Source organism: Abramis brama, assembly GCF_963993115.1.
Source record: "Abramis brama genome assembly, chromosome: 14".
NCBI classification, from domain to species: Eukaryota; Metazoa; Chordata; class Actinopteri; order Cypriniformes; family Leuciscidae; genus Abramis; species Abramis brama.
Window position 1 is genome coordinate 14,000,534 of NC_139976.1, and position 72,089 is coordinate 14,072,622.

The 72,089-nt window shown below is 37.8% G+C and overlaps 4 protein-coding genes across 5 annotated transcripts; 3 read left to right on the forward strand and 1 right to left on the reverse strand.

Moving 5' to 3' along the window:
• Window positions 1-368: 368 nt before the first annotated feature.
• On the forward strand, window positions 369-10,807 carry slc16a5a (solute carrier family 16 member 5a). 2 transcript variants are annotated; one of them, XM_084135275.1, is made up of 5 exons: window positions 369-842; window positions 1,803-2,219; window positions 4,513-4,656; window positions 5,493-6,332; window positions 9,060-10,807. In XM_084135275.1, exons 2-5 carry the CDS (start codon window positions 1,913-1,915, stop codon window positions 9,305-9,307), a joined length of 1,539 nt encoding a protein of 512 aa, XP_083991401.1. In that variant the 5' UTR covers window positions 369-842; window positions 1,803-1,912; the 3' UTR covers window positions 9,308-10,807. The 2 variants fall into 2 exon arrangements, with proteins under 2 accessions (XP_083991401.1, XP_083991400.1); XM_084135274.1 differs by having other exon boundaries at window positions 382-696.
• Window positions 10,808-11,173: 366 nt separating this feature from the next.
• On the forward strand, window positions 11,174-18,367 carry tap2t (transporter associated with antigen processing, subunit type t, teleost specific). The gene is made up of 12 exons (XM_084135546.1): window positions 11,174-11,439; window positions 11,698-12,236; window positions 12,354-12,468; window positions 12,578-12,708; window positions 14,037-14,242; window positions 14,384-14,581; window positions 14,688-14,816; window positions 14,898-15,086; window positions 15,170-15,343; window positions 16,127-16,286; window positions 17,027-17,163; window positions 17,284-18,367. The coding sequence occupies exons 2-12, from the start codon at window positions 11,705-11,707 to the stop codon at window positions 17,491-17,493; spliced, it is 2,181 nt and encodes a 726-aa protein (XP_083991672.1). The 5' UTR covers window positions 11,174-11,439; window positions 11,698-11,704; the 3' UTR covers window positions 17,494-18,367.
• faap100 (FA core complex associated protein 100) lies at window positions 17,760-23,989 on the reverse strand. Its single transcript, XM_084135545.1, has 9 exons — window positions 23,652-23,989; window positions 23,441-23,556; window positions 21,856-22,511; window positions 20,968-21,186; window positions 20,703-20,859; window positions 19,548-20,415; window positions 19,349-19,465; window positions 19,181-19,267; window positions 17,760-17,899 (listed from the first exon to the last, which is right to left on the reverse strand). Exons 1-9 carry the CDS (start codon window positions 23,796-23,798, stop codon window positions 17,768-17,770), a joined length of 2,499 nt encoding a protein of 832 aa, XP_083991671.1. The 5' UTR covers window positions 23,799-23,989; the 3' UTR covers window positions 17,760-17,767.
• Window positions 23,990-26,152: 2,163 nt separating this feature from the next.
• LOC311096306 (uncharacterized protein) lies at window positions 26,153-44,727 on the forward strand (the record flags this gene model as incomplete). Its single annotated transcript, XM_084135372.1, has 10 exons — window positions 26,153-26,456; window positions 34,591-34,698; window positions 35,465-35,620; window positions 39,469-39,660; window positions 40,338-40,547; window positions 40,739-40,836; window positions 40,985-41,035; window positions 41,278-41,656; window positions 41,750-41,929; window positions 44,609-44,727. The coding sequence occupies 10 exons, from the start codon at window positions 26,153-26,155 to the stop codon at window positions 44,725-44,727; spliced, it is 1,797 nt and encodes a 598-aa protein (XP_083991498.1).
• Between the last annotated feature and the right edge of the window lie 27,362 nt (window positions 44,728-72,089).

Consider the following 72,089-nt stretch of genomic DNA (forward strand, 5'->3'; position numbering starts at 1 on the left):
CAAATATGTCTTGTTTCTTCCATTGAACACAAAAGGAGAAGTTGGGCAGAATGACAGTCTCAGTCACCCCTCGCTTTCATAGTGACAGACTTTCTGTCCAACATCTTTTGTATTCCACTGAAGAAAGTTCCACAGACTTTTTCTTTCTTTAAATATCTCGACTCGATGGCTGTTCTTTAATTCAGGTTATCTAAATTGACATTAAATGCATTTTAGGCTACTTTACTCTTAATCTAGTACTGTTGGGGGTAATTTTACTTTTAATAATCCTACTACTTGCTGTATGAATGGACTAAAAACACATTAGAATAAAGTCTATGAGTTAGCCTATTTTTGCTAAACTACGCCAACACACTGAAACCCGCCCTTCTGCGCGGTGCTAGGCGGATGAAACCGAGTTGCTCTGGGGGAAAGGCAAGAGAGGAAATGCCATGCCATCGCCTCGGTGCTCATATTTCTCTACGTGTAGACTGCTGCTGTTAAAGGAGCCGTTACCAATTTCACATAGCTCTCTTGTGTTATGTAGTCATAGTGCGACATGTGAGAGAACAAGCTGTTACATTAGCCTTTGCTTAATCGTCTGGAGCCTGAAACTGCTCCCACAGAGTGTCTCCTCCTTCCTACCGCTGATATGACAGTCTCCACAGCAGCACAGAGACGCGGCACTGGCGCGGATGCCTGAAAATGCGCTAAAAGGTTCGTTTGTTGTTTAGCTTTTCAAGCGTTGAATTTTACCGTGTTTGAGCTTGGCAATACGCCTTTTCCCACTCGTATCGGGCTTGAAGAACAGGATGAAATTTTGTCATTGACTCGTGTCATCCCGGTGATGTGGCCAATTTCAGGTAATTTCAATAAAATACTGTTTGTTTTGAGAAGCTTACTTTAGGGCTTTAGCCGGTCAAATACGTCTTAAGTTTTTTTTTTTTTTTTTTTCCTAAAGTGTTTTGGCAGCTATTGTAATCACATGTAGGCTAGGCATCGGTTTTTCGTTTAGTTTCTTTGTTGTTTAAAGTCGCTTCTTCCGGAACAGCAGATCTGAGAACACCCTAAAACAGCTGTAGAAACTGAGCAAAAACACCAGACAATGGAGAAGGGAGAATGTCAAGTAAAATACAAGTGGTGGGGATTTTGATTCATCCCAGCGAGTCGAATCTTTTTATCCGTTCAGTGACCCCTAAGTTACATCGTTACGCCAGGTCGCGACACATGAATGTCTTTATGAAAAGCTTGTCATTACTAGACATACTCACCCTCAGGTTGTTCCAAACCTGTATGAGGTTCTTTCTTCTGCTGAACACAAAAAAATGATATTTTAAAGAATGTGTTGACAGACAGTTGACTAGGTGCCATTAGTTATATAGTAGGAAAAAACAATACTATGGAAGTCACTGTCTGCTTACCATACCAACCTTATTAAAAATGTCTTCCTTTGCATACAACAGAAGAAAGAAACCAATTCACTGACTTGAAAGATTATGAGAAAAACAAAAAAACGACTACATCCAGATTTGTTGTAGGTTTTGGACAGTCAATTGGTTAATATTAAGTTAGGCTACAGATGAAACAAACTGAAAAATGTTTAAGGTGATTGTGACCAATAACCCTTCCCCCTCTGGTCCACTTGAACTTGAAAAGTAAACAAAGAGGAGTTTGACAAGTTCATACTAGAACTCACTTTTGTAGCTCCACCTAATATTTTGCATGGTTTTCTATATTTTAAAAATTCTGTTCTGTTTGTATGGAAAATGTTTTAAATGGATCTTTGTTCAATAAGATTTTTTTGTTGTGTGTTGGTGATATAGAATATACAAGAATGTGTTTCCCTGCTCTTCTGGTGCTGAGAGCCCAAAGCCCCCCGGATCAGGTGGAAAAACCCAGACGGCAGTGACTTGATTACCATCATTTAGGAAACATGGCACCTCAACAACCTTCCAGCACGGAGGAGCAGACGGGGGAGCTAGATGAGCCTGAATCTGAGGGAGAGAAACAAGGACCAGGACCCCCTTCTTCTGATCAAGATCATCCAGCTACCTGCGATGCTCCAGATGGAGGCTGGGGGTGGGTGGTCCTGGTGGCTACCATCCTTGTCTTAGCTCTGACACTGGCCTTCCCTGCATGCATTGGTATCTTCTACTTAGATCTTCAGGAAGAATTTGATGCCAGTAACAGTGAGACATCTTGGGTGCCATCAATAATGACAGCAGTTCTGCATGCCGGAGGTAAGAATGTGATGTAGTGAGTTTTTGTTTAGAAAATGCTTAATCAGTTTGTAATTTCTTAGCACAACCAAACAAAATTGCAAAAATAATGACTTTCAGAACGGTTTCCTGAACACTTTGCACATCTACCATTGGTCGGACAAACAAGAAGTCCCACCCCAAAACTTACGAGGCAATGTGGTGAAATCAGGCAGTTTAAAAACCGAGCAACATTCTGAAAGTACCACAGAGTCACAGTGTTTACACTTTTTGGGAGAATAATCCTTCAAATGGCTTTCTTATAGTTTGGGTTTGAGTGTCTCTTAATTGAAATTTAACTTGCAAAAATACCTCCACTCCAGAGATGTGTTACTTTTCCAGAAATTGTATTAAAAAGAAACGCTAATCAACAATTAAATTAGATTACCAAATGATTTAACTCCACCCCTCTCTTATTTGTATTCAATAAGTTTATACTCCTTTTTTAACCTTTCAGTATTCTTAACTTTGGGGTGATTCTGGGGGTCAAAATGAACCAAAAACAAGAAGTGTAACTTGTGTAAAAAGAAGTGTAAAAAACAGATTCACTGAAAATAAATTCCAAAGACTACCAGAGGGTTAATAATGCATATATTTTACATGCAGTAAATCAAAGGAGCACTGTGCATCATTTTGTTTAATCGTCTTTCTTTTCGTTAATGTCTTTCTTTTCATCGAGTAACTGCACTGAATGCATAAGTATGCAATTCATATAGCGTTAAAAATATATTTTTGAGTAGATATGCTATAAAAAAAACCTTTATTTTCTCTCCACTGTGAGAAGGAAGTTATGGTCATTATCTGATTAAGCTACAGTGCCTTGGTGTTAATACCCCTTCCTTTTTTTCACATTTTGTTATGTGGCTGCCTTATGTTAAACTACTTTAAATTACTTTTTTTCACATCAATCTACAATCCATACACCATAATGACAAAGCAAAAAACACATTTGTGACAACTTTATTAAAAAGGAAAAACTGAAATAAGTACATTGCATTAGCATTTGCACCCTTAATGCAGTACTTAGTTGAAGCACCTTTACAGTCTCAAATCTTTTTGGGAATGAATCAGCAAACTTTGCACATCAGCATTTGGCGATTTTCTGCCATTCTTCTCAGATCCTCTCAAGCTCTGTCAGATTGGATGGGAACCATTGGTGCACTGGACAGCCATTTTCAGGTTTCTCCAGCGATGTTCGATTGGGTTCAAGCTCCAAGTGGGGTTTCGTGTGTCTTCACTGAGGAGAGGCTTGAGTCTGGCCACTCTGCCATAAAGCCCAGATAAGTGGATTGTTGCAGTGATGTTTGTCCTTCTGTAAGTTCCTCCTATCTCAATGATCATGGAGCTCCACTAGAGTGACCATCAGCTTCTTGGTCACCGCTCTAACCAAGTCCCTTCTCCATTGATTCCTCAGTTTGGCAAGGAGGCCAGCTCTAAGAAGAGTCCTACTTGTTCACATCTTCTTCCATTAAGGATTATGGAGGCTAAATGATTCTGTGAACCTTCAATGCAGCAGCGTTCTTCCCCAGATCTGTGTCTTGACACAATCCTGAGCTCTACCAGCAGTTTTTTTGACCTCATGCCTTGTTTTTTGCCAATTTCCAGCTGTTAGACCTTTTATTGAGTGGTGTGTGCCTTTCCAAATCATACCCATTCAGTCTAATATGCCACAGGTTAACTCCACTCAAAATGAAGTAACATGTACAAGTGACATTGGAATGCTCCTGAGCTAAATTTCAATTATCCCAGAAAAGGGTAGGAATACTTAGGCAATGTAATTATTTCATTTTTTGTATATATATAATTGTGCAAAGTTATCACAAATCTGTTTTGTTTTTTTTGCTCTGTCATTATGGTGTATGGAGGGTAGACTGATGTGGAAATAAAGTTATTTAAAGAGGTTTAGCATACAAGTCTGCAACATAACAAAATGTGAAAAGAATGAAGGGGTACAAATACTTTCGCAAGGCACTGTATATTAGATCCAACAGACAGGGTTATTAAAAGTCATTATACCCTTATCATACCGTTATAGCGAGTCATTGTGGCAGTCATAGTCATAATAAAAAAAAGAGGAACAGCTAGATCCAACATTTATTACACACACTTAAGTGTACCTCTTGAACTGCCATGTGTCAATTACTTGTATGTTGATATTTGCTTATCATATTTGAACAAGGCAGTACATTAAGGCAGTTTATTGATGGTGTTTTGAGTAGCTGGTTTTTGAAAATGATTAAGCCATCTCAAATTAGTTTTTCTTTTTTTCTTCCAGGTCCTCTGTGTAGTGTGCTGGTGGAGCGCTTCGGTTGCCGGGCGACAGTAATGTTTGGGGGAGTGCTGAGTGGTTTGGGGATGGTGGTCAGCTCTTTCTCACGTTCATTAGTTCACTTATACATCACTACTGGGGTCATCACAGGTCAGTAAGTCCCCAGAGGAAGTGATTATGACATATTGCTTGATCTGTATATGAAAGAGCAACAGCAGTGATTACATAAATGCCATTGTGATTATATAAAGAGCTATCACTAAGCGCTTTACCGCCTGGCCTGACATGAATAAGAATATGAATACAAATATGATGTAGTTAATTCTTGAGAACACAATAATCCTGCTTATGATCAGCATGGCTGTTATTTGGCTACAGGCATTCAGTACAACACCACTACTGAGAGTGTGATGCTGTTTTAATTATGTGTGTTTTATTAAAATGACCACCCACAAAGATAGTTCCAGATGTTAAAAATGGATGTACTGTAGCATAACGCGGCAAAATAAATGTAAATGATAAAATAAATGTATTTATAAGTTTCTAAATTTGTATTAATATAAATAAAAATATACATAAATAATATCAATATTAAGTATATATTTAATATTAAATCAAAATACATTAAATTAAATATTTGGTCATTAATAAATATTATTAATTAAATAAATAATAAATAAATGTATTTACATTTACAGCTCAGATAGTTGACAAGTAAATAATACATGATCATTTATTTTATATTATTAATTGATTGATTATTAATTATTAGATAATATAATATTGATTATTATATTGTTTAATCGTAACTTAATGTGTTATTTAATACACTCATCTACAGTTGCAGATTTTATGTATTTATTTTTCATTGATGATTATTTAGTACATTGAACTTCAGTTTTGTTTTGTAGTTTGTAATTCAGTTAGCAAGTTTGTAATCCATCAGTCAGTTCTTTATAATGCTTGACCCTCTGTTTGTTTTACAGGTTTGGGCTTCTGTTTCAGCTTCCAGCCCGCTGTCACCATACTTGGCCACTACTTTGTGCGCCGTCGTCCTTTTGCCAATGCGATGTCCTCCACTGGTACTGCTCTGGGTCTGTGTACATTGCCCTTTTTAGGTGACTATCTGCAGAGTAAGCTGGGCTGGAGAGGAAGCTTTCAGGTGCTTGGCGCTGTGCTGCTCAACTGCTGTGTTTGTGGAGCTGTAATGAGACCGCTCAGGCCTCGCAAGCCCAAAATGTCAGAGGTGATGAGCAACAGTCCCATATCCCCAGGCAAAAAGGGATGTGTGCCGGGAATCTGTCAGAGCTTAGCATCGTTCTTCAGAAAACACATGGCCTTTGACCTCTTCTGCAGCAACCTGCGATTTCGGGTGTTTTCATTGGGCATCACTTGGATGATGCTGGGGTTTGTGGTGCCACTTATTTTCCTGGTCCCGTATGCATCAGATACCAAGTATGGATCAGATGACAAAATGGATCCAAGCCGAGCCGCCCTGCTGCTTTCCATCCTAGGCTTTGTCAACATCTTTGTGCGGCCTCCCGCCGGAGTGCTCTTCAGCCTATCCTGGTTTAAAGGTCGACACATCTACGTTTTCTCAGTGGCACTTCTAATAAATGGACTCAGTAATAGTATCTGCTGCATTGCTCCCCGTTTCGATGTGCTGTTAATTTACGTGCTGATCTACGGACTGTCCATGAGCGTGGTAGGCTCACTGATGTTCACCGTCCTGATGGATACAGTGGAAATGAGTCGATTCCCGTCTGCGCTCGGCCTGCTGTCTATCATGGAAAGCGTCACACTGCTGATAGGACCTCCCCTCGCAGGTAACTTGAAAACTTTATTATGACGTCAGGTACGTTTAAGTCACTTTTGTCGGTGCAAGATGGCGGTGTACCTTCTCTTATCTCTGGTACACACTGTACGATATTGGGCTGTCCCAGACGAGAGATGACCAATCGTGGTGACTTCTGTGGTCGTGGCTCCTACATCGTACAGTGAGAGAGGTTCAAATACGTCCGTTTTCACGGTCTTGCGACCAAAGATAGCCTGCGACTCATTGTGTTTGCTGCTACAACCTACATTTACTGACTAGCCAAACATGAATTGGCATATTGATCAACTTGACGAGGAGCTAAATTTAAAACTACGTATTCTTAGTCCATATTCTCCTCTTTCGCTTCCTCTTTTTTTCAGCGCACATAATAACCACAATTGCAAAAATGCGATTTATCTTGCTCTGTTTGTTTACCACTAGTGCATGCTGATGATGCTTTATTCTTCTTTACTAACTTGCACCGTAATCTACAATTTTATAGGTGTCATCATCGTACAGTCTAAATACATGACGTACCCAAGTTTATTAGACCCATGTCATTCAGAACAATGATTGTGCATCAGGTGTGTTTTACTTTTAATGTTTTTAATTAATTTCTGAAAAATTACCGTCCACTAGAGATGTTGCATCCAATGATGTTTCTCAGTGGCACGCTCCCAACTCGTAAACTCTGAGCTCAAAGAAAATCCAGAGTTTCTCGCTCATAATTATGACTTTGTGGTGGCGTTCATGTTCGTTCAGTTATGACTTGAATGCCCAAGGCATCTAAACTCCAGAGACCATCAATTGAAAACAGACAGGGACAGACAGTCTTGCTGGTGTTTCAACATTTGTTCCTGCCCTAGACTTAATAAGAGCAAGGGCGTTTCTAGCTTTTCATCATTAGTAGGACATTCAGGTCTAGCAACACCCCTGATAAACAAAACATTTTGTGACTTGAAATACTTTTGGAGAGTTGGAAAGTCTGGAAAGTAAACTGCATTTATAGCTACTGTGCATTCAGCTTTATGACCTGATATTTATCGAGAGCCTATTTAGAACCGTTGTTCTTCAGTTGTCATAACACTTGACCATTTAGATTTGCTGAATCTGTCTCTTTTAAAAAAAATCTTGTTTAACTTATTTGTCATAGACTTGTGTGAATATGTTTTATTTTTTAATATATGATTTTTGAGACACTTTATAATGCTTTATTGCTAAAGGTGCTATATACATATTTTTTATTTGTATTTTAAGTTGATTTCTTTTGTTATTTCAAACTGTGCAGCACTCAACTCTACAAACAGCTTGACTTTTCCGTAAAGTCATGTCTATTAAAAAAAAAGAGTGTTACACTTTTTTTCTAAAGTTTGAAATTAGTTGTTTTTTTATCCTCTACAGTTATATGCCTTTTATTGTCGTTTATATTTATTATTTCAAAATAAACTAAGTAAAGATTTAGTAAAGAAATAGTGACCAGTAACAGTACCTACAAAATACACTTTGTTACACATTCATAACAATTTTACCCTAAAATCTTGATGTAAAAAAATTATGAACACATAATGTGTTTACCTAAAAATCCAACTGCTCTTATCCCAAGGTCAGATCCTGCTTGGATCAGGAAATCAACCTTATTTCCTGTCATGTCTCAACTGTCCTGTCAAAGTAAAGTCCCATAAATGTTTTTTAAAGGCATTCCCAACTAGTCTTGCCGTATAAAGAATAAATCACTATGATATAGCATGAAAATGTGATTGTGTAACTATCTGTGAGGGAGTGTGTGCCTGTGTTTGAGTAAATAGTGGAATGTATTTTCCATTGTAACAGCATTAATCTGGATTTGCCTGTTAGTGGGAGCGGAGGCTGTTTACTCAATCTGGTCAAGCTCAACTGGCTCTTTCTCACACAGAAATGTCATTATTAGTTGAGGCAAGCACAACCTAGCACCTTGGAGTGCTACTACAGTAATACACATATTTTTGGCTAGGCTTATCTTAGAAAAAATGGGGTGGGGCTACATAAGGTCTTAAAGCTCTTTTCAACCACACAGTATCGTTATTTCTGTGTTGCAAATATTCATATTATCACAGAAGTGCTGGGATAAAAGTTTATAGTTCAGATATAAACAGTATTTAAACAAGTGACGTCTTTATGAGTGAGTCATTGAATCAGTCATTCAAACTGTTAAAAAAAAAAAAATTCATTCAGATTAATTAAACATTTCAAATAGACTGAAGCAATTAATTATTTTGTCAGAACCTCCAGAATTTCATGTTATTTTGTTTAGTTTGTCGTAGGATAATCGTGATCTGATGTCTGTTTGAAGAAAAAAAAAAAATCATGGTTTTGACAAAAATATTAAGCAGCACAACTGCTTTCAACATTGATATTAATAAGAACCATTATTAATAAATGAGCACCAATAATAACTGATCAAAATTGTTTACCAAATGAGCATCATTTCTGAAGGTTCATGTGACACTGAAGACTGGACTGGCTGCTGAAAATGCATCTTTGCCATCACTTTAAATTGTAGTAATATTTCACAATATTACGGTTTTACTGTATTATTGATCAAATAAAAGCAGCCGTAGTGAGAAGAAGAGACTTAATTATTCCGAACTTGTGACCAGGAGTGTATAGGTTAATTTACAGTGTTTTTGTTTTGTTTTTTACTTCTCTAGATATGAAAGGAACTGTTAAATGTTATCATAACTCTGCACCTGTGTTACAGGATTGCTTGTGGACAGAACCGAAAAGTACACGTACATGTTCCTGGCCTGCAGCATCTCTGTGGTCTTATCGGCTCTTTTCCTGATGGTTTCGTTTTACTGGCTGGACTCCCGTGATGCAGCCCAGAAGAACAGTTTACCAGCGTCTGGGTCTCCAGCTAAACCTGCAATCAACATGTCCACAGACTGCCAGTACAGCAGTGTGCCTACAGATGGGGACAAGACAAATAACCCATCATCAGAAGCATAAAACATCACAAATGTATGTATGTATGTATCAGAGTTATTTGTGTTTTTGCAATTGTGATCCATATCAGGTACAAAAATATGTTACCCCATTTCTTGGTATCATAGAATGTGCTGTTTATAACTGTATCATTTCAGTGAGTGTCAAACCCTGGTTGTTTTGTACTTTGTTTTATGACACTTGCATTTGTAAAGGTCCTAGTCTCACATCACTGGTTTGCCTTACACAGTATATGCCATGGCGAAACAATGCCATCCGTTAATGCTTAATTCAAGTAAATATTTGAAACGCTTCTTCATTCCTGATCAAAAATGACTGAACGTTGAAGTTAGTTGCCCAGGAAATTAAGCTATTTGAAGTCAGGGACTTTTTCATCTCATGCCTTTAATATTAATTTTCTTCATTTTTCACCAGTTACACCTCTGTTCATTTTGGGGTTGGTAAGATTTTTGAAAGACGTTTCTTATGCTCACCAATGCTGCATTTATTTGATAAAAAAAAACAAAACAGTAATATAGCGAAATGTTATTACAATTTAAAATAACTGTTTTCTATTTTAATATATTTTGAAATCAAAGCCATTATTACAGTCTAATATGATCTTTCAGTAATCATTGTAATATGCTGATGTTGTGCTCAAGAAATATTTAATATTATTTAATATTATCTTATTCTCAATATTTTTGTGGAAACAGTGATATATTTTTTTCTGTATTCTTTGATGAATAGAAAGTTCAAAAGAATAGCATTTATTTGAAAGACATATCTTTTGTAACAATATAAATGTCATCAGTGTCGCTTTTTTAATGCATCCTTGCTGGATAAAAGTATTGATTTAAAAAAATATATATATATATTACACTGTGTTGTTTTATACATCATTTGTGTCATAAGACCCATGCACTAAAAAACCTGACCCTTACTGGAAGATTGTTGGTCTAATGTCTCTACAATTTCAGTACTGTATAATAAATCAGGAGAAAATAGTTTTGCTGTCATTCCACGTGGGCTCTAAAAGTTTTCTCAGCACAAGTACAGACCCTTTTTAACCAAGACACATTTAAAACAAAGACTTCAACTTTTGTGCTTGGGTATGAGAAAACTTAAATATGTGCCCTTAGGGTGTTTGTGAGGTTCAAGGATTATACTGAATGAGATTGTGTTTGTGCAAAGTGCCCATTTTTGTTGAGTGTCTTTAATTATTATTTACTGCTGAACAGAACAAGTGTCACATTTCACTTCGTGCTGATTTATATGTAAATTCTCTTGTTGTTGTTGCTCTGTTATTGTGTTACTTAACCAAAGCAAATTACCAGCTTCTAAAAGCTTAAAGGGCTGTGAGCCACCTGAGAGAGTATCATTGATTTTACAATGTGTAATATAAAGTATTTACTATAATAAAATAGTTTATTTCTATACTCAATTTAAATATAAAACTAAGATGTATGCAGAAAAATGCTCTGTTTTTTCTTTTGCTATCAATAAACAAGCAGAATTATTGTTTGCCTTTTTTCCCCCGTTTTTTTTAAACTAGGTAAACCTGTACTTTAATGCTTGGAGAAAAGTCTTTGGTGAGAAAAAAATTCTGGTGCCATGTTTTACTAATTAAGCTCAGACAAATAATGAATTTTAAGTGTTGCCACCTTACATTCTCCCATAGCACGCTATAGGCTATTTTTCAAGTCATAGCGATATATCCTCCTAAAACACACACACAAATCTTACTATATTGTTGTTAGTGTGTTTAGGAAAATGTTATAATAATAGCTTTTCGATATTAAAATCTTTGTTTACATTTATGCTCGTGAGAGAAAAAAGGGCTGCACTTTCGTGAAAGAGTCGCTAAACAGCGCTCTCTGTTGGCCACTTGGAAGAACAAACGAGCGTAACCGGCGTAGGCGTAATACGTCATGATCCGTCATACGCACTACATAAGTTACAGTAGCTAATTGAGGTAAAACCGTTTTGTGCACACTGAGGCTGACTCGTTTTAAACAATATTTAAGTGTATTCCCAGTATAGTCGATTCTTACTATTCTTATGCGCACTGACCTGAAAAAACAGTTCTGACACCGCCCACGTGAAAGCGAAAGCAAAAGTGATCCTCCGACAAAATGCAACGAGAACAACAAATGGTAAGAAAATTAGAACTTTATAATGTTTAGTGCTTATGCAATATATTTTAAAGTACTTGAGAAGATTATTGCTGATAAAAACATCCTAAACCAGCCTAAGATGGTTTGCTAGCAGGTTTAAATGGGTTTGAGGGATTCTTTAGTTGGTCAGACGAAGAGACCAATTTGCCCATCAGCTAAAACTAAACAAAAGACTAGTGTGATTGGGCTATGGAACCATTCTAGTCTGGTTTATCTGATTCCTCTTTGTCTTTTCAGTTTTAAGATGATCTCAAAGGCGTACCCCATACCCAGAGCTGCAGCAGAACATTTCTGTCTGTTGTGCTGTGATCTTGTCATCTGGGCTTGTGTGTGGACAGCACTGCTGTGGCTGGATGGAGAGGGCAGTCTGGATCTATGGTGCCTGTGGGCTCTCAGGACCATCAGCTGCATTGTACTGTATTCAGTAATCACACATGTCTCTGACAGCAGCAATCAGCCTCTCCTGAAGCGCTGGGTAGCCCTACTGAGCTTCCTACCTCCCGTGTTTGATAGCATTCAGACAATGCTTCACGGGACTGGAAGAGGCTTTAGTCCTGTTCCTGATCCTGGCATGGTGATCCTGAGCACTGCTACATCTACTCTCATATATATGGTGTGGGAGATGGCCTTCCCACACGGTGGACCATCTAAGGGTTCCAGGAACCCGAAGAAAGATGAAGAGGCCAGAGCACTCCTAATGAGGGTCATCCGCTACTCCAGGCCAGACTATCTTCATCTAGGGGCTGCCTTCCTCTTCCTCAGCCTGGCGGCGCTTTGTGAGTGTTTTTCCTGTGATTTTAAATCTAAATCCTGATTTCAGTTTGGCTAATCTTTTATCTACATTGACAAAACTATTGTAAACTAAATCCAGAGTAATACCTTTTATTTTGTAGTTGAGACATTCATCCCATACTGCATTGGGAAAGTTATTGACATACTGAGTGGAAAGTACCAGCACAACAATTTCGTATGGGCCATTGGACTCATGGCACTGTGTTCACTTGGAAGGTCAGTGTAACATCAATCCAATGCAAAAATCTTACTAAAAACTAATGTCTTCATGTACAAATTGGTTTTGTTTCTTGCAATTAAAATGTTAAATTGTTGTGTCTTTAAGTTCTATGTTCACTGGTCTGCGCGGTGGGATGTTCATGTGCAGCCTCTGCAGACTCAACAAGAGAATACGACACCTGTTGTTCCAGAACCTCATGAAGCAGGAGATAAGCTTCTTTGAAGATAATAAACCAGGTATGATACCTGTTCCTACACTTTGAAAGTTGAAGTTTAGCACTAATTGTCTTTCTATGTAAATAGTGCAGATGAAATGAAAATTCACCCCATCTATTTTATAAATGCATGTTTATAGAGCTCATGTGTTTCTTTTTTGACCATGTAATATGTAATAAGAATGTCATAACTGGACCTTTCAATGAAAACAACAGTTCAAAAAACTGGTGACGTATGCAGGACTCCAATCTTACACTTAAGTACACTTAAACCCTGACCCAGGAAAGCCTGTACTTATGAGTGCAACACCCACATCTTAAAATCCAATCAACAACCAATGCTCAGAAAGTCCCGCCCTACATTTTTACTTTTCCGATCATTAATTTCACTCCCTTGTGCTTCACAATACGGAAGACCTGTTGCTACTTCTGTTTCATGATGACTTTTAACACTCTACGAGTGCCGCAATTTAAACACACAGTGTCAAGTAAAGCCCAAAGTCATAGAACTGCTTCTTGTAGATGTTGGCGAGAAAAATGTTTCTTGAGTTATGTTTACTGGTGTCAAACTGAATAGGTTTAAAGGACTGAGGAGAACTCGAGGCTTATGCCCGGTGCACATTGTATGATTTTGAGCTGTCCCAGAAGAAAGATGACCAATCGTGGCGATTTCTGTGGTCGTGGCTCCTAAACGGTGATCCTAGTACATCTTACAGTGAGAGAGTTTCAAAGACAGCCGTTGTCACGGTCTTGCGACCAAAGGTTGTCTCCGATGATTTTGTCAGAAATTTAGCATGATCATCTCAGTGTGTTGCTGCTACGATCTACGTTTACTGACTAGATAATTGTATGCAACATGAAATGGCGTATTGATCGTCACCGTTTTCACAAATTTGCGTTTTTGTAGCTTACATGGAGATGATAACGGTATAATTTTCAAAAATGTGCACTTTGAATCCTGTTTTTTTGTTGCATTTTCAGGCCCCCAAAACACTGTTGATGTGTAAATGAACAGTCCAAATGCATAAAAAGTTGAAAATGGTGTTGTGTAAACAGACCCTAAAACTAAACAAGACGTGAGAAACAGAACGTGACCGTGATATGGGGGTCATTTTCGACATGAAGAAAACAAGTGTGAAGATTTTTTGAAGACCATTTCACCTTTCTATTCATATCCACAATGTTTTTGTGTTTTCACATAGGAAGTGGCACAAAATTGACAATTATTGAGACACTGCATTCTGCTGCATATTTTAGTATTATTTTAAGAGTAGACAAAGCTACAGAATTGTACATATTTGATAATATAGCCATTATTAAAATCATGTCAAATTTTTTTCGCTTTTACAGGTAGTCTCACGTCACGTTTAATCTCTGACACTGATAAAATGGGACGTTCTGTGGCCATGAATGTGAATGTGTTACTGCGAAGCCTGGTGAAGACATGCGGCATGCTGTACTTCATGCTGGGCCTGTCCTGGGAGTTAACCCTCCTTTCATGCATTGAAATGCCCATTCTTGCTTTCATTCAGAACTCATACAACAACTTCTCCCAGGTAAGTAACCCTCCTCAAGTTGGTTTCCTTTTTATTTTTTACAAAGCTTAGACTTGTTATAAAGCTGTGTCTTTCCTAACGGCATATCCTAACGTTTTGGGGAGACCATAATGAATCATAATGCCTCACCTTCCTGATCAGAAAACATCCAAAGAGCTTCAGGACTGTAATGCAGAGACTACAGAATTGGCGTCTTCTGTCATTGGGTCGATGAAGACTGTGCGCAGTTTTAAGGCAGAGCATCAGGAACAGCAGCGATATGAACAGACTCTCAACAGGAAGCTCCAGGTTTTGAGGCGTAAAGGTGTCTACAGTGCATTTCATCTCTTAATACGCAGGGTAAATCATATACAGTCCTAAGTTGCATTCACTGTTCTCCTTGGTAGAAATTGTGTTATAGTTCATTGATTCATACAAATGGCTATCTTCTTGCATTGCATTTTAGTTCATTACAGTGGGCTTGAAGGTAGCAATGTTGTTCCAAGGCCGAAATCTCATCTCGTCTGGACAGCTTAGCAGTGGCAGCCTTCTTGCGTTTGTGTTCTACCAGAAGGACATGGTGACCAACATGAGGGTAAGATGGCCAGGTAGATTTTACAGGAATATGACCCTTCATTGAGATGAGACTAAATTCTGGCCATAATTATATTCTCAGCATCTTGTATATATCTATGGAGACATGCTGAATACTGTGGGATCAGCAGTGAAGGTGTTCCAGCTGCTCGATAGGAAGCCACAGTTGAGAGAGGCAGGCCATCTGGCTCCAGAGAAGCTTAAGGGAAGACTAACCTTTGAAAAGGTCACCTTTTCCTACAACTCCCGTCCTGATCAAATGGCACTTAAGGTACGTTTTTTGTTTATTCCGCAAAAGCTAATCATAGATAGAACTTATGTGATTTGCATGTATTCATTGTTGAATTGTTGCAGTCTGTTACATTGGAATTGAGTCCAGGAAAGCTGACGGCATTGGTAGGGCCCTCTGGTGGTGGGAAGAGCTCTTGCGTCTGCTTGCTCCAAAGGTTCTATGATCCAAAGGAGGGTGAGATGTTCCTGGATGGAGAACCTCTGTACCGCTACCAACACCAGTATTTGCACAAAAAGGCAAGAATTGATTCGCCAGCATTTACAACCATATAACTTCAGGGGCCAGTTGTTCAAAAAAATTTAGTCTGGATCAGAATGATCTGGATTTGGAAATCCCATGTTTTGCTATCCAGGATTAGGTAATCCATTTTACTTTTGTGCCAGTTTTTCATGCAAATTTTGAATTGGATCACCCTGATCCAGATACACACTTTGATGACCAAATCTGGTTTACTAGTGCTCTACAGAGCCCCTAAAGGGACATGCTGATAGAAATAATATAAGATAGGGAACTTTTTTTTTTTGACTGGTTCATCTCTTAAAAAAAAACCCTCTTTAAATTCAATTTAATATTTTTTTGTCTGATATTTCCAGCTGTTTGGGGATTATTTTATGGCACCAAAAGCTCTTTTTTTCTTCACTGTAAGCTACCGAAAGGCTGAATAAGAAGCCTAATGTTTACCTATAATTTATTACTTTAACAGTTACAACTAATCAAGAGGACAATAATGTGTTTATATTTTATGATGGTTCGTTTTTTTACAATTTGAAAGTTTTATTACATTTTTATTCCTGAAATCCACCCTTCTGCTGGGATCAGGATAATCCTGATTTTTTGGATCAAATGTATCCCAATTTTACTTAAAAAGTTTTGAACACAAAAATCTGATCAGATAACTTTCGAACAACTGGCCCCAGGAGGGATGTGAAAACATTAATTCCATTGGATGGTTTGGTGAGGCAGTAGTGTATAACTAGTAGTTTATAAAACTACACATTATTGTCTTTCATTTGGCTTAGGTGGCGATGGTATCCCAGGATCCTGTGCTTTTCTCTGGCTCTGTGAGATATAATATTGAATACGGTTTGCAGGACTGCACACTTGAAAGAGTAGAAGCAGCTGCTCGTAAAGCCAATGCACACAACTTCATATGCAAATTGGAAAAGGGATACAACACAGGTAGATATAACTAAAGAGGCACCATTATTAAAATTCTGTCTGATACTAATGAGCTGTTAAATATTTTCATGTTATAGCCAATATCACCTTTTTATAAATTTTTTTTTGTCTAAATAAAAAATAAAACTGACCAAAAAAGTAATTTAAAGAAAGCCTATAAGTGAATGTAGACATCACATTATACTGTTCCGTATGAAAATGGATATTCATTTTGAGATTTGCTAAATGTAATTAAATTAGTGTTTTTGAAGATTGACTTTAAAGGGTTAGTTCACCCAAAAAATAAACATTATGTCAATCATGTCGTACCAAACACGCAAGACCTTCGTTCATCTTCAGAAAAAAAAACGAAGATCTTTTTGATGAAATCGGAGTGCTTTTTGTCTCTCCATTGACAGCTACACAACTACCACTTTGACGCTTCAAATCCATATGAATTGAGCGGTTTAGTCCAAATTTTCGATCGCTTTATATGATGAACAGATTTAATTTAGTCTTTTATTCACATATAAACATTGGATCAGCGAACATAAACAGCTCAACCAAACTTTCTTGACGCACGAGAACTAACCTCATTGGTTAACCTCAAACATGGTTGAGCTTCCATTTACCACAACTGATGTGCGAGTTGATGAATAAAATGATATTTATACTGATATTTATAAATCAGTGACATGGTACTGATATGTGTATCCCTAAAAATAAATCGAGTTGGTTAAATTTGAATGCTTTTTCTGCAGATGTTGGAGAGTGTGGCGACGAGCTGTCGGCAGGGCAGAAGCAGTGCATTGCTATAGCCAGAGCTTTGATAAGAGACCCACAGATTCTTATCTTGGATGAAGCCACAAGCCACATGGACAGTAGCACACAACAAGCAGTACGAACTCTTATGGAATTAATACTAAATCTGCACAGTAATTATTTCTAAGCTGCAGTAACATGCTAAATTCTGAGGTTTTCCCCATTTATAGTATCTATTCATGATCTTATTTCCCAGGTTCAAGATGTGCTCAATAGCATAACGGATCAGACAGTGCTGGTAATAGCTCATCGTTTGGAGACTGTAGAGAAAGCAGACCACATTATCTTCATGGAGGGAGGTGAAGTCATGGAGCAGGGAACACACCGGCAGCTCATGGCCAAAGAAGGAAGATACTATCGGCTCAGAGAAAAGCTTTTCAATCTGGAGACACAACCAGTTGGCTAAAGTATCAGATTTGTGGATAGATTTTACAGAGTCTTCAGTACACACTCACAGACTGCTTTCATGTAGATTTAACAACTGATTCTAGTGTAGATCGGTGGGGAGATAAAATTTTCTCCATCCTTCTGTTTATATAGGCAGTGTTTTGTTCATTTTGTTAAGTGATGAACATGGGACACACAAAAAGGAAAGCATGGACTTTGTATCCTAAAAGTGAAACATCCTCTACTGTATTGAAAAAATATATGTAATACACAATTTCGTGTGTGTATTTAAATCAGAGAATGACCAGTGGGTTTGCCCTCAGCTGCAGAAAAATGTGGAATAATATCTCAGAGCTCTTATCCGTCTTGATTGTGCCACCAAGAGCTGCTTGATTTTGAGCATCCTGGAGATCTTTATAAAGAGACTGACAAAAGAAAAAAAATGTTAGTATTGAATTAAGCAAAACTGTCTGATATATGTGAATTAATACTATCACAGAGTAAAGGTGCAGCCACAAATGTTGCAGGTAAAAAAAAAGAATCCACTGTCTATACCAATTTCAAGCCGACGTCACGGTTACGTCACGGCGTTAGCTGGTGGCAAAACAAAGGGAAAACTGGAGGCGGCCAATACAAACCAGCACATATTCGGCTACATAATAAGGAGCTTAAACTATTACTACTGTTATTAAATGTCATCTTGTTGTGTTGTTGGGTGCAAGAATCGACGGAGTACAGGCTCCAATTTGAAATTTTATCGCATAATGTTTTCTAAATGATTGTAATTATTTGTGAATCATCTATGATTGTATACATTGTTTTGATTGATTGTGACTAGACTTTTTGAAGAACCTGGTAAGAAAGGGTAGTCAAATACATAGTTAAAAAATTAATATGCTGTATCTGGAATTTTTATTTCTAGAAAATATTCACATTAAAACTGCACCGTAATGTCACTCTTTTCTATCTGGCCTTGGCGCTGGCTAGGCAGAACTGTGGATCGTAGGCTACCACACAAGTCTTGTACGTGACCATTTAGTACAGTTACAGGCATCTAAAGATTCATATGCCCTCAGTTTCTCTTTACGCTCAGTTTCTCTATCAGGTAGGTGTAGAAGTCAGGCCACTCAACTGGAGGTAGCGTTAACGTTAATCCTGTCAGATCGTCCATCCATTGACTGAGCGTGTACGGGTCAGCCAATCTGGGATGTCCGTTAAAATTAACTTTTGCAAATAACAATCGTGGTCCTGGACAGTGAGTGACCTTGCACATTAAGATAAAATCAGATTTTCTCCAGTCATTAATAAAAAACAAGCTAACAAAACTTGCAAACTAACATTAATAGTGAAGCGGCCAGAGGGATCGTTCTGCCACCACCTAAGCTCCGCCCACAAAAAAAGTCACCATGTTTACCAACTGAAAAGGGGTCTATAGTGTAGCGACACATGAAGCCCTCATGCCGAACTCCAGATTGAAAACAGGTGTGTGTGTGAGCAAATGTAAGAGTCTGCATGCCTGTAATAGAATGGATACCTTTTTCAGTTCGATTAAGTGATTTTTTCCCCCATTTTTTAAAAATAACTGGATTTTTGCAGCAAAATTTACCGAGCAACGGTAAATGTGATGGCACCTTTAGACTTTAATCCAAATGGTGTAATCTAAGCATGCAAGAATGAACAAATAAAATGAAGAGAATCAGATCTACCTCAACGTGCCGTACAGCTTCACACAAGCTCTGTGCTTTTAACTGCTTTGTATGGCAACATTTTACAGTCGAGTCTCTCAACAAGACCTGTTGAAAAAGTCATGATCCCCAAATCAGATTCAATTGTAAGTCCATGTTAGAAAAATAGATTTTTTTTTATAAAAGTACCTGAAGGCGCCTCAGAATGGCATGATGCAGTCCACACACCGCTGCCACAGATGTACTCTCCACCCGAATCTCCAGGACTTCAAGAGGTCCTTCAGAGCATAAATCTCCCAGTGTCACCTTGAGGAAAGACATGAGTAGCTCATTCTAAATGACAGACTTCATGATCGTAAATGAGTAATGAGTAGTATTAAGTCAGCACCTCTTTGGCCATAATCTTGACAGAGCATCCATCTGGGCTGTAGGCACAAACCACTGGACTTTGTACAGACTTTGTTTGTCCCATCACCTCTGGTGACACCAACCAGTTTAGCACAGACACGCATGTTTCTGAACTACTGGTTACTGAAGTGTGCAGTTTGGCCTTTAGAAGCTCGGATGATACTCTGATCAGCACTGCAACGGGTCCTGACTTGGAAGTAGTATCAGAATCTTTGGTTAATGCTCCTCTGGCACGCAGGAAGGCTTGAATGCCATCCCTGACACTGTCGTGTCTGATGTTACCATGAGAAAATGGTCCCTCTAGCCTTAAAGCATCAAGCCAATCCACTGTTAAAGAATTCAAAGGTGCAGTGATAGAGCCCATCTCTGTAAGGAGCTGGGAAACACCAAGAGAAGATGCTTCAGGGCTAAACAGATTGGAGAGGGAGAAGGTGAGAGAACAGTAGACCTTCACTGGCAGAGACAGCCCATCAACGGTTTCAAGAGGAATGGTTACATCTAGTTTCTGATCAGAATCCAGTTTTTTCAATGGGAATGAGTATGTCCTGGATGAGCTCTCAATATTTGAATATTGGGATAATGGGTGGACCTGAATGCATAGAGTCCAACCATGCTCCAATGTACATCCACTTGAGTTTTCAAGCACACATGTAAGAGTCAAAGAGTCTCTTTGGAGCAATGAGCTCCATCTAGCCACACCATGACAGCTGATTGGATGTTTGGTGCCCATATTAAACTTTTTTTCATTCCCATGGGTGTCCAACAGTAGGCTGCAAACATTTATGACTTGATTCAGACGTTTGATAGACTCATTTTTCTCCTGAAGCTTGTGTTTCAAGGATTCTGCCCTGCAGAAGACAGTCACAAAAGGGTCAATGATGTGACACTCATTTTGGTCGCTCTATTAATTTCTTTTTAAAAAAATTCATACAAACAGTGACTTGTATATTAAATTAGAGAAAGAAACCAACATTATTACAAAGAGTACAGAACTTTTAAATTAGTTTTAAATTAGATTTTTAAACGATTCTTTATCACTGACACTGTTAAATCCCATTGACTCAAAATGTGACATTTAGCTTTAGGCGTTGGAAAATCAGAAGTTTTCTTTTTTATGATGAGGCATGAAACAGACCTCTCCCAGATGTTTCCGATGGAAGCCAGGAGGTCCTTCACTCTCTGGCCTGCTAGAGATGGAGGTAACCTGGGCACATTTCCTTTTTCAGATGCTTGAGGAAGGTTCACTCGAAGCAGTCTTCCACTCAGAGATATGCCCATAAGCTGCACAGATCCTTATAATTAAAATACAAAAGATGTGCGTTAGTGACTTAAGAATTAAAACATTTAAAAGCCTGGTAAACAGCATAGAGATTGATCAGAATGCAATGCATGTATCGTACCTGTAGGGTTAGTAAATGGCCGAGTGAGTGCTATAACCCTGCATACACCAAGACTGTCTGAGGTCAGATCTTGCAGCTGGGACTCAGTTCCTGTGGCTTCTGATGAAGATATCGTGGGGAACTGAAGTGTGTGTAGGTCATTGAGAGAGCTGTAGTACAGCCGTTTATCATCAACACAAACACACAGCACTGGTCCTCGTACACTATGCTCATTGAAGCCTGTAAAATGTGAATGTTAACACAGATTACCAAAACTGATCTATAATTTATTCAAAAGCATTGAATAAATAAAGCATTGCTACAACTGTCCTCATATCAAAATGAAGGGAAAAAAAGCTAATTCTTGAATAGAAAATCAAAACCAAAATAGTTTGGCATTATGTATTATTATTTCTTAGAAAAAAATATTTAACAAAACTGCTTTTTTTGTCTGGTTGTAAAATGTCATGTGGTGCAACTCCCCAAAATCATAATTATATGTATGAATGAATTGTAATTATATTTATGAAGTCATGATATCGATTAAAAAAAACCCTAGAAAAATATATTTTAAACTTCTTTGAATATAATGCGTATTCCATATTCAAGATCTAAGGAAATATTTTATTACTTTTTTTTTATATTTGATGGTAACACCACATGACATTTTTTCAGACATTAAACTAAAACATCTTAAAAATGGTATTAAGTTTTTCGAAAACAATATGAAACCAGTACAAAAAGAAAATGAGAACATTTCACACAAAAAAAGGCATTTACATTAAACTTTTTTTTAAAGATCTGTCCTTTTCTTTATTGTCGACAATCTTATTGACTATCAAATCAAAATCAAACACTTTTGCAAAAGCAAAAATATATGTAATAAAAGCACTTTCATTTCATTCTTACTATAATCTGCCTCTTTTCCTTCCGAGCTTGCTTGTTTGCTTCTGACCATTAGAAGTTTGCCTCTTTGACCAACTGCTATGAGACACTGAGGTCCGTGTTCTCCAGAGACGCAGGTTCCGACAAATACGATTGGCTGCTCTAAGCTCTGAAGGACTCTGATTGGAGATCTCTGCTCTCCTCTTGGACCAGCCAGGGTGGGGATGAGCAAAGGAAAGCAGCAAATACGACCATCAGGTAAACCACATAGAATGACTGGAGAATTGACTAAAGAAGCATCCACTCCAAATAAGAGCCTGAAAAGACGGGGCTCAAGATAAGGATGGAGGTCAGACTGTTGAGAGTTGACTGACGTGGAGCCTTTAGGGTAGATGCAAGTCAGCACTGGAGGACAGTTCACACTTTTTTCTTTGTCTGTTATGTTTAAGCGGCATGAGTTTACAGTTGCAACCTGGAAACATGCAAGTTTACGAAGGGGTCTGGATCCAGGCTCTTCATAGAGATCAAAACTCCAGATGGACTTGTGAAGACTAAGAGTCACAAGGATCTTCTCAACTATGGTAAATGCTTGCAGACTGAAATTTTTCAGGACAATGGAATCATCTGATACAATATTCAGCACACGGTCAGGACTTTTGCTCGCCAGGACAGAGGAAGAACTAGTAAAAAAAGAGCATGGAAAACAAATTATAAAAATAAAATTCCACATTATATTGACTAAAGAAAATCTCAAGATCCATTGAAATTGCTTGACGAATGCAGTTTCCCTTCCTGTAATGATGTATTTATGGACAGATTTGTAAGGAAAATTCCTTACAGCAACTCTGCTAGGAAAATTCACATAAAATGACTGGATGATTGGATTTAATTTATGTTGTAGAAAAAAAAAAGTGAATTCTAAATGTGAATGATCCAGTTTGCTAAACCTTTATTACTGTTGCTGACCAGTTCTGAATTGACTGGACAAAAAAAATCTGTTGCAATATAAAGGTTAAGTACTTTATTTGCTATAAGTGAGTTATAGCATAGATTTGGAATATAATTCTATCTTTCTGTCTCTCCATTGACAGCTATGCAACTACCACTTTGATGCTTCAAAAAGTTCATAAAGAGATTGTAAAACTAATCCATATGAATTGAGCGGTTGAATCCCAAATATTTCTGAAGAGACATGATTGCTTTATATGATGAACAGATTAAATTTAAGCTTTTATACACATACAAATTCTTCAACTCACACATCAGTTATCAGTTTAATGGAAGCTCAAGCATTCAATCTGTTCATATAAAGCGAAAGAGTCTCTTCATAAAATTTGATCTAAACCGTTCAATTCATATGGATTCGTTTTACAATCTCTTTATGAACTTTTTGAAGCGTCCAAGTGGTAAGTTAGTTGCGTAGCTGTCAATGGAGAGATAGAAATCTCTCGGATTTCATCAAAAAGATCTTCATTTGTGTTCTGAAGAAAGTCTTACGGGTTTGGAACGACATGAAGGTGAGTAATTAATGACAGAATTATCATTTTTGTATGAACTAACACTTTAAGTTATCTAAGAAACATGTTATTGCAGATATTACTAACGTTACCTGAGCTGTGGTAGAGGGGTGCAGTAAAGCCCACCGTTCGCGCAAAGTGCATAAAGCCGATATTTATCGTCACTTAATGCCAAATTGGTCACTGAAGCTTCAAACTGCATCACGGTCTGGAAAAACAACAACATGTAACGTTACTGAGTGAGCTTGCAGAAAAGTAGTCTGGTATAGTATAACACAAAAGTTAAAACAAACATGCACTTGCCGTGACTCTCCTCTCCTCGACATTGAATACGAGCACATCTCTGTGTCCGCAGGCCAAGAAAAGATTCGTGTCGTCCTGTATGATGCGCACTGAGTGTGACTGACAGTCACTGAACTCAGACAGATACTCCACACTGCACCGCTCCATTATATAATGTCACACGGGTCTGTTTTACATTCTCCACAAAGTTTACTCCAATTTAAAAGACTCGTTCGTTTCGGTTGATAATAGTTCTCAGATTAAACCACATAACAGAAATGCTCGCGAATGTTCCTAACTTGTTTCATGCACCCGCCGCCTCAACGGTGACCAATGAGCATCAATGCTCTTCCTCCTCTGTTTTTAACCAGTCAGATTTAGTACACTGCCATCTACCGTATATTCCGGACATTGTTTAACCTGATGTTGACTCAAGGGTCCCATTCAAAGTGTAACCTAGGTGTATCTTGGTGCCACAACGTTTTCTACCACAAAAATAATTAATATAAAAAAAAAAAAACCTTCAATCCAAAGAGATACAATGAGTATATACTGAATATTCCATTTTAATATTAGGCCTATATATAGGCTATAAATATTCCAGGCTGCAACACATAACACCAGATATGAAATCTAAGCAAACAGGTTTCCAGAGGCAGCAACAACTTTTGAGCATACAACTGGATTTTTGGGATCTTAAGGATTTTAATTAAAATAGTTTAATGATTAGAAGGTCTTCTTTCTGACTCTAGAAGAGGAGAATCGTCAGAGCTGGACCGGGGGAAAAATTTCAGTCCATCCGGCCATGTTTCCCCGTTAATGTTTTGCTGGGGTTATGGCCTTTAAATTGTAATAAATGAATTAATCAATGAATAGCTAAATAAAGGGTCTATACAAATAATAATAGATATTTTTAATATACTGCAAATGTGTTAAATATTCATATTGCATTATATTGAAGACTGTTCATTATTGAATTAATATTTGACTTGAAGTAAAGTTTATTAGAACTGATCATATCTACACAAAAGAAAAAGTCATAGCTTTATCCTTAATTCATGGGATCCAGATTCCAGGCTATAAAGCTCTTAAACTTTGCTTTGTTGCCCCAATGAAATGTTTCCATAGATCTTGGACAGGATTCCAGAGTTTAACTATATGTTAAACCACGGTTTTATGGTTATATAATAACAAAATAATAATACTACTAAGAGTACACTATTATATAAAAAAAATAAAATAAAAAAAACCCCCACCGTATTTAACTTAAAGTAGTCAAATTAATAATATGGCCTACTACCATAATGCAACATTTCAGGGGCGGGGTTGGGGTAGGTCATCACATGTGGTCCGGATAACCATATAGTAATTGTATTTAATTGCCAAAATATTTTAGTTTGTCTTGTATTTTTTTATTATATCAGATAACATTATAATCTGTCATATGGTCCTGTTACAGTGTGTCACACCCATGTTGTCACATTTCACTTTCATTCTTTCGGGGGAAATAAAGAAAAAAGTATACACTGTATTTATGAAACAAAACAAACATAATTGTACTAGACATGTGTGAAATTAATGTGGGGAATTAATGTAGGTTGTGCCCCGCTCTCCCACTACTTCTAAAATGTTTCATTTTCTAATGATGGTATGTGTACATATTATGTGTCTGAATATTCCCAAACACTATGACAATTATAGAAGTTCATTATTGTCACATTTAAAATAAATAAATAAATATAAAATGTATTATGTAAAATATAGTATTACTAACATATTATGAAGATGCAGAAGATCACTTCCTTTCTTTTAAGAGTTCTTTTGAACAATTAGTGCTGTTGTGTGAAGGACTGAAGGCAAACCAAATCTCAGACTAAATCACACCAAATACAGAACTTACAGCTTGCAGGAGTAAAACCAACTTGTCACATTCACAATGTTCTAATATTCTGTGTGAAATAGCATAAATTCATATAAACATGTTGTTTTTTTTCAAAATGTCTGCATCTATTTGCACTGCTGTTACGCCTGTCTGTTTAACCCTGCTGGCTCTGCTACACAGTGCAGACGTTAGTTGGGCAACAGGTGTATTCAATCCCTAATTAACTCACCATAGGTGTTAGTATAAAGACCTGTGACTTGGAGTGAGAGCTCTCTCACAATCTTTCTTTTGTATCTTTGCTTTCCCATATTTATTTTTAGTGCCAGATATTGTTTTAGTAACCACACGCGTGTGTTTTTCCCCTAGACGTCGGTTTCTTTTGATTGTTTAATACTTGTTTTGCTTGGTTTGTAAATAAAAGCATTTGTTGTTTGCCTCTTTTATGTTGCGGTATATGAGCCAGCCGTAACAACTGCACTAACGCTCATTTGTTTTATTTGCAGATGAACAATGTGGTATTCTTTTTAGAAAAAATTATTTGACTATTTCAAGTGACATAAATGAGAAATTATACAAACCGGAAACAAAAAAGCCAAATGTAAAACTCGCATTTCTTTCTGATTTAGGCAACGTCATAGACATGATCAACACATTTGACAGACCAGGAAATACCTACGCTGGAGCTGGAACATATGCAGACGCTTTTAAAAACCAACCAGGAAAGAGGATTCCCAAGGTTGGATTCTATTCAGAAACTGGAGTTGGACGAGCTGTATACGGTGTATTTGAGGTCGAAACCAAAGGGCCCAGCACTTCGACTAGTGCTAAAGCCAGTGAGGATGAAGTCGGAGCAATGGCTCGGGCAGAATTAGGCAGCGTATCGGCTAAAGCCGGTCCACTTGGTGTGAAACTGGGACTTGGAGTCGATACGGGAGCATCTGTTGGTGATAATGGGGTGGAGGCCAAATTTCATGGGAACTGGATTCTCAATTGGTTCAAAAAACAGTGTATCTGTTCTGGGTTCAGAAGCGTCTTTGTCTTGTGCAGTCATGAAGATATGAATTAACTTTTAATATTTTGAACATCTGCATAATTATATACAGAACCACAAAAACAGAAACCTGAAAAAATAAAACGTAAAAAAAGCAGAATAGTGTTGATGATGAGCTATAAATCCACAGTATTAAACTTTAACAATATGGAAACATAAAATGTTTTTTTTTTTTACATTTTAAAATTCTACAACTGTTGAGACTTTTGTTTTCATTTCTGAATAAATGTTTGTATGTGGTTATGCAGGTATGATACTGCTTTTCTCTGTACTGTCATTGTCATGTGTAGAACTGTTATAACGTGTCCACAGAACTTTCTAGAGACATCAATGTTTCCATTTATGCAAAACTGAAAAATAAAAACTTTTGAAGCGTTCTTTTGTGTAAATATTCTAGCAAATGTTTTTGTCTTTCCATGATATTGCTCAAGATGGTGAACTGTGATTTTGTTTCAATCAATTAATTATTTCATCATTATGGCAAAAGATATAAAGAGGTAAAAAAGTTCAATAACCCTTGATAAGCGATTCTTCTGTGGTATGAACCATGAACTAATAGCCTAAATGGGGCAGACATTAGTAAAAAAAAATGCACAAATAAACTAACACATCAATTATATAAGAATAAGTCTGTCTCAAGGAAATGTTTTGGGGTTCTTATAGAGAAAAATTTAATTCAAATAGATGAATATAGAAAATTGAAGATGGAGACTGTAGTCTAGTTGCTCAGTGTATTGCTTATGACCAAGTAAAGGTCACATTGCTTACTTATTTTTTTAGGTTTATTATTTGAAGATATATTTTATATTTAGAATTTATATCACACCAGATATTTACAATAGATAGTTTTAAATGTTACATTTAAAATGTTTAGATTTACATTTACATTTAAATGTTCCACTAATGGCTGACAAGTGCCTCAAAAACATTCAAAACCTTGTAAATAATAGTAGTACTAGTAATATTAATAATAATAGCGGCCTTTGCACTTTCAATGTTTGGGCCCAAATGATATAGCAGCAAAAAAACTGATTTCATCAAACTGAACTTCAGTCATTCCAAAATAAAAGTCACAGAAGAGCAGCGTCGACTCTCTGCGTCATTTGAAAAGAAACAGTTAATCAAAAAATGAATATGGTGTCATCATTTCTTAACGTCATGTTGCCCCAAGCCATATGCTGGTAGTTTATATGAATATTAAACATAGAAAACAGTCTTTCTGAAATCTCAACTATTTCTGTATTAATAATCTTTTACATTGTAATCCTTTTAATTTTAATATTTGGCATGTTTGTGTGTTGCTGTACGTGCGTCCCTGTGTGTTTAATAAGCAGAGTTTACGCGCGTTGTGGACCCGCCTATAGGCGCACATTACTAACGTGCTAATTAAATAACCAAAAAAATATATTGCGCCATTGACTTTAGACCAGGCTTCAGTTGGTCAATGGCTCAGTCTATTTCTGTTGCCTCAAAATAGCAACGCGCCAACACACCTCGTTTTCAGACCAGCAGCCCATGGGCGCAAATGCATTTGCTATTTAAACAACAGCAGGACGTGAAAATGATAACTGCATCGGGCTGAAACTAGCAAAAAACACTTGTGCCGCACTTGCCGCTGCATTGTGCCGGGTGTAAGATAGGGCCCATAATCTTTATCAAGACATGACCAAAACACTCTCTCTGTCTCCTCCTTCTGGTGCTGTTGCCGATTTATTTCTTACTCATCTTAAATAACAGCATTTCTTTTTTTCATTTAAATTTTTCAACATGAAAATCTAAATCCAACTTTCCAAGTTTCAATTAAAGCCTGTAGACTTTTAAAGGACTTGGGTTGTTTTTTGCAGGGAAAATCAAAAGCATGTGACGTTTATGCCCAAGAGCATCTCTTCTGTTCAATGACACATGAAACCAACAAATGCTTATACAATGTTCAGGATAAAAGAGCCGTTCTGTACTGTAATGTCAATGTGTCATGCAAAGAAAGCCAGAAAGTCTATATAGGCTCAACTTTATAATCAGACGATCATAACAGTGTAATTTTAATGAGCTCATCTGTCGACATGATGCCGGTGAATCTCAAATCTGCTGTAAACACACACATCACTATGATCAGATGCTTTCTGAACTGATGCTTTCTCATTTCTGTGTGTTATACATATTTGGGTCAATGACGTGACGCCTAAATTTTCTGTCCGATTGCATTTTTTCAGGCAAAAATATTTGTAGTAGTACCTCTCCCATGTATGTACTCACTTTAACTTTTCAAAAACCTTTACTTATTTGTTATTTTTTTTGTTATTTAAAGTGTCAAAACATTTGTAATGGTTGGTATGTAGTTGCCAAATTTGGATGTCATGTGGTATTAAAGTTATTTCTACAAATATATATTTTTATTATAAATTTCATAGTGAGCTTTTTTGGCAAGCTAGCTTGTTTTGTTTAGGTGGCCAATTCTGTGCCTGTAAATGATGGCTGAATTTGAAAATATTATGTGGTGCGACCAAATATCATGTGGTGCGACCACTGCAGACTGTTTTCAATGATAGATATATGTCCTAGATTGGCAGTTTTATGCTTTTATATTCAATTGACCGTTTATATAAAAAAAGTACTTTTACTTTAGTATAATTTGGAATAGATTTTTATGCAATTTTGGATTTTTTTTATATATTTCAGACAGTTTATGTTTACTCTGTACAATATGAGAAAAATGGGGGGAAAAAATTAGAGCATGTAATTTCAGTTTAGTAATACTGCATTTATTTGTAGTGTATTTATTATTGCCTATTTATTTATTTAAAACTATTTTAATCTATTTTACCAGATGCCACTGCCAAGCGAAAAAATTCTGACCCTGCAGCAAGAGCAGAGTACCTTGATAGGAGAAGAGTGAAATATTATTACAGTTTAAAATATCTGTTTTCTATGTGAATATATAGTAAACTGTAATTTATTCCTGTGATCAAAGCTGAATTTTCAGCATCATTACTCCAGTCTTCAGTGTCACATGATCCTTCAGAAATCATTCTAATATGTAACCCTAGTAGTGGAGCGGCTAAGTGCTTATGTTTGGCAGAATCGTTCAGTTTATGATACAAGCGTGAAAATTGGCATGAGCAATCTCCATGGGTCACTTGACAAGAAATTGTCCGAGCCACTTGAAATTTCAAGATGGCGGCCATTTTTCAAGATGGCCGACACCTTAGTGGAGCAGTTAAGTGATATAGTGGTTTATTTGGTGATACAAGCATGAAAATTGGCATGAGCAGTCTCTGTGGGTCACTTGACAATAAGCCACCTACAGCTACTTGAAATTTCAAGATGGCGGCCATTTTTCAAGATGGCCACCACCTTAGTGGAGCAATTAGGCTTAAGAAATCATTTAGTTGGTGATAAGCATGAAAATTGCCATGAGCTGTCTCAAAGGGTCATTTGACAAGAAACCGCCCACAGCCACTTGAAATTTCAAGATTACCACCACCTAAATGGAGCAGTTAAGCGGTATAATTGTTTAGTTAGTAACATAAGCATGCAAATTGGTATGAGCAGTTAGCCTGACTACGTCAGACTTCCTACTTCCGCTCAATTTCATTTCGCTTCTGTAGTCAGTCTGAGATAGCAGCTTATCTTTCAGTTTTCCATCGGCCTTCGGACGGCCGGGCCAATTAACGAACAGAGGGCGGGCTGAGAGCCGTGACGTAGGCGCTGATTGTACCGTGGATGCGTAGATTTACTTCACATAATCTGCAAAAGTCGTTCACAGCCATGTTCACTCCGGTATTTCGCTCGATGGTTTTGTTTTCGCATCATACATGTGTTTACAGTGGAAGTTAGATGCGGCTGAGCATGCGCATAACACACGCCATAACCAAACGTCATGTGATTGGCTTACGGGTAACCAATGATTTTAAACTTCAGACAAGCGCCCCCCAGCGAGAGAGAAAACACTTCTCTATTATGCCATTCCAGACTCTGTCTACGAAGCAAAGTGAAGTAGCAGAGTTTGGTATTACCAGGCTAATGAGCAGTCTCTAAGGCAGTAATCTCAAACTCAATTCCTGGAGGGCCACAGCTCTGCACAGTTTAGCTCCAACCAGCTCCATCCAGCTCCAACCAGCTCCAACTCACACCTGCAAGGAAGTTTCTAGTAATCCTGAAGACCTTGATTAGCTGGATCAGGTGTGTTTGATTAGGGTTGGAACAAAACTGTGCAGAGCTGTGGCCCTCCAGGAATTGAGTTTGAGATCACTGCTCTAAGGGTTGCTTGACAAGAAAACACTCTCAGCCACTTGAAGAGAAGACAAGATGGATCCCTATACATGAGGTGGTTTCAGCTATAGGACCAGAGAAAACACGTGGTATCCTCTTCTTCCATGCCTTCAGTGGTTGTGACATTGTGTCCATGGCAAATCAAAGAAGTCTGCCTGGAAAACATGGGACATGTGTGATGGATAGATGCACTTTTATGATGGATAGATGCACTTTTATGATGGATAAATGCACTTTTATGATGGATAAATGCACTTTTATGATGGATAAATGCACTTTTATGATGGATAAATGCACTTTTATGATGGATAAATGGACTTTTATGATGGATAGACACTTTTATGATGGATAGATGCACTTTTATGATGGATAGATGCACTTTTATGATGGATAGAAGCACTTTGATGAAAAAAATACCCATTGACTGTCATTATAAAGCTTGGAAGAGCCAGGACACTTTTTAATATAACTCTGATTGTATTCTTCTGAAAGAAGAAAGTCATATACACCTAGGATGACGTCAGGGTGAGTAAATCATGGGCTAATTTTCATTTTTGGGTGAACTATCCCTAGGACCATAGACATAAAATACAAATAGGACTACCAAATTGCCTATCACAGTTTTTGGCAAGTAAATCACATGATGTGAACAGATTGACCCTGTTCATATTTCTGGGTTTCTCAGAAGTGGAAGGCATCATAGTTGGGTTACCTTCTATAGCAGTGAATGAAAGACTACATTTAATATATGTTTTGTGTTCCAATTTGCTCAAATAGCAAAAGAAAAACGCCACAACAGCGTTTTCACAACTTTCAAAAAGAGTAAAAAAATAGATAATGGCAGTCGGAAGAGAGAAAGTTGTCAACTTTGTCACAGCTGCGCTATTAGAAACACCCTCACAGCAGCGTTAACTAGTTTTTGTGTAATATAATACAAATATAGTGTTATATGCGTAATTATCTTTTATTATGATGGTATGTGGCAACATGTACGTTAAAATCGCATCTTCTGCACTAAACAATGATATTGCAATATTCTAGACTCTTACATGTATCTAATGCCACACTTACACTACAGAAGACTGTAAAAAAAAAATATTTTTGTATTTTCAAATTACAAATTACTTGTATTTTAATTAAATACTTTTTTCACAGCAGTATTTTGTATTTTATTTAAATACATTTGATGAGTAAGTATTTGTTATTTGTAATTAAATACTTTTTGATGTATTTGTGCCCATCTCTGGTTAAAGGTTGTCAGAAGAACTGCTCCTGTGCAAAGAGGGCAATTCCATGCTACATAGGATGCCGTTGCCAGGGGTTGGCAACCAAATGTAGTAGGACACAGCATGCTGAAACACTAGAGAGCAGCGACAGCAGCAGTGACTCCGAAAACAGCTAAGCAAATTGTATAAACATTATTACAGAAATTAGTTATCACCTGAATTGTAATCTGATTGTCTGTTTCATTAATCTTTTTTTTTTTTTTTTTTTTGGTACAAATTGATACTTAATGTAACAGTTTTAATCAGTAAATACTTTTAAACCTACTCCACACATGACTCCTGTGTGTTTTAGTCTTTCAACATTTAGTTGTCAGTACCTTTGTCTCACACTCCAAACACCTGGATTGAACAGTAACCAGCCTAACCCAAAATCCTCAAATCCTGTTTTTAATTTCGATAGAATAAATAAAGCTATACCCCACTTCTGAAAGAATATTAGAAATGCTAGACATTGCAATACAAATAATAGATATTGCATAAATATGCAAACGATATACTGTACATACAGAAACAGAGCAGTATACAATTAACATCAGTTAATGGCAAACTTCTTTCTTGGATCTTGTTTGAATTGACAGGCTATTATAGGCTTGAAATTGAATTCCCTCTAAATGTGTTATGGGCCATGAGGACTGTCTGGTTAGTGAAAATGATCAAAATATGATTTCATCTAGTAAAAGTTAACTTCACATGGTAATTTGTTTATTTTAACAACAACAAAGGGAAAAGAATGCTACCGATTACAAATGGAATGTTCAAATTTTTATTTTTTTTGCCTACCTATGAATTAAGAGGCATTGTTAACTCTTACATTCTAATTACATGTACAATCAAGGCATCGGATGAAAGCTTATCTTCCACTCTTTTGAAAGGTGTGCTCAGTTTGTTTCTAGCATAAAGTATCAGGGAGATATGCCTCAGGATCCATGAATATAATTAAACCTTTTTAGCATATTTGGGTGATTCCGGGGAATCAGAATTTGAGGTAGCATTGTTTTGACCCTAATTACAAGTTTCCAGCAGCTTGTTGACCGGGTTGTCCACCCAGGTTGTGATCCTCAGACATCATAGATTTCATTTTTATATGACAACCTTTTACAGCAGCCCATGTCTGCTAAACCCCCTTTGCCCCCTGGGTAATATGAGGGCGAGTAAATTATTACATTTATTATTTTCCAAAAAAGCAGCAGCTGTGGCGTCACAGGCAGCGCGAGTTCCTTATGACGTCACTGTGTTGTTCAGGTCAGCCGCGATTATCAGAATCAGGTCAATAGAGTCTACACAGCTCATTGAGATTCAGAATACGGTGTCATTTAATATATATACAATATAAATTGAGTTACTTTGACGGAATCTTCAGTTCAGGTGATCATAACAGTAACGTTAGTTCAGTAGAGTCACTAGCGGACGAAGAGTATAAACGCAGTCTGTAAACAACTGGGCATATCTGACATCATGTCAGCAAACTGCCCACTGGACCGGAGAGTCCCTTTGAAGGACCACCCAACAGGTACTGAGCTAATACACATCATTCAGAACTGACACATACTTAAGTAAGGCCGGGGTAATGTATATCGAGGCGGTTGTTATAGCGAATAACAACCCCGACAGGCTGAACGGGACCCCGACGCGAAGCGGCCTGAAGGGGTTGTAATTTGCCTGAATTCGCAAATTTCCATTGTTAGCACATGTTTCCATGTGAAAGAGGTTCTGTCTTTATAATGGAATGTAGCAAAGGGTTCGGGGCCTTTCTGTACTTCAGATTAGCCTGAAGAGTAAGACTCTCAGCTTCATGTATAACATTGGGTTCGCATCTCTTCTCTTTATTCCAGAGCATTTGATGTTTTGTATTGATTACCTTTGAATTGATTATGAAGTTGGCATGATACATTTACCTGACATAATAAATTGTTACATTTGATTATTCTGACTGACTTTGACATTATTTTCATTAAAGAGTTAAAAGGAATAGTCAAACATTCGCTCACATTTAATGATGCACAGATATCATTGAAACCTTTTCATTTATGGAGTCAGATGAAATAACGAGAAAATACAAATGATAAATTTGCCTCGAGAAAAGACAGTAACACGAAGAGACCTTCCGCGCTGGTCGGATGCCGGACTTTGGGCCGACCGAGCGCGAGCCTACAGTTACAATCGCAAAATATCCTTTAATCTGCCAGGAAAAACTGTGACTCAAACTGTGACACAACAAAGAAATAGCTCTAAGATAATACAAGTCAGGACTTTAAAGTCATGCTCAGTTAAATATACAAAATTATGCTGTCCTTCAACATTTTTTAAAGATTTTTTGCATCTGCACAAATTTGTTAGATCGGAAATCCAACATGGTGGCCATATGCAACTAGCTCATTTCTCTAGTGTTCTTGGAACATGAACTAGTGAATCATTGAGCTGTAATCTGTGCTAATAAAACAGACGTTTCTAATCAATATTTGTTGTTTGCAGAAAAACAGGCAAAAGAGAAGAACATCTTCGAGAGAGGATGGAAGGCTATGAGAAAGTCCACCCAAGCCAAAACCACATCCAGCGTAGAGCCGCCAGCCGGCACAGATGGTGAGTCTCCAGTTTTATCCACCCTGATTCATGGCCATTTCAGCCTGATGTTTCTGGTGTTAGTCTTCATTTTTCCTTCTCTACTCCTGTTGGCTGCTCAAATATGCAGTAAAGAAAAAATTAAACACACAAAAAAACATATTTATATAGTGAAGTCTGATATTTGAGAAACATCACTAAATTTAAAAAAAAAACATCTGTACTGTAAATGTGTCTTATGGTGTGACATAACAAAACAACTAAGAACATTTTCAATAAATACGAGACAAGCTTTGTTGTCATCCTTTCAAAACTGCTGAAAATCACACCATTTTAAGATGAGTGAAGATTGAAATCAAAAGATTGAAGTCTTTTAAGAATCTTTAAATGGATATTTTTATTTCTATTTTATACATTTCTGTGCTATATTTTATTTTTTAAATTTGGTCATATTTACATATTTGTATATTTATAGTAGGCATAATTGGTCCAGGAATCAGACATTGTGTATGTTCAATGAACCATGACTCCGCGCCAATTTTCTCTTCATGTTCAGTAAAGTGTGTTTTAGTATTATTTTAAGTGATGTATCATTTTCTTTATACAACTATTAAAGATCATTCTCTGGTTTCTCCGGCTCTCTGCACTGGCGCCTGCTCAAACTCGCTAGATCGGAAATCCAACATGGTGGCCATATGCAATTAGCTCATTTCTCTAGTGTTATTGGAACATGAACTAGTGAATCATTGAGCTGTAATCTGTGCTAATAAATATTTGTTGTTTGCAGAAAAACAGGCAAAAGAGAAGAACATCTTCAAGAGAGGATGGGAGGCTATGAGAAAGTCCACCCAAGCCAAAACCAAAGTGCATCCTCTTGTGGCTGAGCAGGAATCACAGGTTCATCCAGACACATCCAGCGTAGAGCCGCCAGCCGGCACAGATGGTGAGTCTCCAGTTATTATAACCACCCTGATTCATGGCCATTTCAGCCTGATGTTTCTGGTGTTAGTCTTCATTTTTCCTTCTCTACTCCTGTTGGCTGCTCAAATATGCAGTAAAAAAAAAAAATTAAACACACAAAAAAACATATTTATGGTAAATAGACTGCATTTATATAGCGCTTTCACAGACCTATGGCCACCAAAGCGCTTTACTTATAGCCTCACGTTCACCCATTCACTCACTCATTCATACACTGACGGCGGTGTCAGCCATGCAAGGCGCCATCCAGCTCGTCGGGAGCAGCTTTTTATGTAGTGAAGTCTCATTACGTCTGTCTCCTGCACGCGAAACAGGAGGAGAGAAGGAGAAGCAAGTTGGTAAATGTCAGTTCAATTCTAAGTTCATTCTTTATGTGCGTAGTAGTGTGCGATGTGTATTGTCCATTGTGATATTGTAATTGTTTTAACGATGTGCGAGGCACTGCGAGCTGACATCGTTTTTTTTCTCTCGTGCTTTCACTGCGTGATGTGTGCAGTTATAGGTATGTTCCCAAATGAGTTTTTGTCTTATATTTATATCATATTATGTTGTTAGTTATCATAGGCCTACAATATCACATCAGCAAGAGTTCCGTTTTCCGTGCACAATTGCAAATGTGATATTTTATGTAACAGTTAAGTTAACAATAAATGAACATAGTTACATTTTATAAACAATATTGTCAGTATTGTTTGTTTTCCCTTTATTTCACCGATGAGAATTTCAAAATGAAACCAGCAGTCTCAATGCAACAGACAGCGATGATTTTTTTGACTGAAATCCACGTTTTGAACCAATCAATTTAATGATTCAATGATCAATCGCTTGCTTCTTTCCTGAATGAATCAACTGTTTGAACAAATCGGTTGAATGAATGAATCCCTCAACTCACTTATTAAGACAGCGACTTACCGCCACCTACTGGCAGTTTTAGTTTCACATTTAAAGTACCCTTTAATTAGAACGTTAAAATTAAAAATCAGTTCATATTTAAATATTGAATAAAAAAACAACAACAATCTCAAATTTTTATTTATGCAATTGTTAGTGCAGTGTAAATATATTAATGCCAGATCTGAAGCCGCTTCTTTGTCACCTTTGAACTGCAAACATGGATTTTGATTTAATGATTTAATTTGACTGTTAACATTGGTATTGTGTTATTTTTCTAATAGAATTTAATTGGAATGTTATAATTTGACATAAAAGGTGATGCCTACATCTACAAATGTCCATATATAGGTGAAAATGCCCCTGGAAATAAATTTGAGGTGGCAAATATTAGCCCTTAATAAAAAATGTAAGTTTCTGTCACTGCTGTGAACTGACCACTGCATAGAATATGAAAAATGTCAAGTCAAGTCAAGTCAAGTTTATTTATATAGCGCTTTTCACAACATAGGTTGTATCAAAGCAGCTTCACAGTAACAAATCAAAACAATACATCAATGTTTGTTCCTAGTGGAACGTCCACGTTTGGTAATGCTGATCAATAGTATCGTTGATTGATTAATTAAATTAAATATCCCCAAATATCCCCAACTGAGCAAGCCAAAGGCAACAGTGGCAAGGAACCGAAAAACTCCATCAGGTGACCTAATGGAGAAAAAAAAAAACCTTGGGAGAACCCGGGGTCAGTCGGGGGCCAGTTCTCCTCTGGCGTTTATGAACTAGAGGTCGGATTTAACTGTAAGATTAAAAGTATTATATGAATGCCTGGCTGAAGAGATGCATCTTTAATCTAGTTTTAAACTGGGAGAGCGAGTCTGAGCAACGAACAGTATCAGGAAGGCTATTCCAGAGTTTTGGTGCTAAATGTGAAAATGCTCTCCCTCCTTTGGTTGATTTGGATATCCTAGGTATGACCAAAAGCCTCGAATTTAGTGACCTTAAAGAGCGCGATGGATTATAGGGCGATAGAAGATCCGTTAAATAGACTGGAGCTAAGCCGTTTAGGGCTTTATAAGTCAGTAGCAATACCTTGTAATTAATACGGAACTTTATAGGTAACCAATGTAGTGATGATAAAATCGGTGTTATATGATCATATTTTCTTGATCTAGTTAGAACTCTAGCGGCGGCATTTTGGACTAACTGTAGCTTGTTTATTGAGGATGCAGGACAACCGGCTAATAACGCATTACAGTAATCTAGTCTCGAGGTCATGAATGCATGAACTAACTTTTCTGCATCAGAAACAGATAGCATATTACGTAGCTTAGCAATGTTTCTAAGGTGGAAAAAGGCTGTTCTTGTAACATATGAAATATGATTTTCAAAAGACAGGTTGCAGTCTAATATAACACCCAGGTCTTTTACTGTAGAGGATGAAGTAACAGGACATCCTACTATGTTAAAGTTGTATTGTGAGAGGTTTTGTGGGTGGTTTTTTGAACCGATGATTAGTACCTCTGTCTTGTCTGGATTTAATAAAAGAAAATTACGCGTCATCCAATCTTTTATATCTTTAACACACTCTGTCAATTTGGATAATTTAGCGTTTTCATCTGGCCGTGATGAAATATAGAGTGTCATCAGCATAACAATGGAAACTAATTCCATGTTTTCTTATAATATTTCCAAGTGGCAGCATATATATTGAGAATAATAGAGGGCCTAACACAGATCCCTGCGGCACTCCATAGTTTACTGGAGTTATGATCGATTTTTCTCCATTTAAATAAACAAAATGGTAGCGGTCAGATAAATACAATCTAAACCAGCTTAATGCTTGTCCTTGAACACCAGTATAATTTTGTAGTCGATCTAAGAGTATTGTATGATCTATAGTGTCGGACGCAGCACTAAGATCAAGTAAAACTAGTATTGAGATACAGCCTTGGTCAGAAGCTAAGAGTAAATCATTTGTGATTTTAACGAGCGCAGTTTCAGTGCTATGATGCGGCCTGAACCCAGACTGAAACTTTTCATAGGTGTCATTTTCTTGTAAGAAAGAGCCCAGTTGAGCGGACACAACTTTTTCTAGTATTTTAGACATAAAAGGTAGATTTGAAATGGGTCTATAATTTGCTAGATTATGTGGATCTAATTGTGGTTTCTTAATGAGAGGTTTTATAACTGCCAGTTTAAATGTTTTTGGAACATAACCTAAAGATAAAGACGAGTTAATAATATTGAGGAGAGGCTCTTCCACTACAGGTAACACTTCTTTCAATAGTTTAGTTGGTATAGGATCTAGTAAACATGTTGTTGTTTTAGATGAAGTGATAAGTTTATTTAACTCTTTTTGTTCTATAGTTGTAAAGCACTGTAATTGTTCTTGCGGGGTGATAATTGAGGCTGAATTATAAGGCGCGATTGAGGATTGAACGTTTACAATTGTGGTTCTGATGTTTTCTATTTTCTAAAAATGTGAATATCTTCGTCAGTCAGCTGTCAACAACAGGCCTAAACCAGCCATGGCACCAAGCACAAAAACTCAATCAGTAAAATATTATCTAATTATTATCAACAAAACTTTGAAATTATCGAGACATATTTTGTCAATATTGCGCACTCCTAATGCATGGTATTAATTTTGATTTTTTTCGGGTTTTACAAAGCCTTCAATTTGAATTTAAATAGTGTGCGGAAACCCTGTAAACTGTACTGTAAATGTGTCTTATGGTGTGACATAACAAAAAACTAAGAACATTTTCAATAAATACGAGACAAGCTTTGTTGTCATCCTTTCAAAACTGCTGAAAATCACACCATTTTAAGATGAGTGAAGATTATATGTCCCTTATTGCAATACTCAACTGTTCTTTAAGATATTTTGAGATAAAAACACATCTTCTTTTATGCCAGGTCTCTCCAAGATGGAGCAAACGGCGTACACAAATCCTGTGGATCATGAGACGATGATGTGCCTGCCAGGACAGGTCTGTGAAGATCTGTGTGTGCCTGGTCCATCCAAGATTAAGAAAACACAGCATGCAGATCCTGTCGATCCTGAAATGCCGCCTGTGCCAGTGCCCTCCAGTTGTGATCTGGGTGACCGTGAGTCATTATTACCTTTGTTTCATGATTTTTCTGCCATCTGTTATTTTCTACTTTTCTACTAGGCTATAATTCTGATCCTCTGACATCACGTAAAGTAACTTCTTGTAGCTGATTTGCAGCAGATCAGAAATCAAAAGATTGAAGTCTTTTAAGATTCTATAAATGGATATTTTTATTTCTATTTTATACATTTCTGTGCTATATTTTATTTTTTAAATGTGGTTATATTTACATATTTGTATATTTATAGTAGGCATATTTGGTCCGGGAATCAGACATTGTGTATGTTCAATGAACCATGACTCCGCGCCAGTTTTCTCTTCATGTTCAGTAAAGTGTTTTAGTATACTGTAAAGTGTGTTTTTCCAGCGCTGACATTTTTTAAATAAAACAATGGATCTAGCAACAGACACTCTACTGACTATAAGTCATTTTTCAAATACATGTAAACTTATTCTAACCCTAACAGTCTACTAATACTCTACTAATACTCTTATGAGAGTTAGTAGACATGTCGGTGCAATGTTACTTATAGACATAGAATGTCTTAAAGGGACCAAAATAAAGTGAAACCAAAGTGACAATTTGATGTTACCACTGACATTGATAATTAATATTATAAAAAATAAATAAAACAAAAACAGTTTTTGATGTCTGAAATGTTCCATCCTCAGGTCGCTCCAGATCCTGGAGAACTGTTTCCACAGATTCTTCTCCGTGCATCATGTCATCTTCATCTTGGTCCTCGTCTAGTTCGGGCAGCCTCGACGGGTTTCTGTGTCCTCCGCTGCCGCGTCAAGTTCCTGTTGAGCCAACAGAGACATCAACTGGCCGAACTGCTCAGGGTGCCGTGGAGGCTTCTTCAGGGAACAAGCGCTCAATAGGTGAGACTGAAATAAGGCTGGGCAGTGCAAAGTCTACAGATAGAGATTTTGCTATTTCATACATAACTGAGTCAAGTTTTTAACATGTCTGGTCACATTTACTGCTGCTCGACCAGCACTGATATTTTTAAAATAAAACAATGAATCTAGCAAGCTAATAATTGTCTCATATTTTTCTGTTTGTTTTTCAGAGTTCTTTGAGTCTCTCTATAACGTGAAAAAGTTAAAGATTGGATCCGGAGGATTTGGCAGCGTGTTCCTGGGAAGACGCAAATTTGATGGCAAAAAGGTAAATTTTACTGAATTGTACAAACATTTTGCTCTTGCATGCATCAAAACACATTTAAAACAATATACAGATGGTTTAATACTTAGTACAAGGCCAGGTGCATGAATACTGTTACTGTTATTGAAACTGGGTCTTTTTTTTATTGCAGGTTGCCATCAAGCGGATGAGCAAGGTTGACAACAAACACTATCTTAATATTGTAAGTTGGCCAAAACCTGAATGTGTATTGAGTTGTTTAAGTGCAGATTACTGTAGTTAATACACCCGTAGGAAGCATTAGGTATAAATGTGATCAACAAATAAGCCGAGAGGCACCAAATAACTTTGAGCTGAAAAGGCTCTTTTGAACTCATCTAAAAAGATCAAAGAATAGTACATTTCAAAATGATGTTTTCTTCAGATTTTTACCCAGCTAAACTTCTGTCTGCTTTTTCTCTCTAGCCTGGGCATCCCGAACCTCTCGTTACAGAAGTGGCTCTGATGCTGATGATGTGCCGAGTACCCATAAGCCCCTTCGTCATACAACTGTACGAGTGGTTTGAACATCCTAGTGAATTCACTCTGATTATGGAGTATCCCGAACCCTGCGAGACCTTGAAGGACACAATATCTCATCGCCATTGGTGTGACATGTTTTCATGGAACATCATGACGCAGGCTGTGTATGCAGTGAAAGCCTGCATCGATCATGGTGTTTTCTACAGTGACATTCATTCGGGGAATTTCCTGTTTAACGAAGACAACAGAGGGCTCAAGCTGATAGACTTTGGCTGCGGACAGCTATTTAGTAGTGAAAGCTACGACAGCAACACATACGGGGGTGAGCAATTTGGGAGTGAAGGTAGTGACTTACTAATTATTTGATGATGCTTTAAAAAAAAAACTCAACAATGTGCAAATGTCTTTCTTACAGGAGTTCTGGAATACTGCCCACCTGAAGTCTTTACAGAAACTCGATTCCACGCCGTCCCAGCAAACGTCTGGTCTCTAGGAGTGTTGCTGTACGAGTTGTCAAACAAATGTTTTCCTTTCAATAGTGTAACGGAAATCGAACAAGCCAAAGTTACATTTAAGAACCCCGACTTATCCGAATGTGAGTGAATAATGATAACATTGTGAATGAATAATAACACTGATAAACACACGCTTAAAGCAAACGATTTGTACAGAAAGTTAAAGGTTGTAGTGTGTCAGAATTTTATATATACAGGGTTCCCACGCGTCCTGGAAAACCTGGAAAACCTGGAAAATGAAAGACTAATTTTCCAGTCCTGGAAAACACATGGAAAATGGGAAAAAAAGTAAAATGTCCTGGAAACGTTTGCGTTGTCCTGGAAAATAATTTTCCCTCCTTGTGGATGAAACGGGTTAAACATTTTACGCATGTATGTCTGTTTTCAGCTGCCTTCAACGGGTAATATCAGAGAATGTCTAAGGGCCTGTTCACATATCGCGTCTTTTGCGCGCTCAAGTTCGTTATTTCAAATGTAGACGCGCGGTATGCGTGCTCATAATGGAAGCGACGCGCTCGTTTTTTCCAAGCGCGTCCGCGCCGCATCGAGACATCTCAACATCTCAACTTTTCAGAATGCCGCAAGCGCACCGTAGGTCACGTGACAAGAACCACGCTTAGCGACGACAGACGCTTCCGGAGCGCAACCGACCTAGCGCTTTGGAAAAATGAGAATGCGGCGCGCCTAGCGTTTTCTACGCGTTTTTAGGCGCGATATGTGAACGCCGCCTAATAGGAAGAGAATTGGCACTCTCTGGTTACTTCCGGTTTCTGGACTGGCTGCAGTAACACGTCTCTGTCCATGCGGGGGCGCTCGCAGGCGAGTGCAGAATGAATGGAGGTCTATGGAGCTATACCCCTCAAAATCCACTTTTCTCAGGATATAATTTTTTGTCTAGTAATTTGAATATTGTATTCGAAAGGAGATGCAAAGAAATTACACATTGCTGGGTGTTAGATTTTTTAGAGTCACTTATTTGCTTTAAAAAGTCTTTTAAAATGTCAATAACGTCATACACATCGTACGACCAGAGATACTGCTTTACGGCAATCCTTCAGTCACTTTGGTGTTTTCGCGCTCTGCACCTTCTTTTCTCTCGAGGCATCGACAGCACAGCTGACACAGGTAAACACACGCACTAGAAGAGTTTTTGTTTTGTTTCTGGTCCCGCTTCGGACGCCACGATGCCATCAAGCAGTATCTCTGGTTGTAATCAGTCCTTCACTGACCAATCAGCGTTCATTAGCAGAATGCTAGCGTGTTATGGGCAACAACAACTCAACCTGTAAGAAATCAAAAGGACATAAGTACTCGTTCATTCAATTTTTCGACCTATAACCCATGTTGAACTTGCAAAACCTACAATAAAATCTGAGATTTCTCAACGGCAATCGGGTGAGGGAGACAAATTTAGCCGTCTAGCCCCATTGACTCCCATTCAGTCTGCACTCGCCCGCGATTACCTCCAGTGGAATTCTAATGGAACTGCAACCAAAATCGATACAATGACTGCAGAACCGCAGAACCATACGTCATAGCAGTGTGAGGATGACAGCGCCAGCCTAACAGTCTGATGCCGGAACCGCATACCATACATAGCCACCTTGCATATACCATACCTAAACCTACCCATCTCCACCCCCTGACCCCTAAACCTACCCATCTCCACCCCCTGACCACTAAACCCACCCCTAAACCTACCCATCTCCACCCCCTGACCGCTAAACCCACCCCTAAACCTACCCATCTCCACCCCCTGACCGCTAAACCCACCCCTAAACCTACCCATCTCCACCCCTTAGATGTTTTTACCCCGCCCACTTCCGGCATCAGACTGTTAGGCTGGCGCTGTCGTCCTCACACTGCTATGACGTATGGTTCTGCGGTTCTGCAGTTGGTTAATATTGATACAATGGGGCTAATAGGAAGTGCCAAAGCTCTCCGTAGACAGGCTCTGGTAATATTGGGCTGGAGCTGTCTGCTTTCATTTCTGCATGTAGCCAGCACAGCGCCCCACGTGACACAAACCTGCCAATATGTACGCATTTTGCGTAGCAAGTACGCAATTTGACATCTCAGTACGCTGGCATACATGCCAACCCTCCCGATTTTTCCGGGAGACTCCCGAATTTGCCGTGCTTGTGCTGCACTTGGTTTCGCTTCTAGTCGACTGAAATCACTTGTGCAACCTGTGCGAGGGGGTTTTATAGGCTAGCCACACCCCTTTTTGGCGGGCAATGACGACACCCCCCCCCCCCACCCCCTCAAGGTTGGCAAGTATGTACGCTGGTAGGACTTGCCCCTCTAAACTACGGTCTTGTGAGTTCTGTGGCAAATGTGCACTGATATCAGCAAGTAAAATACCAGTGTATGAACTAAAGTAGAGAATAACTTCTGTTTTAGTAGTGTGGCATTGCAAGTAGAGGAAAGCAGGTGGCATTGTGAAAGACAACAATCTTTGCACAACTATAATACAGATATAATGGTATAGGTACAATATCACATCTGTTTCAAAATATATCTCGATATGATAATATCGGTATATCGCCCAGCTAGTTGGGATAACTTGACTCGCACTGTAGCAGCTGAAAAAGTCTTGAAAATGTCCTGGAAAAGTCCTGGAAAATCATTTCAAGAAAAGAGTGGGAACCCTGATATAGCTCAACATATAGTGAGATCCATCGCTGTTTTCAAAAATGCCAGGTCACATGGTCATGACTCATGACTAACCAACTCTCTCCTTATTGAAATGTGTACAGACTGCAAGGATCTGATTAGACGGTGTCTAGACCTGGATCCAACTAAACGCCCCAGCTTAGATCAGATGTTAGACCATGAATGGTTTGATTATGATCTAAACCTAGAGTCGAGAATGTGAGGAGATTCACTCGATCAGTTTCAGGTGTGAGGAAGTGTAACAGGCTGAGTTGGATTATTATTTTTTTGTCTTAAATTTTGGATTATTTGTAGTGAGATTTTCAAATTTGTGTTCATTGTAATGTTCTTGTTATAGTCAAAGCAGTGTACTGCGTCTTCCGGTTATTGCGTTCACCGGTTGTTGCAATACACAAATACGCACAAAATTCACAAATGCACACACAAAATTTAAAAAGCACAGAAGATTCACAAATGCATACAAAATTCATTAATACACACACAAGACTGTGTGGCCTCCAACGCTATGCGCCCTTTCCATTTAGGTGCCAATCGCCAAAACTATTGGCGATTCTATTCGAAGCAGACAGACTGGCTAAACCGACCGTCTGCTAGCTGTCTCACGTCACCAAGGTCAGATAAATCCCATCACATAGAGCCTCTTTCACCTAGATATCATCATATAGAGACTGTATCTGTTCCCCGAATTAGGACATACAAAAAACTCCTAAACCAATTCAAGGGTACAAATGTAATTATTTATCTAGTGTAAATGATAAATCACGTTTAACATTTGTGCTGGCTACTTTATACAGGCCACCAGGGCACCATAAAGCTCAATTGGAGATGCTTCCAGAGGTCATAGATCCTCTTCTTAATATCATTCATCTTTGTCACTGGGATATGTACTGAAAACTTTTAAGCTGGCTATGATTAAACCGCTTGTTAAAAAAATGCAACTTGATCCTACAGAATTAGTCAATTAGAGGCCGATCTCTAATCTACCTTTTCTGTCAAAGATAATAGAAAAAGCAGTATCTTCACAACTATGTTCCTTTTTAGAAAGAAATGATGCTGTGAGGATTTCCACTTTCCAGTCAGGATTTAGACCGTACCATAGTACTGAGACAGCTCTCATTAGAGTCACAAATGATTTGCTCCTATCATCCGATCGTGGTTGTATCTCTCTATTAGTGTTACTCGATCTTAGTGCTGCATTTGATACTTTTGACCACAACATTCTTTTAAATAGACTCGAAAATTATGTTGGCATTAGTGGAATTGCATTAGCATAGTTTAAATCATACTTATCTGACCGTTATCAGTTTGTAGCAGTTCAGTAGCTTAGTCGGTATAGGGTCTAACATGCATGTTGTCGGTTTAGATGATTTAACGAGTTTAGTAAATTCTTCCTCGCCTATAGCAACGAACGAATCAAATTTTTCCTCAGGGAGACTACAATGCACTACCTGATGCGATACGGTAGTAGACGGTTGCATAGTTATAATTTTCTCCCTGATATTATCAATCTTATAAGCGAAGAAGTTAATAAAGTCATTGCTGCTGTGTTGCTTGGAAACTTCTGGGCTTGAAGCTTTCTTTTTCGTTAGTTTAGCCACCGTTTCAAATAAATACCTAGGGTTATGTTTATTTTCTTCTAATAGGGTTGAAAAATAAGCAGATCTAGCAGCTTTTAAAGCCTCTGTAAGTAATCGAGCTCTCCTTCCATGAAATCCGAAATACCTCTAGTTTTGTTTTCTTCCAGTTGCGCTCCATTTTTCTGGCTGCTCTCTTAAGGGCCCGAGTGTACTCGTTGTACCACGGCGTTGGACTATTTTCTTTAATCTTCTTTAAGCGCAACGGAGCAACTGTGTCTAAAGTGCTGGAAAAGAGAGAGTTAAAAGTTTCTGTTGCAATATCAAGTTCTTCTAAGCTATCTGGGATGCTGAGATGATGAAACTGATTAGGAAGATTATTGATAAAGCAATCTTTAGTGGCAGAAGTGATTGGTCTAACATATTTGAAACACGGAGTCGGCTTTGCAGCCTTGGCTAAATGTAATTTACACAAGACTAGATAATGATCTGAGACGTCATCGCTCTGCTGCAGAATTTCAACGGCATCAACATCTATTCCATGTGATAATATTAGATCTAGAGTATGATTACGACAATGAGTAGGTCCTGACACGTGTTGTCTAACTCCAATTGAGTTTACAATGTCTTTAAATGCCAATCCCAATGCATCTTTTTCATTATCGATGTGTAATAATGCTGTGAAGCTGCTTTGATACAATCTGTATTGTGAAAAGCGCTATATAAATAAAGTTGACTTGACTTGACGTGTATATTAAAATCACCAACAATTAGTACTTTATCTGCAGTCAATATTAATTCTGATAAAAAGTCAGCATATTCTTTGATAAAGTCTTTATGGTGCCCTGATGGCCTGTATACAGTAGCCAGCACAAATCTCAAACGTGATTTATCGTTTATACTATATATTTTTACATTAAGCATCAACACTTTAAAAGAATTATATTTAAATTTATTTCTTAGTGGTTTTGAAAATATCTATCTATATATAGATTAGGTCAGCCGGACCAGGAACACTTCCCATAAATCCTGATGTACTCGTTACATCATAAGAAGAATGGCGTCTACGCTAATATTAGTCTCTCTGTTTATACCGAGGTTTACCGCAGTCCGCCGTATCCAGGCCGTATCCAGATCATCTGACGAAGGACCAGCGCCTGGATGTGACAACGCAGTCCTGAAGTGTCAACCAGTCTCTCCGAAGTGAGGTGGACCCCGGCCGTATCCAGATCAGATGGTGGATCTACTCCTGGACCACGTCACCAAGGTCAGATAAATCCCATCACATAGAGCCGCTTTCACCTAGATATCATCATATAGAGACTGTGTCAGAATTCAGGTTCTGTTCTGTCGCGACCCCAAAGCAACACAGAGAGCGACAGTATAAAAAAGGTGTGTACATGGTGTCAATGGAAGTGTTTTAAAGTTGTTGTTTCTGCACTAGGATGAGGCCTTCATCTTCATCTCGGAAGATCTTGGAGAATTTTGTTGATTGTTTTTTTTTTTCATTGTCAATAGAAATACTTAAGCATCCATTATTTGCAATTTTTTTCCTGTGTATAGCATAGCATGGCGCTAGCATAAATGTATGCTAAATTTAAATTTAAATTTAGGAATATGAGAAGACACTAACGAGGGTGCAGGCCAACTTTGATGCCATAAAAGAGTCCACAGTCAAACTCCAGGAGGACTTTGCTGCCTTGAGAACATACAAGACCAGACTCTGTTCTCTGGAGAGATCCAGAGCTAGTCAAAACTAGTTTTCTTTCAGTACAGCTTTAGGTTCTATATCGTCTTGATCTGGTTGAATTGTCTTGGTATCTCATGTAACAGGTGGCCTTCATATGGTCCATCCTAAAGAAGAGCCCATCACTGCACCTGTGGCCACACAAGAACAGGTGTATATATATATTCTTAATGTACAGGACTAAATATATTTTGTTTTGAAATAGTACATGTATAGGATCTATGATCTACAGTTTAAAAAAAAAAGCATATAAAAAGCTTATTGTTTTTATCTTAACTTCTAGATTGTATTTCTAGTTTTGCTATTGAGAAAAAACTTAAGAACCAATCTCAAATGTCCAACCATATGTTTATGTAATGAACAGGCAAAGTTTGAGATGGAGAGACATGATGATCTGGCCACCATCCAGCGTCTAGAGTGGGAGAGCCAGCTCGTTCTAGAAACCTTGGAGCACATGATGCCCCTGGTGCGAAGGGACTTTAACTACAGCAACCTGGACTAGCTGCGTTACGTGGGAGCTGTATGGAGCTTGAAGAGTCTCAAAGATAAATGCACACACTCATTCACATATGCACACACAGGATACAAAATGCATACAAAATTCAGAAATGCACACAAAATTCATCCCTTACTTTTAAGCACTCATTGTTAATCATATGATTACAGACTATAATCTAGATGTGCTGTGTTTGACAGAAACCTGGCTAAAACCAAACGATTACATTACTTTAAATGAGTCCACCGCGCAAGATTACTGTTATAAACATGAACCTCGTCTGAAAGGCAAAGGGGGAGGAGTTGCTGTAAGTTATTAGCCTGGGTGCCAGCCCGAACCCCGCCCACAACATTTTTTGGTCAGGAAGTTCGGTCTGGACTCGATCCGTTGAGGAGTAATTATGCTCGGCTGCCAGAAGGCCGAGCCAATCAAATTGCCAGGGCGGGCTTTAATCGATGATGGACAGATGATCTGCGGTTACGTAATCACCCACGTCATCAAAGAGCGCTCGATTTGAATTAGTTTACAACAAAGATGACTGCCGCTGGAGAATTGAGATTTCACGAGTTCACACTTACAAATAAGTCAGATAGAATAAATGCGTATATGACGTGCTGTCCGAGGAGAGGGCTGTGGGCTCGGCAACTATTTAACATATTAAACATCACATAGTTACAGGCTAACTTCAGCGCGCATGACACAGTAATATATTTGCATTTACTACAAATGATGGCCGTGAAAGAGACTTAGCATAGGCTACTATTAAACAGTAGCGATAATGTTACGCGCACCAGAATTAAATAATATATTAAGAAGTAATGTTAGGCTAAACAGCGTAGCTTTAAAGAAACATATTAAGAAACAGCGTGACTTACAGATTCAGTTAACATCCAGAGAGTGTTTGATAATTGTTTATTTTTAAACCAAAACCTTTTAAAAATGATATATTTAACGATATCTTTAGCATTTCTCATCCAAACAACGTCAAACTTGGCACTGCACTTACTCGTGCCCGTAGCGAGACACCTGTCAAGTTTGAAATCCATCGGACTAACGGTTCGAGAGATATGTGGTTAACAGACACACAGACAGACAGACGTTCCTGTAATTTATAGATAGATAAGCAATTATCTCTGTGGTTAAAACATTAAAACACAGCATACCAGAGGAAAAGTGTTCAAAAACATTGCATCCACAACAAATATTTCTATTGACTGAATTTGAATATAAAAATGTTGTAACTTCTCAGTAATGATTTCATGTTTAAGTGCTTACCTCCATTATTTTGAATGGCATATTTAATCTAAATGTTTATATCAGAAGTAAAACATAGTTTAAATCATTATTTTATTTATTTAAACTGTTATTTGCGTCAGTTTCACTAAACGGCCCAACGCGCTCGCTGGCGCTGACATTTAAGAAGGGATGGATATTTGCTTCAAGTGACAGGCTTGGTGAGTGAAATTATATTTGTATTATCTTTCTGTATATGTTTAATTTTCTTTAGATTTTCTGTCTAAAAGTGACCAAAAAGACACTTAACTCCAGCTCACCATCGGTGTCGCCAATTCCCTTTGTCTCCAGAATGTGCGTACGCACGGCTCAAAGTTTGCTTAAAGGTGCGCACATTCTCTCGTCAAGTTTGTTTTTTATAGATCGCAACCTTTGCGTGGGAACTGGCGTACGTACGTTTCCAGCCCCGTTTTGTGCGTACGCACGCTTTATAAATGAGACCCCAGGTCTCTACTACATCACCACATTCTAAATAGAACACATAACCAAAGGACACATGAAAATATTGTTTTGATCCTCCATGTCGAGCGGAAGAGGCATTTTTAAGGACCGAGTCATCATCTGATCACCCAATTACCGCTGGCAGGTTGTTATCAAATCAGCGATAATCTGAAACTCAAAGAAAAACATATAAAGACACAAAGACAAATACACATAACGTAACACCAATTCACAAAGTTAACGGAATGCATAGCTGATATAAATATGATTATTGGACAAAAAACGTCCTCACGTAATAACCTAGAATACTGTCTAACACTTGATGGCTGCTCTGTTAAGTCTTCGTCGTCGGTTAGGAACCTGGGTGTGCTCTTTGATACCAATCTTTCATTTGAAAGTCACGTGTCTAGTATCTGTAAAACCGCATTTTTCCATCTTAAAAATATATCTAAATTACGTCATATGCTCTCATTGACAAATGCGGAACAATTAGTTCATGCATTCATGACCTCAAGGCTAGATTATTGTAATGCTCTACTGGGTGGTTGCCCTGCACGCTTCATAAACAAACTACAGCTGGTCCAAAACGCAGCAGCTCGAGTTCTTACCAGAACCAGGAAGTATGTCCATATTAGCCCGGTTCTGTCAACACTGCACTGGCTCCCTATTAAACATGTTTAAATGTTAAAATATTGCTGATCACTTACAAAGCACTAAATGGTTTAGCTCCGCAGTACTTGAGCGAGCTCTTAACGCATTACAGTCCTTCACGTCTATTGCGATCTCAAAATTCCGGCCAGTTGATAATACCTAGAATATCAAAGTCGACTGCTGGCGGGAGATCCTTCTCCTATTTAGCACCAAAACTTTGGAACAGTCTTCCTAACATTGTCCGGGAAGCAGACACACTCTGTCAGTTCAAAGCTAGATTAAAGACACATCTCTTTGACCTAGCATACTCATAACACATTATAGACTTCTATAATTCAATGATTAGGCTGCATAGATTAGGCCAGCCGGAACCGAGAACACTTCCCATAAATCCTGATGTACTCGTTACATCATAAGAAGAATGGCATCTACGCTAATATTAGTCTCTCTGTTTATACCGAGGTTTACCGCAGTCCACCGGATCCGGGCCGTATCCAGATCAGATGACGACAACGCAGTGCTGAAGTGTCAACCAGTCTCTCCGTTTCCTGAAGTGAGGTGGAGCCCGGCCGTATCCAGATCAGATGGTGGATCTACTCCTGGACCTAACCATGACGCATCCTGAAGTGCCAGCCTCATCCGCCCTGTGAAGGCCTCATCGAATTTGAATAAATTAATTTATCTTTAAAATGTGTACAATTTTCTTCCGGGGGGGCATCTACCACTTCTTTGTTACTGCAGGACTTGTGGAGAGATCTTCGCAGTCCATTTCATTACCTTTTTATATTAAAGGGTTGTTGTTGATAATTTAGTAGTAAAAGCTGTAACAGGTTTTAAGATTGTTATGACAGCATTTAACATTTAATGAGCTCATTAGTTTATTTTACTATTAATATAAAGATATAATACCTTTTTTAATGTCTGCCACCTGGAGGCAAAAAAATTGTTTGGTAATAAAAGTAACAAGTAGCAAAGGTTATGACAAAATACAAATTTCTTTAACTGAATTGTTACGATGGCATTTATGAAGTAAACTATTTGCAAGTACAATTTTGAAAGTTTTTATTGATAGACATTTCATTTTGTGTCATTTAAAGTACAATACAAGATTAGCACCAGTTCAGCATATTATGTTGAAATACTGCTCTATCAAATTTAGTCAAATCAGTGAAGAATTGTCATCACTGTTCAGAACTGTAATAGTAATACTCTTAAAGGTCCCGTATTATGCCCCTTTTCACAAGATGTAAAATAAGTCTCTGATGTCCCCAGAGTGTGTATGTGAAGATTCAGCTCAAAATACCCAACAGATCATTTTTTACAGCACGTTTAAATTGTCATTTTTTGAGGCTCAGAAAAACGCGCTGTTTTAGTGTGTGCCCTTTAAATGCAAATGAGCTGCTGCTGGACGGCCTAGGGGGCGGAGCTTCATGAGCTCGCGCTCAGTCTCTCAGGACAATTTCATCTCACGGAATGATGATAATATCAGAAACTCTCAGTAACGGTGTTCATTTCGAGTCGGACAATAATGCCTACAGAGTCAGAGTGCTGTATAGAGATGAAACAGGTATAGTTTAGTAGTTTAATTACGGTTATTATAACGTATTTGTCATCTGCTTGTATGTATCCATTATTTATTAATAGCCTACAAGTCTGCTGTCTGAATGATGATCAAACATATACTGATGAGTTTAATAAAGTTTATTGTACATCACACAAAAGATGAAGCGTCAGTTTTACTTCAGAAAATCACCGTAAGAGCTGAGTAAACACAGTAAGTTATTAGAAGTGTGCAAGTACATAAACGAATTTCGGTAGAGATGAGGGAGCATTCCTGTGGGCGGAGGTTAGTCAAAAAACGGTTCTAGTGACGTCATTAAAGAAGGAAGTAGAGGGATGTAGTCCAAACGGGCCGTTCGATGTAGTCAACTTCTGTTAAATAAAATATCTCGCTTGGCATTGAACTTTGAGCTTTATAATTTTTACAGATATTATTTATGCTCTAACAGCAACATTACACACTAACTAAAGTTTGAAACATGGGATCACGAAGAACGGGACCTTTAACAGACTTGTGAAAAAATATACGAGTCCAAACTGAAATGAAAGCTTACATTAAAGCCAAGGATTCCACTAAAATTACTAGTGGTTGCATCTGCCAGCCACATACTCACGGCAGATTACATAAAGGTCTGTAATGTATGGACTAATCTAACTCTGGGGGATACCAGAGCCCGTCTATGGAGAGCCTGCCCACTCCCTATTAAGTCCTATTGTACCGAATTGTGGTTGTAGTTCCACCAGAGTTCCACTGGGGGCGATCGCCCATGAGTGCAGAATGAATGGGAGTCTATGGGGCTAGACGGCTAAATTTGTCTCTTTCACACGATTGCCGTTGAGAAATCTCAGATTTGATTGTAGGTTTTGCAAGTTCAACATGGGTTATAGGTCGAAAGTTGAATGAACGAGTACTTATGTCCTTTCGACTTCTTACAGGTTAAGTTGTTGTTGCCCATAACACGCTAGCATTCTGCTAATGAACGCTGATTGGTCAGTGAAGGACTGATTACGACCAGAGATCCCGCTTGATGGCATCGTGGCATCCGAACCGGGACCAGAAACAAACAAAACAAAACCTCTTCTAGCACGTGTGTTTCCCTGTGTCAGCTGTGTTGTGTGTTTCCCTGTGTCAGCTGTGTTGTGTGTTTCCCTGTGTCAGCTGTGTTGTCGATGCCTCGAGTGAAAAGAAAGTGCAGAGCGCGAAAGCACCAAAGTGACTGAAGGATTGCCATAAAGCAGTGTCTCTGGTCGTACGATGTGTATGACGTCATTGACACTTTAAAAGACTTTTTAAAGCAAATAAGTGACTCTAAAAAATCTAACACCCAGCAATGTGTAATTTCTTTGCATCTTCTTTCGAATACAATATTCAAATTACTAGACAAAAAATTATATCCTGAGAAAAGTGGATTTTGATGGCGGTAGCGCCATAGACCTCCATTCATTCTGCACTCGTCCTGTGAGCGCCCTCATGTGGAATCAGAGTGGAACTGCAACCAGTTCAGAAGCCGGAAGTGTACTGAGAGTGAAACTTCTCGCCATATTAGACATTCTCTGGGGATACCAGGGGGGCAGCATTTCATATTATTTTGAAGTTTCCCCGGGCGACGCCATTGGCTAGCAGACCATCACCTGCTGTTAGCATCCCATTGACTCCCATTCATTTTGGCGTCACTTTGACAGCGAATAACTTTACATCCGAGGCGTTTAAAGACTCCATTTGTCCATTATTTATTTCTAAAGAAACACGAAAATGTATAAAAGGCTCCATTACCTTGTATCTTACGTTATGGCCCCGTAGAAGCAGTTTTTGTAAAAATAGGCTAAAGATTGCGTCATAACCACGCGACTCTCTGTCGCACAGTAGAGAAATTACCGTATGGACAGGAGGAGAAGCTCGCGTGCAATCGGGGGGACGTAGAGGCCAAATGGCAAAGTAATTAATCAGAATACTAAGCAAAAGTTTCTCCTGCTCCTAGCTCACGGATAGCTCCTACTCACACTCTCCATCTCTAAGCTTCGGAAGGGAATGATTGAAATTTCGCTTGGCACAGCTACTAGAAGACAGACGGGTTGCTCACGTCACATCTACGTCGTCAAGCTCAGTTTGAGTCTGCGCAGTACGCTCGACCCCCAGGAAGTTAGTGCTTCCAGAGAATGTCTAATAGGAAGAGAATTGGCACTCTCTGCTTACTTCCGGTTTCTGGACTGGCTGCAGTAACACGTCTCTGTCCATGCGGGGGCGCTCGCAGGCGAGTGCAGAATGAATGGAGGTCTATGGCGAAAAACCCTCAAAATCCACTTTTCTCAGGATATAATTTTTTCTCTAGTAATTTGAATGTTGTATTCGAAAGGAGATGCAAAGAAATTACACATTGCTGGGTGTTAGATTTTTTAGAGTCACTTATTTGGTTTAAAAAGTCTTTTAAAATATCAATGACGTCAGAATGCTGACGTCATTAGCAGAATGCTAGCGTGTTATGGGCAACAACAACTCAACCTGTAAGAAATCGAAAAGAAATAAGTACTCGTTCATTCAACTTTCGACCTATAACCCATGTTGAACTTGCAAAACCTACAATAAAATCTGAGATTTCTCAACGGCAATCGGGTGAAAGAGACACATTTAGCCGTCTAGCCCCATAGACTCCCATTCAGTCTGCACTCCCCCGCGATCACCTCCAGTGGAATTCTAATGGAACTGCAACCAAGATCGATACAATGGGGCTAATAGGAAGTGCCAAGGCTCTCCGTAGACGGGCTCTGGTGCTTCTAAGGCCCTGTCCCAAATGGCACACTCCGGACTTGTGGACTTCCTCAGAGTCCACACTTTGGTGACGTCATGTAGTGCAGACCTGTAGGGTCCTTGGCGCGAGTCCACGAAGGGCGCATTGAGAGGTATTTTGGGACAGACTTGATCGTCACGCCGGAAATAACGGTCTGGTTGTTGTTGGACAGGAGAATCACATTTTTGCGCTCCGACGTCTTATCTCTGTCAACTACACAGCCTAATTTTACAGTTCTATATTTTGATATTATGCATGCCATCTAGATGGGCATTAGACAATACATCATGCTTATTTAAATTATGTGTACAGTTGTACATAATAATACATAATGTTCCATTTGAACTAAGATTACAATTTTAACACATAATGAAAATGTGCATGAGTTTCAGATGAATTTACAGGTTTCAATATTCATACTGTGTAAATATATGACTCGGTAAAGCCCTGACATTCGGTTCTATTTATTTAATAAATCATAATGCGATCGTATTATTCAACGCGCTATTATTATGTTTGAGACATCAACCACTGCTCGATGACCATAATGTTTGTAAACTGTAGGTTACAAGTACAACAGGTAAAATGTACATCTAGGTCATAAAAACCGTAATATTTTCTTGAGTGAAATCTCCTCCCATCCGTTGTCTGATTGGCCTTTCGCAAGGATTCCTGGGTAGTTGAAGTGCGTGAAGCCTGCTTCTATGCGGGCTTCGCGGAAGACCGCTTCAAGGGTACAAAGAGGGCGCTGCTGAGCACACTTCAGAGCGGTAAAATGCTGAATGGGACGGCCTACGGACTCGTAGACTCTGCGCCATTTGGGACAGGGCCTAATTGACTTCACTTGTCTGTGTTGAATCCATAGACAGTATATAAACTGGACACAGCGACCCCATTGGATTCAACGGAGACAAGTGAAGTTGCTGAATAACAAGTGACAAGTGAAAAGCTGAATAAATAAGCTTTCCGTATGGTTTGTTAGGATAGGGCAATATTAGGAAATCTGGAATCTGAGGGTGCAAAAAAATCTAAACATTGAGAAAATCTCCTTTAAACTTGTGCATTTATGTTCACGATTGTGCTGCATTCACTCACAAAAATACATGTTTTATATATTTATGGTAGGAAATTTACAAAATATCTTCAAGGAACATGATCTTTACTTAATATCTTAATGATTTTTGGCATAAAAGAAAAATGGATAATTTTGACCCATACAATGTATTGTTGGCTATTGCCACAGATATACCCGTGCGACTCGAGACTGGTGACGTGATCCAGGGTCACGCATACATATATATATATATATGTGTGACCCTGGATCACGTGTATGTATGTCATGTGGACACTAATAAAGTTAACTATTATTTAAGGGTATGGGATCAAAAAAACAAAACTGCATGCCTTTTTCGGAAGAACATTATTTTGGCAACAAAACACCTCAAACGCTTTGGAGACATTCTTGTCTACAGATGCTCCGGCGTCGCAAACAATGTTGGACTGTGTTTAGCTTACTCAGGGCGGGTCTACGCTAAAATTGCAGTGTCAATCAACAGTCGTGGGTGGGGCTTGTGCAAAGTGACGTCCCTTTGCCAAGAATCTGCGAACGGCTTGTTCTGAGACTGTGCTTATGATTTATGGGGATTTTAAAAAAAGCACTGGGTGGATTTTTATCATTATAGGATGGTTGTGTACACACACTGCTGACACACATTTATGTTCAATTTTGCATATTAGGTGCCCTATAGAAAGCCTGATTTCATGATTTAAGTTTAGTTATTTTCAGTTTTTAATCTTCCTGACCAAGTCTTTTTATTCTCGCAGCTATCAGAAATAAGCACTACGACATGACGAAGCTTCTGCTCAGCTTCAGCGCGAGAGTTGACCAGGAGGGGGCTCTTTATCTGCGATGTGTGGCATTTACTTGAAATAAAATAAACATTAACTGACTAAATATACAAACATAAACTTTTTTTATTTCACCCAGTTGCAACATTCCTCATTTTTATTTAGTTTAACTTGATTTTATTTTTTCATATTTAGAAAATACATGTATTTTATTTCACACATGATGTGAATGTGCTTTGTGTATTTTGAATGTTTTCTTTCCACTAGTCTGAAAAAAAAAAGACATGTAGGCCTAATGGAAGCAAAATCTCAAAATTGTTTTTTGGTTGTAGTGTCTTTCCTTAAAATATATTAAAATGTGTTTTATTTCCATAATATGCTATAAAAAAAAAATGTGTGTTAAAATGTTGTATTGTTGCACTTCCAAACTCAATGAAATCTATATTTTAAAGCAAAAGTGTAACTTTTAACAATGCACAATTTATTTTGACCCGACAGAATCTATTTATTCATTCATTTAAAATGTTTTACATTTAAAAACACGAATCAAATAAACAACTTTAAAAATGTCTATTAATTTGTCCATTTAAAAGTGATTTATTTATATACATTTTTATGTTTGAATTATTAAATTGATAAATTGATTCTTCATTTTATTTTTAAGTGGCACTCCTGGTCCTCCATACCAAACACGTGTGTAATAAAAGCTTCTGTTGGTGTTCAGGCGCTGACGTCGAGTCTCAGGCTCAGGATAGCGTAACCATATCTATGAGCGATTGAGCGTAACGATCCTGTTTGAGGATTGGGAGGCAGGCCAAGATGGCGGTCGAGTAAGTTTGTTATTGCTGAGCTCCCGCACAAAAGTTCTAATTTGGTGGAATTTCAAGAAAAACTGCATTCCTATATCAGTCTAATTCTTATCACTTTGAGAACAACCTAATGCCACCGCCTGAAAGGAAAAGAATGCACAAGAACAAGAAGAAGCTCATCCCTGATGCGCAACCAAATAACGCTCTGATAGCCTCGTGCCACGATTACGATTACGCTAGCTCTATGGCGACAGTAGAGGTCTCCATGTCGGAGGGAAACTTCTGCCCGCTACCTGTGACTCCTTGTGATTCCCCAGCGGCAAAAAAGGCTCTCTATAATGCAAAACACGAGCCCACATCCCAAGACAACATCGTCATTACCACCCTTTCCCAGCTTATTAAGGAGCAGGCTGACTCCATAAAAATTCTGGTGAGTGAAAACTCCAAGAAAATTGATGGAAACGCGTTGAAAATTGAAGGGCTAAAGAAAACTGTGGACTTTGTGTGCAGTGAAGTAAAAGAAGCACAACTGAGAGTCAAGAATGTTGATGGCCGGCTTAAAGAGGAAGAAAAAAAAGTGGCAGCGCTCCTAACTCGCGTGTGTGAACTTGAGACTTACTCAAGAAGGTGGAACTTGAAGGTCTATGGAGTAGCCGAAAACTCTGCAGAAAATGTGAAGGAAAAGGTTACAGAGCTTTGCCGGAGAATTCTTCCAGATGACAAACTGACACCAGCGATCGACGTTGCCCATCGCATTGGGAAACTAACACCAGCCAGCTCTCGGCCGAGAGCCATCATCATCAGATTCTCCCAGAGATCCTACAGAGATGCTCTATGGAAAGCGGCAAAAAATCACCCCGTCATGTGCGATAACAAGCTCCGTTTCGTTGAAGACCTCCCTCAACCTGTCAAGGAGGCCAGGCTGAAGATGTGGCCTTTGGTGAGTAAGGCACGTAGTGAAGGTAAATCTGCTTACTTCGTTGGAGCACGGGCTTTTGTCGATGGGAAGGAAATCACATGAAGAGCTGAACTGACAATGGTCCGTATTCTCCAGAATAATGTACATGAGACGACCTTCTAGATTCATGTTTCTTTATTTTACATAACCCAAGTGTTTTTTCCAGGCTCTTTTTACTATTTTGTTCTGAAGCCTGATCCTTAGTTTTGATTATTGAAGATCGTTTATGTGGGATGTAGCTTAATATATTTCCTGAAAGACCAAATCACTGACCAGCAATTTAAAAGACTGTTATTCTTTTTTGATTAATACGTTGGTGGTCTTTATTTTTATTTTTATTTTTTGGGACACAATAAATATGGTCTTAAGTTTCCACCATATAACACTTTTTTTATTTTAAGGTGCAATTGGTGCTCAGTATAACATTGTTTGTTGATTGTTCTGTAGTACTTAAGCCGTAGTAACTTAAGCCTTTTCTATTATTAAATATTTCATTGTCTATAGCTTCTTTAAACGCCAGGGGGTTAAGAGATATAACTAAACGTAAAGCTTTATTTTTATTTGTTAAACAGCTGAACACAGATTTTTCGTTTTGTCAGGAATCTCACTCAAATTCAAATGACGAGAATTTTTGGAGATCTCAGTGGGGGAACGAGTTATGGTTTTCTCACTGTTCAGAAAGATCAGCTGGAGTCTTAACATTAAAGCACAAATATAATGGTGACATTTTGCACACAGATACAGATCCAAAAGGGCATTTTATCTGCCAAGTGGTTGGTTACAACAAGATTGTTTTAATCATATTCAACATTTATGGGTACAATTCCAAGTTAGAAAACATCCAATTATTTACTAATATAGAAATTAGACTCAAGTATTGGCTAACAAAATTTCCAAATTCTCACATTTTACTTGGAGGAGACTTTAATATAACTCTAAATTCTGAGATTGACAGATGGCCACCTACACGTGATAATAATAGAAATGAATATTTTAAGCTTTTCATGGACAGGTATGACTTAAGTGACATATGGAGAGTTAAATTCCCAGATGTAGTTTCATTTACTTGGAGTAATAAAGACAACACTAGGCTTTCTTGCATAGACTTCTGGTTAGTTTCAAAAAGCAGGTTCTCTATGAAAGCCTGTAGACTGATGCTTATTTGAAGGACTTGAGTCAATTTTGCCGGGAAAATCAAAAGCATGTGACGTTTACTCCCGAGAGCCTCTTATCTGTTCAATGACACATGAAACAAATGAATGCTTATACAATGTTCAGGATAATATTCTGAAAGAGCCGTTCTGTACTGTAATGTTAATGTTAATGTCAAAATATAGTCTCTCATAGCCAGATCTATAGTCTCAAATATACTTCATAATCAAACTATCATAACAGTGTGATTTTAATGAGCTATATAGGGGTGTATATATTGGTTGACCATACATACTCTTAACCTGGACATTGCCGTAAAACATCGTCCGGTCGGGATTTCTAAAATGTCTTGGCACACATGAACAAAAACTCTATTTATGACATTATTTTTGAAATCATTCTCACTTTACAGCATTTAAACACAAGTGCCTAAAACTTCTCAGATACTGTAGCTTTGCAGGAAGGTTTCTTCAAGCGTCTTGGAGACGTTAACGCAGTTCTTCTGGATTCAGTCTGTCTCAGTTTCTTCTGTTTCTATTATATATATATATATATATATATATTTTTTTTTTTTTTTTTTTTTTTTTTTTCATATGACAACAATGAACTGTTCCATAAAGAGATTGCATTGTCAGAGTGTTTGGGAATATTCAGACACACATAATATTTACACATATATCACAGTTAGAAAATGAAACATTTTAGAATTAATATATATAGGCTACACAAATAAAATACATAAATTAACAAATGACACTTAAATGTAGGCTAGTTTTTTTTTTTCTTCAATAAAGACCAACTATTAAAATTAACTTACCATATTCTTCTTCATCTCTATCGTAGGTTAAATATTTAAATGTCCGGTTTTCGGACATTTCTGAGTGTCAGAAGTTCTCAGGGCTTTGAGGGTCTCTCTGGTCTCTTGTAACTATGCCACGAGCACAATAAAGCTGACTTTGAGTGAACTGATGTCCGGTTCGTCAACGAATCGTTCTTTTGAACCGGTTCTTTTTAGAGAACCGGTCGAACCAGCCTACACTAAATTGGACTGAATCGTTCAACACAGTTCGCGTCTTGCGTCACCGCAGATCCACAAGTTACTAAAGTTACTCACTTTCAGACATGACTGACAGTCCCTCCGAGTCGGAATAAACCAATACCCCGGAGTAGCCTATGACTAGTTACGCCAACAGTTCCCTGAACTGACTGAGACATGTTGTTGAGAGAAGTGACGAGCACGAGCAGCTGATACTGCGCTTGCGTGTAGGCTACTACTAAACACAAGAACTTTTTTTTACAAAAAAGAACTGAGAACTGAATCTGAATAGCCTACAATCAAAAGAGACTCACGCAATTGACACTTTTCATACGCTCTGATTTCGTGCAAGCCCTGATTTCTTGGCAAGAGGAAGGACATTATGTTGTCGGAGGATACACAAAGAGTCTTTGGTGATTCACTACTTCCACATTTTCTCTCACATTCTCATGTTTTATTTTATATTATATTTTACATAATTTATTTTAACTTAATATATTTTTATTGTTTAATTTTAGGTTTTTCTTCTTCTTTTTCTTCAGTTTTAGTAGATAAAGACCAACTATTAAAATTAACTTACCATATTTTTCTTCATTTCCATAGGTAAATATCGGTTTTCAGACATTTCTGAGTGTCAGTATAATATATTTGTTTGTTTGTTTGTTTGTTTTATGAACATTTAATGCATTATAGATTTATGAACTTCAAGGTTGAACCAATCAAATCAAGGTTGAACCACTGTCACATGGACTATTTTGCACTGGGGTTACTCTCTATGGCTCTGGGTTGGTCCAGAGCCGTAGATCGTAACCCCAGTGACGGGTAGGTTTAGGGGCGGGGTTGGGGTAGGTCATCACATGTGGTCCGGATAACCATATAGTAATTGTATTTAATTGCCAAAATATTTTAGTTTGTCTTGTATTTTTTTATTATATCAGATAACATTATAATCTGTCATATGGTCCTGTTACAGTGTGTCACACCCATGTTGTCACATTTCACTTTCATTCTTTCGGGGGAAATAAAGAAAAAAGTATACACTGTATTTATGAAACAAAACAAACATAATTGTACTAGACATGTGTGAAATTAATGTGGGGAATTAATGTAGGTTGTGCCCCGCTCTCCCACTACTTCTAAAATGTTTCATTTTCTAATGATGGTATGTGTACATATTATGTGTCTGAATATTCCCAAACACTATGACAATTATAGAAGTTCATTATTGTCACATTTAAAATAAATAAATAAATATAAAATGTATTATGTAAAATATAGTATTACTAACATATTATGAAGATGCAGAAGATCACTTCCTTTCTTTTAAGAGTTCTTTTGAACAATTAGTGCTGTTGTGTGAAGGACTGAAGGCAAACCAAATCTCAGACTAAATCACACCAAATACAGAACTTACAGCTTGCAGGAGTAAAACCAACTTGTCACATTCACAATGTTCTAATATTCTGTGTGAAATAGCATAAATTCATATAAACATGTTTTTTTTTTTCAAAATGTCTGCATCTATTTGCACTGCTGTTACGCCTGTCTGTTTAACCCTGCTGGCTCTGCTACACAGTGCAGACGTTAGTTGGGCAACAGGTGTATTCAATCCCTAATTAACTCACCATAGGTGTTAGTATAAAGACCTGTGACTTGGAGTGAGAGCTCTCTCACAATCTTTCTTTTGTATCTTTGCTTTCCCATATTTATTTTTAGTGCCAGATATTGTTTTAGTAACCACACGCGTGTGTTTTTCCCCTAGACGTCGGTTTCTTTTGATTGTTTAATACTTGTTTTGCTTGGTTTGTAAATAAAAGCATTTGTTGTTTGCCTCTTTTATGTTGCGGTATATGAGCCAGCCGTAACAACTGCACTAACGCTCATTTGTTTTATTTGCAGATGAACAATGTGGTATTCTTTATAGAAAAAATTATTTTACTATTTCAAGTGACATAAATGAGAAATTATACAAACCGGAAACAAAAAAGCCAAATGTAAAACTCGCATTTCTTTCTGATTTAGGCAACGTCATAGACATGATCAACACATTTGACAGACCAGGAAATACCTACGCTGGAGCTGGAACATATGCAGACGCTTTTAAAAACCAACCAGGAAAGAGGATTCCCAAGGTTGGATTCTATTCAGAAACTGGAGTTGGACGAGCTGTATACGGTGTATTTGAGGTCGAAACCAAAGGGCCCAGCACTTCGACTAGTGCTAAAGCCAGTGAGGATGAAGTCGGAGCAATGGCTCGGGCAGAATTAGGCAGCGTATCGGCTAAAGCCGGTCCACTTGGTGTGAAACTGGGACTTGGAGTCGATACGGGAGCATCTGTTGGTGATAATGGGGTGGAGGCCAAATTTCATGGGAACTGGATTCTCAATTGGTTCAAAAAACAGTGTATCTGTTCTGGGTTCAGAAGCGTCTTTGTCTTGTGCAGTCATGAAGATATGAATTAACTTTTAATATTTTGAACATCTGCATAATTATATACAGAACCACAAAAACAGAAACCTGAAAAAATAAAACGTAAAAAAAAGCAGAATAGTGTTGATGATGAGCTATAAATCCACAGTATTAAACTTTAACAATATGGAAACATAAAATGTTTTTTTTTTTTTTTACATTTTAAAATTCTACAACTGTTGAGACTTTTGTTTTCATTTCTGAATAAATGTTTGTATGTGGTTATGCAGGTATGATACTGCTTTTCTCTGTACTGTCATTGTCATGTGTAGAACTGTTATAACGTGTCCACAGAACTTTCTAGAGACATCAATGTTTCCATTTATGCAAAACTGAAAAATAAAAACTTTTGAAGCGTTCTTTTGTGTAAATATTCTAGCAAATGTTTTTGTCTTTCCATGATATTGCTCAAGATGGTGAACTGTGATTTTGTTTCAATCAATTAATTATTTCATCATTATGGCAAAAGATATAAAGAGGTAAAAAAGTTCAATAACCCTTGATAAGTGATTCTTCTGTGGTATGAACCATGAACTAATAGCCTAAATGGGGCAGACATTAGTAAAAAAAAATGCACAAATAAACTAACGTTTTGGGGTTCTTATAGAGAAAAATTTAATTCAAATAGATGAATATAGAAAATTGAAGATGGAGACTGTAGTCTAGTTGCTCAGTGTATTGCTTATGACCAAGTAAAGGTCACATTGCTTACTTATTTTTTTAGGTTTATTATTTGAAGATATATTTTATATTTAGAATTTATATCACACCAGATATTTACAATAGATAGTTTTAAATGTTACATTTAAAATGTTTAGATTTACATTTCCATTTAAATGTTCCACTAATGGCTGACAAGTGCCTCAAAAATATTCAAAACCTTGTAAATAATAGTAGTACTAGTAATATTAATAATAATAGCGGCCTTTGCACTTTCAATGTTTGGGCCCAAATGATATAGCAGCAAAAAAACTGATTTCATCAAACTGAACTTCAGTCATTCCAAAATAAAAGTCACAGAAGAGCAGCGTCGACTCTCTGCGTCATTTGAAAAGAAACAGTTAATCAAAAAATGAATATGGTGTCATCATTTCTTAACGTCATGTTGCCCCAAGCCATATGCTGGTAGTTTATATGAATATTAAACATAGAAAACAGTCTTTCTGAAATCTCAACTATTTCTGTATTAATAATCTTTTACATTGTAATCCTTTTAATTTTAATATTTGGCATGTTTGTGTGTTGCTGTACGTGCGTCCCTGTGTGTTTAATAAGCAGAGTTTACGCGCGTTGTGGACCCGCCTATAGGCGCACATTACTAACGTGCTAATTAAATAACCAAAAAAATATATTGCGCCATTGACTTTAGACCAGGCTTCAGTTGGTCAATGGCTCAGTCTATTTCTGTTGCCTCAAAATAGCAACGCGCCAACACACCTCGTTTTCAGACCAGCAGCCCATGGGCGCAAATGCATTTGCTATTTAAACAACAGCAGGACGTGAAAATGATAACTGCATCGGGCTGAAACTAGCAAAAAACACTTGTGATAGTGCCCATAATCTTTATCAAGACATGACCAAAACACTCTCTCTGTCTCCTCCTTCTGGTGCTGTTGCCGATTTATTTCTTACTCATCTTAAATAACAGCATTTCTTTTTTTCATTTAAATTTTTCAACATGAAAATCTAAATCCAACTTTCCAAGTTTCAATTAAAGCCTGTAGACTTTTAAAGGACTTGGGTCGTTTTTTGCAGGGAAAATCAAAAGCATGTGACGTTTATGCCCAAGAGCATCTCTTCTGTTCAATGACACATGAAACCAACAAATGCTTATACAATGTTCAGGATAAAAGAGCCGTTCTGTACTGTAATGTCAATGTGTCATGCAAAGAAAGCCAGAAAGTCTATATAGGCTCAACTTTATAATCAGACGATCATAACAGTGTAATTTTAATGAGCTCATCTGTCGACATGATGCCGGTGAATCTCAAATCTGCTGTAAACACACACATCACTATGATCAGATGCTTTCTGAACTGATGCTTTCTCATTTCTGTGTGTTATACATATTTGGGTCAATGACGTGACGCCTAAATTTTCTGTCCGATTGCATTTTTTCAGGCAAAAATATTTGTAGTAGTACCTCTCCCATGTATGTACTCACTTTAACTTTTCAAAAACCTTTACTTATTTGTTATTTTTTTTGTTATTTAAAGTGTCAAAACATCATGTGGTGCGACCGTCCGACCATAACTTCTGTTTTGAAAACATCTTTGAAATTACTCTGAATTTATTCAAATTTATATTCTGCACTATTTGGCATGATTTCCAAAATGTTTTGTAATCCTTTAAAAAAATTCAAAGCATTTGCATTTATATTTCCATCATAATATACAAACAAACTTTGTCCGATGATGTCCATTTTATGAAATATCATGTGGTGTGACCATCAAGGAACTACCATTTTGGGACTTATATGTTGAAAACTATTCAAACACAGGAAGTTACATCATAAACCAATTTACCAAGGACCCATGGAAGCAGCAAGCAGGTTTGTAATTCTCTCAAATTGGAAAAAAAATAAACCTTTGTAATGGTTGGTATGTAGTTGCCAAATTTGGATGTCATGTGGTATTAAAGTTATTTCTACAAATATATATTTTTATTATAAATTTCATAGTGAGCTTTTTTGGCAAGCTAGCTTGTTTTGTTTAGGTGGCCAATTCTGTGCCTGTAAATGATGGCTGAATTTGAAAATATTATGTGGTGCGACCAAATATCATGTGGTGCGACCACTGCAGACTGTTTTCAATGATAGATATATGTCCTAGATTGGCAGTTTTATGCTTTTATATTCAATTGACCGTTTATATAAAAAAAGTACTTTTACTTTAGTATAATTTGGAATAGATTTTTATGCAATTTTGGATTTTTTTTATATATTTCATACAGTTTATGTTTACTCTGTACAATATGAGAAAAATGGGGGGAAAAAATTAGAGCATGTAATTTCAGTTTAGTAATACTGCATTTATTTGTAGTGTATTTATTATTGCCTATTTATTTATTTAAAACTATTTTAATCTATTTTACCAGATGCCACTGCCAAGCGAAAAAATTCTGACCCTGCAGCAAGAGCAGAGTACCTTGATAGGAGAAGAGTGAAATATTATTACAGTTTAAAATATCTGTTTTCTATGTGAATATATAGTAAACTGTAATTTATTCCTGTGATCAAAGCTGAATTTTCAGCATCATTACTCCAGTCTTCAGTGTCACATGATCCTTCAGAAATCATTCTAATATGTAACCCTAGTAGTGGAGCGGCTAAGTGCTTATGTTTGGCAGAATCGTTCAGTTTATGATACAAGCGTGAAAATTGGCATGAGCAATCTCCATGGGTCACTTGACAAGAAATTGTCCGAGCCACTTGAAATTTCAAGATGGCGGCCATTTTTCAAGATGGCCGACAACTTAGTGGAGCAGTTAAGTGATATAGTGGTTTATTTGGTGATACAAGCATGAAAATTGGCATGAGCAGTCTCTGTGGGTCACTTGACAATAAGCCACCTACAGCTACTTGAAATTTCAAGATGGCGGCCATTTTTCAAGATGGCCACCACCTTAGTGGAGCAATTAGGCTTAAGAAATCATTTAGTTGGTGATAAGCATGAAAATTGCCATGAGCTGTCTCAAAGGGTCATTTGACAAGAAACCGCCCACAGCCACTTGAAATTTCAAGATTACCACCACCTAAATGGAGCAGTTAAGCGGTATAATTGTTTAGTTAGTAACATAAGCATGCAAATTGGTATGAGCAGTTAGCCTGACTACGTCAGACTTCCTACTTCCGCTCAATTTCATTTCGCTTCTGTAGTCAGTCTGAGATAGCAGCTTATCTTTCAGTTTTCCATCGGCCTTCGGACGGCCGGGCCAGTTAACGAACAGAGGGCGGGCTGAGAGCCGTGACGTAGGCGCTGATTGTACCGTGGATGCGTAGATTTACTTCACATAATCTGCAAAAGTCGTTCACAGCCATGTTCACTCCGGTATTTCGCTCGATGGTTTTGTTTTCGCATCATACATGTGTTTACAGTGGAAGTTAGATGCGGCTGAGCATGCGCATAACACACGCCATAACCAAACGTCATGTGATTGGCTTACGGGTAACCAATGATTTTAAACTTCAGACAAGCGCCCCCCAGCGAGAGAGAAAACACTTCTCTATTATGCCATTCCAGACTCTGTCTACGAAGCAAAGTGAAGTAGCAGAGTTTGGTATTACCAGGCTAATGAGCAGTCTCTAAGGCAGTAATCTCAAACTCAATTCCTGGAGGGCCACAGCTCTGCACAGTTTAGCTCCAACCAGCTCCATCCAGCTCCAACCAGCTCCAACTCACACCTGCAAGGAAGTTTCTAGTAATCCTGAAGACCTTGATTAGCTGGATCAGGTGTGTTTGATTAGGGTTGGAACAAAACTGTGCAGAGCTGTGGCCCTCCAGGAATTGAGTTTGAGATCACTGCTCTAAGGGTTGCTTGACAAGAAAACACTCTCAGCCACTTGAAGAGAAGACAAGATGGATCCCTATACATGAGGTGGTTTCAGCTATAGGACCAGAGAAAACACGTGGTATCCTCTTCTTCCATGCCTTCAGTGGTTGTGACATTGTGTCCATGGCAAATCAAAGAAGTCTGCCTGGAAAACATGGGACATGTGTGATGGATAGATGCACTTTTATGATGGATAGATGCACTTTTATGATGGATAAATGCACTTTTATGATGGATAAATGCACTTTTATGATGGATAAATGCACTTTTATGATGGATAAATGGACTTTTATGATGGATAGACACTTTTATGATGGATAGATGCACTTTTATGATGGATAGATGCACTTTTATGATGGATAGAAGCACTTTGATGAAAAAAATACCCATTGACTGTCATTATAAAGCTTGGAAGAGCCAGGACACTTTTTAATATAACTCTGATTGTATTCTTCTGAAAGAAGAAAGTCATATACACCTAGGATGACGTCAGGGTGAGTAAATCATGGGCTAATTTTCATTTTTGGGTGAACTATCCCTAGGACCATAGACATAAAATACAAATAGGACTACCAAATTGCCTATCACAGTTTTTGGCAAGTAAATCACATGATGTGAACAGATTGACCCTGTTCATATTTCTGGGTTTCTCAGAAGTGGAAGGCATCATAGTTGGGTTACCTTCTATAGCAGTGAATGAAAGACTACATTTAATATATGTTTTGTGTTCCAATTTGCTCAAATAGCAAAAGAAAAACGCCACAACAGCGTTTTCACAACTTTCAAAAAGAGTAAAAAAATAGATAATGGCAGTCGGAAGAGAGAAAGTTGTCAACTTTGTCACATGCGCTATTAGAAACACCCTCACAGCAGCGTTAACTAGTTTTTGTGTAATATAATACAAATATAGTGTTATATGCGTAATTATCTTTTATTATGATGGTATGTGGCAACATGTACGTTAAAATCGCATCTTCTGCACTAAACAATGATATTGCAATATTCTAGACTCTTACATGTATCTAATGCCACACTTACACTACAGAAGACTGTAAAAAAAAAATATTTTTGTATTTTCAAATTACAAATTACTTGTATTTTAATTAAATACTTTTTTCACAGCAGTATTTTGTATTTTATTTAAATACATTTGATGAGTAAGTATTTGTTATTTGTAATTAAATACTTTTTGATGTATTTGTGCCCATCTCTGGTTAAAGGTTGTCAGAAGAACTGCTCCTGTGCAAAGAGGGCAATTCCATGCTACATAGGATGCCGTTGCCAGGGGTTGGCAACCAAATGTAGTAATGTAGTAGGACACAGCATGCTGAAACACTAGAGAGCAGCGACAGCAGCAGTGACTCCGAAAACAGCTAAGCAAATTGTATAAACATTATTACAGAAATTAGTTATCACCTGAATTGTAATCTGATTGTCTGTTTCATTAATCATTTTTTTTTTTTTTTTTTTTGGTACAAATTGATACTTAATGTAACAGTTTTAATCAGTAAATACTTTTAAACCTACTCCACACATGACTCCTGTGTGTTTTAGTCTTTCAACATTTAGTTGTCAGTACCTTTGTCTCACACTCCAAACACCTGGATTGAACAGTAACCAGCCTAACCCAAAATCCTCAAATCCTGTTTTTAATTTCGATAGAATAAATAAAGCTATACCCCACTTCTGAAAGAATATTAGAAATGCTAGACATTGCAATACAAATAATAGATATTGCATAAATATGCAAACGATATACTGTACATACAGAAACAGAGCAGTATACAATTAACATCAGTTAATGGCAAACTTCTTTCTTGGATCTTGTTTGAATTGACAGGCTATTATAGGCTTGAAATTGAATTCCCTCTAAATGTGTTATGGGCCATGAGGACTGTCTGGTTAGTGAAAATGATCAAAATATGATTTCATCTAGTAAAAGTTAACTTCACATGGTAATTTGTTTATTTTAACAACAACAAAGGGAAAAGAATGCTACCGATTACAAATGGAATGTTCAAATTTTTATTTTTTTTGCCTACCTATGAATTAAGAGGCATTGTTAACTCTTACATTCTAATTACATGCACAATCAAGGCATCGGATGAAAGCTTATCTTCCACTCTTTTGAAAGGTGTGCTCAGTTTGTTTCTAGCATAAAGTATCAGGGAGATATGCCTCAGGATCCATGAATATAATTAAACCTTTTTAGCATGTTTGGGTGATTCCGGGGAATCAGAATTTGAGGTAGCATTGTTTTGACCCTAATTACAAGTTTCCAGCAGCTTGTTGACCGGGTTGTCCCAGGTTGTGATCCTCAGACATCATAGATTTCATTTTTATATGACAACCTTTTACAGCAGCCCATGTCTGCTAAACCCCCTTTGCCCCCTGGGTAATATGAGGGCGAGTAAATTATTACATTTATTATTTTCCAAAAAAGCAGCAGCTGTGGCGTCACAGGCAGCGCGAGTTCCTTATGACGTCACTGTGTTGTTCAGGTCAGCCGCGATTATCAGAATCAGGTCAATAGAGTCTACACAGCTCATTGAGATTCAGAATACGGTGTCATTTAATATATATACAATATAAATTGAGTTACTTTGACGGAATCTTCAGTTCAGGTGATCATAACAGTAACGTTAGTTCAGTAGAGTCACTAGCGGACGAAGAGTATAAACGCAGTCTGTAAACAACTGGGCAGATCTGACATCATGTCAGCAAACTGCCCACTGGACCGGAGAGTCCCTTTGAAGGACCACCCAACAGGTACTGAGCTAATACACATCATTCAGAACTGACACATACTTAAGTAAGGCCGGGGTAATGTATATCGAGGCGGTTGTTATAGCGAATAACAACCCCGACAGGCTGAACGGGACCCCGACGCGAAGCGGCCTGAAGGGGTTGTAATTTGCCTGAATTCGCAAATTTCCATTGTTAGCACATGTTTCCATGTGAAAGAGGTTCTGTCTTTATAATGGAATGTAGCAAAGGGTTCGGGGCCTTTCTGTACTTCAGATTAGCCTGAAGAGTAAGACTCTCAGCTTCATGTATAACATTGGGTTCGCATCTCTTCTCTTTATTCCAGAGCATTTGATGTTTTGTATTGATTACCTTTGAATTGATTATGAAGTTGGCATGATACATTTACCTGACATAATAAATTGTTACATTTGATTATTCTGACTGACTTTGACATTATTTTCATTAAAGAGTTAAAAGGAATAGTCAAACATTCGCTCACATTTAATGATGCACAGATATCATTGAAACCTTTTCATTTATGGAGTCAGATGAAATAACGAGAAAATACAGTAACACGAAGAGACCTTCCGCGCTGGTCGGATGCCGGACTTTGGGCCGACCGAGCGCGAGCCTACAGTTACAATCGCAAAATATCCTTTAATCTGCCAGGAAAAACTGTGACTCAAACTGTGACACAACAAAGAAATAGCTCTAAGATAATACAAGTCAGGACTTTAAAGTCATGCTCAGTTAAATATACAAAATTATGCTGTCCTTCAACATTTTTTAAAGATTTTTTGCATCTGCACAAATTTGTTAGATCGGAAATCCAACATGGTGGCCATATGCAACTAGCTCATTTCTCTAGTGTTCTTGGAACATGAACTAGTGAATCATTGAGCTGTAATCTGTGCTAATAAAACAGACGTTTCTAATCAATATTTGTTGTTTGCAGAAAAACAGGCAAAAGAGAAGAACATCTTCGAGAGAGGATGGAAGGCTATGAGAAAGTCCACCCAAGCCAAAACCACATCCAGCGTAGAGCCGCCAACCGGCACAGATGGTGAGTCTCCAGTTTTATCCACCCTGATTCATGGCCATTTCAGCCTGATGTTTCTGGTGTTAGTCTTCATTTTTCCTTCTCTACTCCTGTTGGCTGCTCAAATATGCAGTAAAGAAAAAATTAAACACACAAAAAAACATATTTATATAGTGAAGTCTGATATTTGAGAAACATCACTAACTTGGTCAATTTTTAAAAAAAACATCTGTACTGTAAATGTGTCTTATGGTGTGACATAACAAAACAACTAAGAACATTTTCAATAAATACGAGACAAGCTTTGTTGTCATCCTTTCAAAACTGCTGAAAATCACACCATTTTAAGATGAGTGAAGATTGAAATCAAAAGATTGAAGTCTTTTAAGAATCTTTAAATGGATAT

Bases quoted from the DNA above. Each gene is read 5' to 3' on its own strand.
- slc16a5a (XM_084135275.1), top strand. From the start codon at position 1,913: ATGGCACCTCAACAACCTTCCAGCACGGAGGAGCAGACGGGGGAGCTA. The intron at 4,657-5,492 runs GTCAGTAAGTCC...TTTGTTTTACAG, and splicing joins CACTACTGGGGTCATCACAG to GTTTGGGCTTCTGTTTCAGC. The intron at 6,333-9,059 runs GTAACTTGAAAA...CCTGTGTTACAG, and splicing joins GATAGGACCTCCCCTCGCAG to GATTGCTTGTGGACAGAACC.
- tap2t (XM_084135546.1), top strand. From the start codon at position 11,705: ATGATCTCAAAGGCGTACCCCATACCCAGAGCTGCAGCAGAACATTTC. The intron at 12,469-12,577 runs GTCAGTGTAACA...TGTGTCTTTAAG, and splicing joins GCACTGTGTTCACTTGGAAG to TTCTATGTTCACTGGTCTGC. The intron at 14,243-14,383 runs GTAAGTAACCCT...CTTCCTGATCAG, and splicing joins CATACAACAACTTCTCCCAG to AAAACATCCAAAGAGCTTCA.
- faap100 (XM_084135545.1), bottom strand. From the start codon at position 23,798: ATGGAGCGGTGCAGTGTGGAGTATCTGTCTGAGTTCAGTGACTGTCAG. The intron at 21,187-21,855 runs GTAAGAATGAAA...CACATTTTACAG, and splicing joins AGGAAAAGAGGCAGATTATA to GCTTCAATGAGCATAGTGTA. The intron at 17,900-19,180 runs GTAGATCTGATT...TTCTTTTGTCAG, and splicing joins AAGCTGTACGGCACGTTGAG to TCTCTTTATAAAGATCTCCA.